Source organism: Podarcis melisellensis (assembly GCF_964234715.1).
Source record: "Podarcis melisellensis genome assembly, chromosome: 1".
Classification (NCBI taxonomy): Eukaryota; Metazoa; Chordata; class Lepidosauria; order Squamata; family Lacertidae; genus Podarcis; species Podarcis melisellensis.
The window spans coordinates 131,421,635-131,484,071 of NC_138528.1; the positions used below are offsets into that span (position 1 = coordinate 131,421,635).

A 62,437-nucleotide genomic window follows, 5' to 3' on the forward strand; every position below is an offset into this window, starting at 1 on the left:
TCCACACCTTCTTTATTCTTCAGTACTCCACCATGTTATTTTGGGAGAATCTGCTAAAATGAAGGAAGATGACTCCCTTCAGCCAACCAACTTTCATGGCTACTTGTCAAAATAACCTTCAACCTGAGAAGAATTTTTGGTATCTCCTCAAATGACTCTTTTGGTAATATACCAAAGCAGGGGCACTGAATATATGGGGCGCAAGGGGCCGAAATCCCCCACCACCGCCACATGCCGCAGCCCCTGCGTGGGAGCCCAGGAGCTGGGAGACAAAGATCGCCCTCCATGGGCCCTGCCCTTGCCAGGCACATGCCATGGGGAGAAGGAGGCCGAGGATGGAGCCCAGCTCAGTGTGCGAGTATTGGCATCACGGGGGCGGGATGCATCCCATGACATCACATGACATGTCACGTGATGCACCCCCATGTGGTGGGCAAGTTGGCATCCCTGCACCAAAGCATGGTAGCAGAATACTATTTTCACTTCAAGAAGTACTGCCACAATGATAATTTAAGAATCTGCTAAAAAAGAGGCTATTCTGGTTCCACCAATAGTACAGTGGCTGCCATCCTAGGCATGCCTAACTGGGAGTAAGCTCTAGGGAACACAGGAAAATTCTTAGCAAACATGCAGGCACTTGGTCTTCAAGTTTCCTACCTCAGTAAAAGAGCTGACTGCTAAACCCTGAATGAAGAAATCCCTACTTGAATATATACATCAAAGGGGGAATTGGCATGATGGCCATTTTTATAGTATTTAGACACCATTTTTCAACCCAATGGAAGTGACTTACAATTAAAGTTAAAATGCATAGTTATAGGACATCTCCACGTTCTGAAGCAGTTTACTGCTCATATAGTAAAGTCAGTGTGGTGTAGAATGTTGGACTAGGACCTGACAGAGCAGGATTTGAATCCCCACTTAGCCATGAAGCTCACTGGGTGACCTTGAACCAGTCACCATCTCTTAGCCCAGGGGTTGTCCACCTGGTCCCTACCGCCCACTGGTGGGCGTTTCAGGATTCTAGGTGGGCAGTAGGGGGTTCTACGGCACAAGCTGAATCCTCCTTCCATCAAGCACTGGTGGGCGGTAAGGATACTTTACCATCAAGAAAGATGCATTAGTAGGTGGTAGGTATAAAAAGGTTGACTACCCCTGTCTTAGCCTAACCTACCTCACAGGGTTGATGTGAGGATGAAACGAGGAGGAGGAGAACCATGTACACCACTTGAGATCCTTGGAAGATAAAAGTGCATATAAATGCAATAAACAAATGAATAATGTTCAATAAGAATTGGAGAGGGTGAGCACATTTTTAATTAGCTGGAAGGCTTCTTAGAGGCCAGAATGGGAAGCAGAATACTGGAACTGATAGACCTAAGAGTGAGGAGTGGAGTGGCTACAAACCATCCCATAATACACATCACAGTGATAAATGCAACACCCTCAGAGAAGCAACAAAACAAAGCATTAAAATCAGTAAATGGGGTTCTTCCATAGTGGTGGCAGTAGCGGAGTGAAGGGCCAGATGTTACAGTGAGTCCAGACTGCCTCTTCCTTGTGTCTTGGCTCTGCTCCCTTGTTTACACCGGGCCATCCTCTGTTTGAAGGCCTGTTTAGTCCAAGTCTGGTTAAGAGAAGAAACCTATTGGTAGCTTCCAGACAGCAGAGCAAGCCCACAGTTCACCCGGTCACAGTTCTTCCTCTATGGTGAGATATATTGTGATTCTATTAAAGTGATTTTTCTATATTTCTATCTATATATATTAAATCAGCACATGCAGATCTGTGCAGTCTTTTTTACTCTCTTTTGACGATGCATAAGTGGCTACCTTGCTCCCAGCTGCTCAAGCTGCCTACACTGCACTGATGCAGTCTATATTGGCACTGAGTGTTATCTCTGCATACCAGAAAGCATACCTTGCAGTGGGTATTTCAGGCTGGGGGGAGTGGGATGTCCTCCCTCTGGCCCAAGATGCTAATGGTCCCTTGGCTAGATGGCTGACCAGATTTGGCTGGTCTTTCCTTGCAAGCAGTAGGAATAGGAGGACCAGCAGTTAAAGTCCAAAATGGCAGTCCCTGCTTATAGCTGTCCAGCTGACACTTAAATAGCCTTTGCTCACACTGCCTCTTCTATCCCTCTGGGAATGGCTTTTGATCAGTTGCTGCTGCTGCTGCTGCCGTCGTCATCCATCTGTCTCAAGAGACAGTGGGTTGCTCCTCCACGGGTGAAGTCAAACTGCTGCCTTAGCAGCACCAAAGTGGCCTCCGCAGAGTGCAAGCCTGGGCAGTGTGTGTGGAGGTCCTCAGCTGCCCAGATGACCCTGCCCTCAGCCTTGCTGATGTGGCCCAAAGAGAGAGCAAGACGTTTGGCAGAAGCTTGGTGGGAGGAGGCATACAAGGGGCAGAAGGCCCCATCCAACTGCCTTAGGACATCTACTCTGGATTTGTACAGGGTTTACTCCTTAGCCTTTTCTTCTCCCAAAGGTATCTCACAAGGCAGTGGAGGTTTAGGATCAGAGTTTTCCTTCTCCTAGATGGGCTACCTAGTTGACAAGCCCTATCTGCCCCTCGTGTCTCTCTACAGCACATGCAGAAATCGTCTTCTTGACCATTGGACCCACTGTTGTTCTCATCTGCACAATCCACCAGAGCCTTGTCTTCACCTGCAGGGGAAGTCCCTAACTCACCAAGGGTTTGAGACCCATCAGCTATCCTCACCTGCTTTAGCCAGCCAGTCGAAACCGTTCCTTGGGGTGTGGCTCCTGTTGCATGCTGACAGCTCTAGGAGCCACAGGTAAGAGCTGAGTGCAGGGTGGGGACCAGAGGTGGACAAACTACACCAGAAGGAGCACGATGTGTCCCCCACCAGAGGTACTACCCCTCCGCTAACACCCCATACACCCTGGCATTCTATCAACCATATGTGAGTAGGCCAGGCTGAAGGGTACTTTGGATTCCCCAGTTTGCAGCTCTCTTCAGGAAGAAGTCAGCTCCTGCCCCAGACTTTGCATCTTCCTAATGTAAAGAACTGGTTTACTTGACCAGACAGAGAAAGGGCAGATGACAGGAAGGAAGGGTTTTATGGTATTATATTTTATTTTTTAATCCATGTTATAGCCTTTCAAATGTTTTTAAAAACTATATATTTAAATGCTGTGGCTTTTTTTAAAAGCAAAAATAAAATTATGAAACTGATAAACTGAGAATGACAAATAATTCTCCTTTACCCACCTGTTTTCTACAAGTCTGCAGTACAAAAGCTTCCACCACTTATCAGCTCCTTAGACTCCTTCTTTGTGCTGTTTTGTGCATGTGCAGTTGAGATTTTTTTTTTTTTAAGTTTGAAGAAGGTCTGCCAAGCATAATTAATATTCCTCCTCCACATTCACATTACCATTTCTCCTGACAGTAAAAATTAAAGCATCCAGTTCTATTCATTCAACCCCAGCCCACGGGAATTCAGTCACACAGGAACACTTCTGAGGAAGCCAAAGGTTTGTAGATCTGCAATCAGTCAGTCAGTCAGTCAGTCAGTCATGGCGCTGCACTCATTCAGTTACTTTTGTGGACGAAGTGTCTCTTACTCCATCCGGATTGGGTGCTTGCCAGTGACACTCCTGAGCCTTGCTCAGAGAGAATGGCAGCCTTGAGAAAGCCATGCACTAGTGATTCAGTTCCCATCTTTCTTATGATAGGAACAGCTGCAGTATTGTTGCAGTCTTCCTTGTACCAGAGAGCGTTGCCATGGGCACTGCTGCCAAGGAGCACAGAGCAGTGAATAAGAGAGGCTGTCCCCAAACCTTCAAAACTAAACCTACTTATTATACTGTGTATTTTGTTTCAAATAACCTTTTGCCACGGAAGAAAGTTTTATTCTTGTTCTAAACATTGTTGACAGATGTATAATTCGGCTACTTAAATAGATGTTTAATAACCAGGGAGAAGATGCCGCTAAACATTCTACTTAACATCAGGCTTATTTTCTGTGATTATTAAAATGTCATTCATTGCACTGCATTATCAGTTTTCACAGGACTTAATTTGTCAAGCATTCAAAAAGAAGATCACACAAACATTTTACAGATGTGCGTGCGCATTTGCTGAATTCTTGCCAGTAAGTAAAATAAAAAGAAAATCTGGGAGATGTTAAAGACATCTTGCAGGTGATAAAGAAGTTGTGGCGGTGGCAACATCAAGCGCATTTGCCAAGTAAATAGCTTATCCAGATTATAAATGAATATTTACCCAACTGCACCATGATCTTTAACTGAGTCTGCATCCACAGACACTGTTATCAAACAAGTAAGAGTAAATAACAGTAGGAATAACAGTAATGCTGTCAGCTGCGGGGGGGGGGGGGATGTTAGATGGCTAGGCACTCCAGCACTGGAGAGTGGACCAACTTTGGAAACAATTAAATTAATATTAAAACATTCTTAGCATGGCAGAACATTGCAACACAGGAAAGGCTGTGACTTTCAGTTTAGAAGAAAGGTGGACATGAATGAGGTTTATAACATAATTGGTTTGGAGAGAAAGAGTTTCACCCTTTCCTAAGACTAGAACTTTGGCCACCTCATGAGAAGAGAAGACTTCCTGGAAAAGACCCTGATGTTGGGAAAGATGGAGGGCACAAGGAGAAGGGGACGACGGAGGACGAGGTGGTTGGACAGTGTTCTCGAAGCTACAAACATGAAGCTGACCAAACTGCGGGAGGCAGTGGAAGACAGGAGTACCTGGCGTGCTCTGGTCCAGGGGGTCACAAAGAGGCGGACACAACTAAACGACTAAACAACAACAACAAGACTAGAACTTAGGTTCACAATGAAGCTGATGGGCTGTAGCTTCAGGACTTACAAGCAGAATATGAAATAAACATAGAACTCAATAGCCCAAGAGGTACAGCTACGAGGTGTTTGTTGTTGTTTGTTGTGTTGAATTAGACAACTTCAGGGAACATTCTGTGCTTAATCATTGAAGAGAAAGAACAGGTGTCTGAATAGAATCATAGGAAGCAGAAGATGCTGCCCTATACCAAGTCAGAGCAGTGACCCATTTAGCTCCCTGCGATCCACACTGGGAGTAGCCAACATGGCGCCCTCCATTGACTGGTGGGGCTACACTGTGTTGGAAGTGTTTAGAAATGGAAGGCTTTTTAATACATATGTGGTGGCTATGTAAACAAAAACAAAACAAAAAAGGAAGATGGTATATGAGGAATTAAAAAAAAATGTTCCTCACTTTCCAAAAAAACCCCAGAAGGCTTTCTTCTAGCTATAATAGGAAAGGAGAAAAGAAAGGAAAGGACACAATTTATTTTTACAACAGCAGCCACAATAGCATTTTATGCAAGAAACTGGAAAGAAAAGGTTATCCTGACAAAAGACCAATGGTTGCATAAATTAATAGAATTTGCAGACGGCTAAAATAAGGAACTGGCTAGAGAGGAAGATAAGGAGCGAGTGGTAATGTCTTGGAGAATACTTAAAAATACATGGCATTACTGTAAATATAATCTTCAAGTAGGGATGAACCTTTGAAGAGCAGTTGACAAAACAAGGGAAGTGAAGGGATGAAATGGAGTGGAGAAACTGACGGAGATGCAGCCAACTCAGGATGTCACTGAAGGATAAGATGGGAAGTCTGCTTGGGAAGATGGGAAGATTATAAATGTATGTAAAATAAAAACTGGAAATGCATAGATATAAATAAATAAGAATGTTTTTTGAGGGGCTACAACTCCCACCTTTCCTGTCCATTGGCCATGCTAGATCAATATTGTCTACAATGACTCACGGGAGTCTTTCCCAGTACATACCTGGAGATGCTGGAGATTGAGTATGAGACCTTACACATACAAATCAATTGCTCTAAAACCCTTCCCTTGTGCTGGAGTAGTACAAGAGTAACAAGAAACCCCAATGAAAGATTCTGCCACTGAACATACCAGACTAGTAACAACGCACACCAATGAAAATTACCAAATAGATTTCCTATGGTATCTGCAAAGATCCTGATCATGCTCTTTGCTGTTTCCTGCCGCTGATTTATAGGTGAAGTGGGAATTGTAATCTGCATGGTTCGTTTAAGTATGAAATGCAAAGAGTATGTTTAACATACAGTATGACTTGATCTTTTAATGTGGTTTACATAAAATGTAGTGAGACAGTATCCGTGTTTTAACTACTGCTTTTGGAGGATAAGCAGCTAGAATGTTCAGGGAAATATCAGACTCACTAGACTTGAATCAAAGTTGCTAAATGGTTGACTACAACAAAGGGAAAGGCATTTTCTAGCTTGGAACAAGAATGTCACTAAATAATCTATGTATCAGAAACAAGTGCCAATTTATCCCGCGACTGTGGGTGCCTGGGGTTGTGGGTGCCATGCCTGGCCCTGGCACCAAAATTTGTGGGCACCCAGCCCCTTCATGGGGAATTTTGGGCATCCAGGGCCATAGGGAGTTGGCACCTATGGTGTCAGAACATTAGAATATAAAGTCAGCACAGGGAAATAATTTCTTTTTCAGAAATTAGAGGTTTCAAAGATGGAGCATTTGAGACTACAATACAATATTTATTACGGCCATAGGCCCATACAGGTAAAAACAACACATAAATAACAGCTTGTGCACATGGGGGGAAAAAAAAAACAGTCGCTAAAACACCACAGTAACAATAAAATACTATAAAATGGAATGGCATACTACGCCTTAGTTAGTTTGTAGTGCTCCTTGGCGTCGCTTTTGGGTAAGGACAGCGACCAGGAACCTAGCCACATTCAGGGTCGTATGGGTATCCTTATCCTGCAAAATTTGAGCAAGGTGGAATTTTGGTGGGGTACCCTCTAGTTTCTGTATGATTGATCCCAACAGATTTGCCCGTGGCACATTGAACAGGGGGCAAGTGAACATGATGTGCTGGAGCGACTCCGGCGTCTCCTTATCACATTCACACGTGGCGGGGGCTTGGCCCTTTGAGAATCTATGTCTCAGGACGTTGGAGGGAAAAACGTTGAACCTCGCTTTGGTGAAGGCCAGTCTATGGGCAACAGTCGAAAGGGAGGAGAGGTATGATGGAACGCAGTAAGTTAAAGTGATTCCAATGTTCTGGGGTGAACAAACACCTCCCCCCAGCATATAATTTCGCTGTAGATCGATGTCATCCAGTCTTTGGCGGATCAGTCTTTGAGCAGTAATTTGGTCTAGTTTTAGGGAATCTGAAGGAGAGATTCCATAGCTCAGGAGTTTGGCATGAATTCTACTAGTCCAAAGGCTAGCGAATTCATCTCGCCATAAGCACTGGACAAGGTAGTGGTTTGGTAATCTATGCCACAATGATAACCAATAATTGAAGACTTGCTTCCACAGGCAAGTTTCTAAGGATGCGATCTTCAGTTCTAGTCGCATGGCTGCGTTGCTTACGCACAGGGGGAGCATTAGGAGCCGCCGCAGGAATTGATTTTGCAGTGTCTCAAGAGGAGCAAGATCTGTCATCACGGCCCAAAGCGGGGCAGCATAAGCTAGCACGGCGACCACTTTTGCCTTGAACACCTTTAGGGCCGAGGGAACATGCAAAGCTCCATCCGAGAAAAAGAATCGGAGGAGCGCATATGACAAAGTTTTGGCCTTGTTAAGTAGGTGTTGAATTTGAGCTTTCCACCCCAAGTTGTGTTGAAAAATAACTCCTAGGTATTGAAATTTTAGGACTTGCTCTATTTTTGCTCCACCAAGCTTCCATTCGTATAATCTCCGGCTTCTGGAGAAAATCAGAATCTTGGATTTAGCATGGTTGATGGTTAATTGGTTGAGTTGACAATACGTGGCAAAGATCTTCAAAGCTCTGGTTAGTCCAACACGTGTATAGGATAGAATTACCGCGTCGTCCGCATATAAAAGGAGTGGGCAGCGATAGTCCGCAAGTCTAGGCGCGTGTGTACTTGGAGATGAGTTAACTAGGGATGCTCGCATGTCACTGATGAATAGGTTGAATAGACAGGGAGCCAATATGCATCCTTGGCGCACTCCCTTGTTTATTGGTATCGAATTTGTGAGGTCGCCCGCAGGGGTAAGTCTCACTCTAGCAAGGGTGCCTTCATGGAGCTGACTTATAAGCCATAGGAGTCTTCTATCAATGCCCTGTTTCGCAAGTTTCTCCCATAGAATATTTCTAGGAACGCTGTCAAAGGCTGCCTTTAGGTCTAAGAAGGCAGCACAGAGGTAGCCCCGGGGGGGAGAGGAGTACTTTCGTGCCAAATGGTAAAGAACTATCGCATGATCGGTTGTAGAGCGTTTAATTCTGAACCCTGCTTGTTCGTGAGCATTTGAGATCAGATTCTATCCAGCAAGCAGGAAATAGCTGAGAATTATATAGTGGCAGAAGAAAGCTTAAATTAATGATCATGAACTGATTGAGATCAGCAAAGTGAAGTTAGCTGAACAGGGATAATGAACTTCAAAAGACTTAAACAAACTGAAAAAATGAAGTCTGTGACCATGACCAGAATTACAAAAGCATGGCCTTGACCAGAAAAATGTGTTAAAATCCTTGAGAACCTCTTGTTTCCTTTGTGACTCGCATTATGTTTGGTTTACCATTTGTTCTTAATTTGTGTTTGAAAGTCATTGTGATGAAGTCCAGTTTTAAGCATGGCTTTTTGAAAAAACTGAAACCAGTTGACATACAAAGAGAAAAACTTCAGAGTTAGAAAAACTGCCAAACAGCTAGTAGCGTATGAAGGTTTGAGTTAGGGTTTGTAGAAGGTAGGACCACCCCCAATTTAGAGAAGAGTCAAGCATGTAAGACAAGGAATACCAGGCGGTAATTTCATAGAGATTAGCTGGCATCTTGCCATTTCCCCTTGGATTATTTATTTTATTCTTCTTTTGTACACCACTGTTTTACAGCTAACAGTGAGGATAGCTAACAAATAATAAAGCACAATAAAAATAATAAAAATAGCAAAATTCCAGCAACCAGACTAAAACATGTCACAATATAAAAACAAAGCAATTAAAGCAGTAGTTCAATCACACACACAAATAGACAATCTAATTTTGCTCCAAAAACCTGGAGAAACAAGGAAGATTTTGCCCAGCACCAAAGAGTAAAAAAGAAGGCATTAAGTAGATCTCCTTTAAGGTGGTTTTCCACACTCATGTTGCAACTACTGTACAGAAGAAGGCCTTCTCCCTGATAGCGACAGGTGGGAGATCCTCCAGAGAAGGGCTTTCGCAGAAGTATAGAAGGTATAGCTTCTATACCTTCAGAATACTGTATAGCTTGGCTACATTCTGCTCAGAATGGTCACCCCCTGCCAACAACCCAGTAGCAACTGTGTTATGAACCAACTGACTATTCCAAGCATGTGTAGCCCCAAGGATAGCAGGACCTAATTTCCTGGACTCACTGAGCGGGCGGCTTGGTTCGTGGGTGGCTCGTGGGTCGGTTAAAAAACCCCCGTGGGCTGCTTGTGGCCCATGGGCCTTAGGTTGCCGACCTCTGTGTTATCAGAATCACAAAGCCCCAGGCAGGAAAAGCCATCTCCAGAGTGGAATGCAACCCAGCCTGAACAAGTGAACTGTGCCAGCCGTGTTTTAACGACAAAGGGCTATGTAAATACTTAGCCTGTGTGAGACAGGTGTGGGGACGTGCGATTGACAAGGGCATGTCTGGATTTTCTTCCTGACACCACTCCTCTTCTGTGACATATCTGTGAGGTTTCGATGACACTGTTGGAAATGTATTATGAGAAATTATGGTTAAAACTTCATGTAACCTTTGTTCTGGGCTGCTGCTTCTTTGCTTGCCTTAGAGGTTGGGACCTTTGGTGCAAGAAATAAAGATCAGGCCTATTGGCCACTGATTTGCTTCTTCATTACTTAGCTGAAGCCTCTTGTTTTCTGACTGATCCAAAATCCTCAGGGCTAGACTATAGCGAAGCTGGGAAACACTTTAAGTAGTGTACCCCAAGTTTTTTTGTCCTTTTCACACTTTAACACCGAAATTAAGCAGGAAAGCTTTTCCTGGGCTATACCATTCTAATCTACAGATGGGATGAGGAGCGGCATCTTGGGATGCTTCTCTCAACCTTTCTGATACACAGAAAGGTAATAGAATGTCAGGCTAGCCTCCCATAGCTGGGGGGGGGGGAATCCCCCCAAGAGGAAGCAATCCTGCATTTCACATCTAAAGTGAATAAAGTTAAGTGAAAGCCATGTCACTTGATTCTTCTGATGAACTGGATAAAGCATCCTGCCAGTTGGGGGTTGGAGTGGGACAGTAGCATTCATACAATTGTATACCAGCAAATGCATTCAAAGTGGTCACAGACACTGTGAGAGAAACGAGACGTAGCAAGCTGAGGAAGGAGGCGAAACATGAATACAAATTCTGGTCCAGAAAGATACTTCTCCTAAAAGTCAATTAGCCTCAACAGCTTTATTAAAATAGCAATAAATATAAAATGCTAATAATATGGACAAGCCAAATCAAAGCCCCAGTGTGACGACCTTCCTAAATGCATTTAATTCCTTCCTTTTTTTAATCACCTTGAATCACCTTCTGAATGCATGCAAGAGAAATGCATGACTTTACATTAAGTTAAAACTTTCCCTCGGGACATCTGAGTAATGAATGGGAAAGCTCTCTTCATTCGGCTCCTTTCCCCATAAATCAGCTGAGAGATGATTTCTCTCTTTTTTTCTTTGCTCTGTCTCGCTGGCCAGAGGCACCTCTGTGATTGATAGCACTGACTGGCACTTGTGCTTTTTCTAGTTACAATGTGCAGCTCCTATGACTCTGCACAATGTTCACTCTTGTCTATTTGACAGCAAGTGCTTAATGGGGAGAAAACAGGTAGCCTGCACTCACATTTTCATAATTGCAAATGGGTGGAAGTTAACTAAGTCTTACTCAGAGTGGACCCACTGATTTTTATGAACATGACTAAGTTAGTGTAATGATCTCTGGCAGGCAAGCAAGCCCCGATAAGAAGTAATGACTCTCCAGCTGTTTTGTGTACGTTTATTTTCAACAAAACACATCCAGAGCACGGCTTCTCGCCTCCTCGCATTGATGATAGTTGGTCAGTCTGAATCTTCACCCCTCGCACAGCAGGAAGGACGCCAAACTCCCACCTTTCCCCTTTTGCCCTTCTGTTGCCCTCTGATCTTATCCAGTCTCCTAGAACGGGGACTGAGAGGCTGGCCTTCGCCCTCCTCACTTTCACTTGACACAGTCTCAGTCCTCTGCTTATCTGCTGATTGCCTAGCAACTCTCTGGTTGCCTTCTAACTCTCCTGCTTCTTGAGAGCTAACAGTGTCTTCTTTGGGAAGGGGGGTCAAACTGCCCTTTCTCAGCTCTGTCAGCCAGCTCTCATTTATAGAGTCAGTCCCTCTTTCACTTAGCTCAGTTTCTAAGTCTGACTCTTCCCCTGCGCTCTGGTGAGCCACATTCCTAACAGTTAGGGCCTTTAATTTCACTGTGTCTACTCTGAGTAAAATGTAGTTTCATACCACACAATGATTTGAAGGCTGCACTCCTATACTCACTTACCTGGAAAGTGTGTGTGTGTGTGTGTGTGTGTGTGTGTGTGTGAGACACATACTTTCCAGGTAAGTGGGTATACACACACACACACACACACACACACACACACACACACAATTGTTCTGTTAGGCTCTATGTTAACTAACTTATTATCTATCCTGTCGCAGCTCAGGGCAATAAAGTATTTTAAAGCTTGCAAACACAACCAAAAACTTTGATTGAATAGCTATTGTGACTCAGTAGTTTAGCTGTGTCAGTCCTTCGCTCTCAGATTGCATCCAAGCAGACCAAGGGTTCAAATTCCACCATTCCTCTAATGTTGGCAGCCAGCAGAGGCATCTGCATCTTACAAAATGTTTAGTGGAGTCAGTAGTAGGCATCATGCATTCACTTTCTGCAGCCATTTGTGTTATGTACTGAAGTTCTCACCCTGGGCCAGCAGGGGGATACTGTAGATAGTTATGCAAATAAGGGATTGAAAGTGACATTCAGTGATTGGATAGTTTTAGAAAGTTGCTACAGTAACGTTGTACTGGAGCTCTATATAAGCAGGCTGACTGAACCCTTTAGTTCAGTTCTGTCCTGGCCTGTGAATAAACAAGAGCTGTTTGAAGAATCGCTGTGTTGTCTGATATGTTCACCCACAACTTAACAGGCCCCACTTGGCACAATGACCAGACCCCCCCCTCCAAGTTAACTAGGCTGGCGTACCACATTTTAAATTTCATTCTGAAAACTCAGTATGCTAAAGAATGTTATTTCATTTTTAAAGGGGATGAGGAAGGGATGCATGTAGGAAGACACTCTTGGGAAATTTCCCAATGCTCCAGATATTTTGGATGTGTTAGACTAGGACCTGCCAAAGCAGGGTTCAAATCCCAACTCAGCCATGAAGTCCACTGGGTGACCTTGGGCCAGTTCCTGTCTTTCTCTCAGCCCAACACACAGTAACACATGAAACCGGTCCATTCAGTTCAGTATTGTCTACACCACCGGTCTTCAGCTGGTGGGTTGGCACCCACTAACATGCTGCAGCCCCATCCAAGGTGGGTTGCAACAAGAGAGCTACCACCCTGCCAATATATGGGGAAAGATTAAGAAATGGGTCCCCAAATGCATGTATGATTCAAAGTAGGTCCTGGGTCTTCAAAGGCTGAAGATACCTGGTTTACGCTGATTGGCAGCAGCCCTCCAAGATTTCAGGCAGGATCTCTCCCAGTCCCACCAGGAGATGCTGGGGACTGAACCTGATGCCTTCTGCATGCTAAGCAGTTGTTCTACCACTGAGCTATGCCCCTAGCTCACAATATTGCTGTCAGGATAAAATGGAGAAGGTGGAGGCTGAAGTGTGTATGCTCTGTGGAGGAAAGGTGGGATAGAAGTGTAAGAAGGAATAAAATTGTATGTAAACTAGCTTAGAAGTGATTAAATAAACTACAGTATATTTTTATCTTACTCTCCTAATAATTTGTATATAAATTATAAAAGTGGTATATAAATTTTGTTAAATAAAAAAAGAGGAAATGTTCAGACTTTCAAACAGTGTGTTATGCCTGAGCCTTCATTGCTGAAACTCCCAACAGCATTTTCGTGCTCACAAACACCTGATGAAGGAACCACTGTGACATAACCCATTCAAGCAGATATAAGGGGCAACAGGCTGTCAACAGTTGCAGTAGTTGGGAGCTACCAGCTATTAAAAATCCACAGGAAGTCTTTTCGTACTGCCTGAGGAATTAATCCCTTCTTTAACGTTCAGAATTGCTGGATCGATTTAACAGGACTGGAGCTAACATCTGCTTGGATTTGGCACCATTGATAGGGAACTGCCTGCTGCGTCCTCCGCTTTGAAATCACCCTGGTCTTTGGCCCTGAAGCACCTTCTACAGCATGTCCAACCCATCTAAGAGGCGTATGATAATGGTGTTCTACTGGGTTAGAAAGGAGCCCCTGACAGAGAAGCCGTGCTCTAGCACCTCGGCCAGACCTTCTGCCTCTGCACCGGCTTGCAACACTCCTCACATTTCACCCTACTTCACGAGGAGCAAGGCACAACCCGCTCCGCTCAGGAGGTCCAGCAGGCACAAGGTGCTGCGACTGCCGAATCTCACCGACCCCAAGTTTTTAAGATCGGTCATTGGCAGCGTTGGCCGGAAGAGAGCCCGCAGGCGTGGCAAGCCAAAGAAGACTCCGAGACTTCTGGTTTAACCGCGGACATCGTAGAAGTGCGAAAAAACCTTTCTGAGGCTTTCTGAGCAGTGCAGGGGATCTGGGGGTGGCGCAAGGGCACTGCGCACCTCCAAACCTCAAGGGGATCATCCTCCGGGGACAGGGGCACCCAGCGGCGCCACAGCTGCTCCCCTGTTTTCTTGGGTTTTTTTTAAAGGCCCGAGAGCGGGATGGAGTGGCAGGCGCAAAAGGGGAAGCGCCACCACCCCTGCGCTGTGCTGTCTCTAGAAATGTATAGAAATGAAGAAGAAACTGTAAGAGAAGATGTATATTAAGAAAATCGCAACTGGGAAGGGAGCCGAGGCATGATTTTACGCAATGTACCGTAAATAATATGATATTAAGAATGATTGTAAAGACTGTTCTATTTTGTTTGTGGGAAAATTCAATAAAAATTATTATAAAAACAAAACAAAACAAGACTCCAACGGGAACAGGAAAAGGGGTGAGGGCTAGGCTAGAGGCATGAAGGCTCCAAAGTTATTTGCGGGGTGGGATTGCTTTGGAAGATGCCTTCTCACAATCTCTACCCTTGAACCACATAACCCCTTCAAGCAGATATAAGGGGCAACAGGCTGTCAACAGTGGCAGTAGTTGGGAGCTCCCAGCTATTAAAAAGCCACAGGAAGTCTTTTCTTTTATCTTCTTTAGCCTAGCCATTTGTTGTATTCCAAGACCCCTCATGTCCCAAACTACATCTATATCTGTATTTTGTTTCCCATTTATCTCGAAAAATTTCACAAACTTGATAAATGGTAAATGGTGTTTCCATGTGCTGCTGTGGTAAGCCAGAAGCAGCTTAGTCATGCTGGCCACATGACCCGGAAGATGAGCGCCACAAGCCCAGAGTTGGCTACAACTGGACCTAATAGTCAGGGGTCCCTATACCTTTTACCTTTTAACTGATATATATTTCTTAACAGATATGGTTAAAAATGTTCAGCAGAGTTCACAATTAATTCTTCACTATTTTATGTCTTTTTTACTTGCAAATGGTGTCCTGCACAATACTTTCCACCAGGTATTGGGATGCTGTTGCTGTTTTAAAAAAACAATTTTTATGGAGGCATCATGGTGGCTGCAACGGCACAAAACAGCTCCTGAAGCCAGCCAGAGTAAACGGCTCCCTGGACTGCTGCTGCCAGCACTGCCGGCAGAAAGGAATCGGGGGTGCCTGGTGCGTCTATCAGAGGAGCCAAAACACCCTCCCATGACCTTGATTTAGCCGGGAAGGCATCCGGCCACCCAGCCAACAGCCCAGAGGTTCTCTCCCAGTCCCACCAGGAGATGCTGGGGACTGAACCTGATGCCTTCTGCATGCTAAGCAGTTGTTCTACCACTGAGCTATGGCCCTAGCTCACAATATTGCTGTCAGGATAAAATGAAGAAGGTGGAGGCTGAAGTGTTTATGCTCTGTGGAGGAAAGGTGGGATAGAAGTGTAAGAAGAAATAAAATTGTATGTAAACTTGCCTAGAAGTGAATAAACTACAGTATATTTTTAACTTACTCTCCTAATAATTTGTATATAAATTATAAAAGTGGTATATAAATTTTGATAAATAAAAAACAGGAAATGTTCAGACTTTCAAACAGTGTGTTATGCCTGAGCCTTCATTGCTGAAACTCCCAACAGCATTTCTGTGCTCACAAACACCTGATGAAGGAACCATTGTGACATAACCCCTTCAAGCAGATATAAGGGGCAACAGGCTGTCAACAGTGGCAGTAGTTGGGAGCTCCTAGCTATTAAAAAGCCACAGGAAGTCTTTTCGTACTGCCTGAGGAATTAATCCCTTCTTTAACGTTCAGAATTGCTGCATCGATTTAACAAGACTGGAGCTAACATTTGCTTGGATTTGGCACCATTGATAGGGAACTGCCTGCTGCGTCCTCCGCTTTGAAATCACCCTGGTCTTTGGCCCTGAAGCACCTTCTACAGCATGTCCAACCCATCTAAGAGGCGTATGATAATGGTGTTCTACTGGGTTAGAAAGGAGCCCCTGACAGAGAAGCCGTGCTCTAGCACCTCGGCCAGACCTTCTGCCTCTGCACCGGCTTGCAACACTCCTCACATTTCACCCTACTTCACGAGGAGCAAGGCACAACCCGCTCCGCTCAGGAGGTCCAGCAGGCGCAAGGTGCCGCGACTGCCGAATCTCACCGACTCCAAGTATTTAAGATCGGTCATTGGCAGCGTTGGCCAGAAGAGAGCCCACAGGCGTGGCAAGCCAAAGAAGGTTCCAGCGGGAACAGGAAAAGGGGTGAGGGCTAGGCTAGAGCCAAGAAGGCTCCACTGACAACATCTGACAACAAATGCAGCTAAAGTACATAATGTGGGATTTCACTCCTGGTAATTCTGCCATGGTGAGAGGTTGCTCTTTTCTATATAGATTTCCAGTTGTCTCATGCAGCTTATCAGTCTTGTTCTGAAGACTGTTCTGAAGCCTCACCCACACAGCACTCCAAGCTCACTGGTGGAGATGGATACACCAGCTTCTCAAACTGTGCATCAAAATAGCCACAAAGCTCACTGTCATTTTACAAGGAAGGTGATGGTCTCTGTCTGCTTCCTTAATATTTCTATATCTCTACAAAAAATTATCAACTGCATTTCATGAAGCAGAGGAATATATTGTTTGTGGGAAAGGATATCACATGGACTTTGCTCTCAGAGTTTTATCAAGATAATGAAGTCAACTTGCACAGAGGAAGAGAGGAAGAGAGATGTGGAGGAAGAGAAGATAGGGCCAAATATCTTTAGGATCAGCAAAATGGCATGTGTGCATTGTACTAGGGCAGAAAGGGGGCAAAATCTGCCAATTCTGCATAAGGGGCATTCAAATAGTAAAGGAAATAAAGGATATTTGTTAACCAAGCTGCTCTGATACTACATTCTGTTTTTTAAAGCACCGCAGGGTGTCTGCTGAGGAAAAAGAATCAGAAAAAGGAGGAGGTAATTACTGGCTTCACAATATTGGAAGATTTGAAAGAGCCTTAGCAGGGTTGGGATTGCCAAGGAAACCTGTTCCTGGTTGCACAGACAGAGCTCCTGCAAAACTAAGCAGAGAGTAGCTGCATGTTTATTTCACTTGGAACAAAACCAGTAAAACACCAAGTATGTTTTATATCATGTGTGTTAAAAACACAAAGGCCCTGAAACACTTGCTAAGGCACCCTTGTAATTGTGACTCTTACTGTCCTAAGAGCAGTCATTTACATATCTTAACTAGACAGTCTATAAAAGTCTGGTTCCATTTTATGGAAAGCTTGAATAAGTCAGAACCAGGTCCCAATAAGGCCAGGGAATGTTTCATATTCAACCACATTTTTTACATGAACAACTGACTTCCCTGCTATCTCAGAAATATACCTAAAGTTAACACAAAATGGATTCATAAACTGCAGTAATTTCTGACTCTCTTGTTCCATTTAAAGCTTTATGATGAATAGTCACTGCATACATATTTTTAAATCTTCAGGTTAAGAGAAGAGTTAAGCTACTTACAAGTTCACTTACATTCTGCGGGGCATGGAAATTTAAATTTAAGGCAAATTACAAACATAATTTGGCCTTAGTACCTTAGCACCTTAACCATCTATCTTTAAAGCAATTTACCGTATGTGGGAGGAAATTTCATTTTCTCTATGACTGTAAACAAGTTGGCTATGACTTTATTTATCATAGGAGAATTAGCTGTGAAGTCCTAGTTCAAATTTCTTCTCAGACATAAAATTCTCATTTCATAATTCCCCAATTATGGCTGCTATGTTAGTTACTGTGGGATACATTTAACATTACATTAATTGTCACAGGCTGTGTGATTGCATTTCAAGGCCATTTGGCTCCACTGTTTCCAATTCTTCCCCCCATACCTGCCAGCTAAGAAAATACATTTTATTTATCTGATAGAGTCTAGTCAGTATAACAAAAGTTGTGGTAAACCTGTTAGCCTTAAAGTACCACAAGACTCCTGCTTGTTGTTCTTAATAAACAGACAAATGAGATTACCACTCTGGAAGCTGAGTCAGTGTGGTGTGATAACTAGCGTGGCAAAAAAGGGAGAACATGGAGCCTGCGTTTCACTTAATTCTGTCCATGAAGCTGCAGGGCACAAATGGATAAATGTGTCATAGTACTTTCAATGTGGCCATTTTTTATTGCAACTGAAGTGAGTATTAATACTTAATACATTATATTAAGATCACACTATAAATACATGAATATAGGTCATAAACAAAAAGAAGGCAACTCTTTCCTTCATATGTGATGCTTTGGGCTAAACAAAAGCAGCCAACCCCAAACCTAAAAAAAGTAATTATTGTGTTCTCTTTTTATTGCACTCTAAGCCAAAAAGTTCAATTAATTAATTAATTAATTAATTCATAATGTGTGAATGTCAGGAGCGACCCAGCAGTAAATCACACTGTGCAAGTTGGAGTTAACTCTTTATTAGCAAAAAGATGGTGGACACGGGAATGTCAGGCCTAATGAGCACAACAATTCATCCCCAGTAGGTCTTGCCTCCATGAAGCAGTTGCTGAGAATGAAGGTCCCTGACGCCCCACAGCTGCCCAAGTCCCCTCCTCACTGCAGGCTGCAGCAGGAGAGGGAGAAACCCGTGACTTCACCAGCCTGAATCATCTCGGCCTCTTGGTGTCCCCTGCTTCAGCTTCTGCCTCTGATCTTCGACTTCTCTCAGCCATGGACTCTCACAGCTCACTAAGCCAGTGTGGTGACGTGGTTCAGAGCGGTAGTCTTGTAATCTGGGGAACTGGGTTCGCGTCTCTGCTCCTCCACATGCAGCTGCTGGGTGACCGTGGGCCAGTCCCACTTCTCTGAAGTCTCTCTGCCCCACTCACCTCACAGAGTGTTTGTTGTGGGGGAGGAAGGGAAAGGAGAATGTTAGCCGCTTTGAGACTCCTTAAAGGGAGTGAAGGGCGGGACATCAAATCCAAACTCCTCCTCTTCTTCTTCTTCTTCTCCCTTTGGCCACTCATTGTTGTCCCATCGCTATTCCCTGGGATCTGAGCCTTCTGCCCTTGGAGGTTCCCAGTGGCGTAGCGTGGGTTGTCAGCACCCAGGGGAAGGCAAGTAATTTGCACCCCCTAACCCTAACCCCCAGATGTTGCGCCCGGTGCGGCCGCCCCCCGCCCCCCCACACTACGCCACTGGAGATTCCCCAGCTGGTTCCTCCCACCATTCTCTGTGCGCAAACAGTCCATCAAATGGGATTAATCTTCTCTTTGAACTGAAGCATTTTTTTTCCAAATGGGGAAGGGGAGTTACTCCAAAGAGACAGGAAAATGCTGCCTTCACTGCATCACTGAAACCTGGTGGGATGAGACTCATGACTGAAGGAAGAGTAAACCTGAGTAGCCAACAGTTGCCAGGCAGGCCAAACCTCAGAACAAACTCAGAATTGCAAGGCTTAAAAATAATAATAAAGATTTATTCAGCTATGTTCAAAGCAAGAAGAACAAGCAAATAGTAGGTCCTCTGCATGGAGAAGATAGAGGAATGCTACTGAGTGACATAGAGAAAGCAGAACTGCTCAACACCCACTTTGTCTCTGTCTGACCCAAAAGGAAAGCCGGGTCCAACCTTGGAGAACAGGTGAGGTCCCTGCAGACTGAAGGCAGGCAAATATTGTCCCCATCTTCAAAAATGGGGGGAAAGGAGATCCAACCAGTGAGCTTTACATCAGTACTGAGGTAAAGGTAAGGGGCCCCTGGATGGTTAAGTCCAGCTGAATTCAACTCTGGAGCTCATCTCGCTTCAGGCCAAGGGAGCTGGGATTTGTCCGCAGACAGCTTTCTGGGTCATGTGTCCAGCATGACAAAACTACTTCTGGTGCCATTGTAACTGGAACACAGTGATGAAAGCCAGAAGCATGGAAATGATGTTTACCTTCCCGCCACAGTGGTACCTATTTATCTACTTGCACTGGTATGCTTTTGAACTGCTAGATTGGAAGAAGTTGGGACATAGCAACAGGGGCTCACTCCATCGCATGGATTCAAACTGCCAACCTTCTGATCAGCAAACCCAACAGGCTCAGTGGTTTAGACCACAATGCCGCCACCATCCCTACATCAATACTAGGAAAGGTCTTCAACAGATAATTACAAGCTTGGTGGATTAGGGGGGGGGGGAGGCTGTGGATGTGGTGTATCTTGATTTCTGTGAGGATTTCGACAAACTCCCCCATGATATGATTGCAAGAAAATGTGGGCTTAATGAGGTTACTGTGGATTTGTAGCTGCTTGACTGACCGAAACAAAAAAGTCACTAATGGTTCCTCATCATCCTGAGGGAAAGTGGGAAGTGGGGTGCTGCAGATTTCTGTCCTGGGCCCTTGGTAGTTCAACACTTTTATAAACAAGTTGGATAAAGGTGTTGAGAGGATACTCATCCAATTTTAAGATGACACTAAAGTGGGAGGGGTAGCTAATGGTGGAGAAGCAGAAGCAGAATTTAAAATTACCTTAACAGATTGGAGAACTGGGCCCACACTAACAAAATGAATTTCAATAGGGGAAAATGTAAGGTTCTACGCATAGACAGCAAGAACCAGCTGCATAAATATAAGAAACCTGGCTTGCCAGTAGTACATGTGAAGAGATCTAGGGTTTTTAGTAGACCACAAGCGTATCATGAGTCAGTAGTATGATACAGCAGCAAAAAAGGCTAATGCTATCCTAGGCTGCATTAACAAAAGTATAGTGTCCAGATCAAGGGAAGTAATATCACCATTCTAGTCTACCTTGGTTAGACCACACCTGGAATATTGTGTTCATGTCTGGGTGCCACAATTTAAGAATGATATTGACAAGCTGAACGTGTGCAGAGGAGGGCAACCAAGATGATCAAGGGACTAGAAATCAAGCCTTATGAAGGAGCTGGGTATGTTTACCCTGGAAAAGAGGAGACTGAGAGGAGATATGACAGCCATCTTCAAATATATCAAGGGCTGCCACATAGAAGAGGGACCGTGCTTGTTTTCTCCTGCTCTAGAGGGTAGGACTCGAACCAATAGCTTCAAGTTACAAGAAAGAAGATTCTGACTAAACATACAGAAAAGTTTTCTGACAGTAAGGGCTGTTTGACAGTGGAACAGACTCCCAGAAGAGGTGGTGGACTCTTCTTCCTTGGAGGTTTTTAAGAAGAGGTTAGATGGCTGTCTGCCACAGATGCTTTAGCTGAGATTCCTGCATTGCAGGCAGTGGCAGAGCATATGCCCACGCTGCCCAGGGCAGGCACACTCCCAAGGGGGGCGCCCTCTCAGGCGCAGGATAGCCACTCGGGTGCATGGAGTGGTGCGCATAACCCTTCAGCCAGGGGTGGAGTGAGCCGCCGATGGTGGACATTTGGCGTGCCACCCGCCCGCGACTGCCAAATGTCACCCCCCTCAGCGAAGACACCCAGAGTGATCCACCCCACAGCACCCCCTTCCTCTGCCCCTGATTGCAGGGGGTTGGACTAGATGATCCTTGGGCCCATTCCAACGTTTCAATTCTCTGAAACACCATAATCACTATGAATAAACTCTTCCCTGAACAAAGAACCAGGAAGGGATTAGGCATTCAAGCTACATCAACACAACAGGTGATCAACTGGGGGTTGCAACCACACCTTAAGCCAAAGCCAACCACTACATATCAGTGCACTTTTAAGAAGTAGACACAATTCTACACATTAACCGCGCGGTAACCCATTAGACTGTATTCATCTCTAGAGTCAGCCATACATGCAATCTCTCTTTGCTCTGAAGAAGGCCTAGGATGGCTGTTCACTATGGTGAGAGTGGAGAAGTGTGTTGCCCTCATGTCTCTGGGTTTCCCATGTGTGTCTGGTTGTCCACTGTGAGAACAGAATGCCGAACAAGGCTGGACTTGGGCCTGATCCAGCAAAGCTGTTCTTATGTACTTAACACTTTGTTCCCATGGTGGCCCTGTTCTAACTTTCTGAGCCAGTTGTTTGCAATGGAATGAAAGTTCCCATTGGCTGATTACTAGACAGCCTGTTTGAGTGGATCTCAATTAATTCCCCTCTATATCCCTATATTAATAATAATAATAAGAATGTATGTGGTGTTAGCCACCTGTGAAATAATTTCCAAACCTCTAAAGCACTTTTAGGAAGGATTACCCATGCTGTCTTATAAACTTCAGTAAGAAGGAGGATATTTGACTCTTAGAAAATCCATGATCTTTCTTATGCATTTTGCATTAATATCACCAGCTGCCTCAGCTGGAAAGTATAATAGTATAATTTTATGTTCAGGACCCCCGGTGTCCCTGATTCACAATTTTGTATGAAAGATGTCTATTAAACATTGACCACTTTCCTTTGTGTGGAAAAGAACTTCGCATTTTGTGCAAGGCTCAGCAACTTTCAAGTTGTAGTGCTATGGGTAAGATGAGGGAATATGGGCATTTTTTAGTGCAGCTATTTGGCTAAACCATGACAAATTAACTTTAGATCATTGCCACAATTCCTGTTTGAGTCATCTACCTAGTGGTTTGTAATTTAATCTCCTAACACAGTTTACGTTATTGGGGATAAGTACTCCAAGGTGTTTTATGGAGCCGGGGTGTATGGGAACTCCTGGGACGGCCTTTAAATGATGTCAAGCTTCTGAACTCACACTGAGCTGCAACACTTCAAATTTTGCATAACTGTTTAATAGGCCCTACTCTGTTCTTATAGGCATCACTCTGTATATGTACACATATGCACTCTGCGTTGCTAGAATTGCACATTTTGCTAGTACTTATTTCTCAAATGACTTCTTACTTGAATGTAGGCAGAAATGAGCAAGGGAGCATCAGGCACTATATACTCCCAGTATATAGTGTAGAAGTAGTCACTCTGGAGCCTGGAGCAGACCCCTTCACAGTACACAAATGCCACAAAGTGGGTGAAATGCCTTCCGTGGCATTTAGAGTGTATGGAGTTTGAAAGTGACATTTCCTGGACCCAAGTGGAGCAATGCTGCCATCCAGCGACACTGCAAAGGGAACTGTGTAGAATTAAAATTCGAAGTGGCCTCAGTGGAGTACTGCTCTGAAAAGAATTAGCAAAAAGAAATGAACCATTACATATTTTTGCAAATGTGGTGGAATGAGGCAGTAGAATCCTGAGTTGGTACAGTACAGTGAACCACTCCACTTCAAACTACAGAGACAGAACTCTGAAATGCTTTTTCATTTTTACTCATTACTTTTTTAAAAAGTCAGCATACTGAGGAAAAAGGTTACAGCTGAGCCCATTGCCTGCTGCACTAGTTTTTTTAGTTTATGGGAGTTTTGTATTCAGGGGAGCATCCAGACATGCAGTTTCCCCTCATCTGCGCCCCCTCACTGCAACACCTTAAATCTCCTACACAGGCAGTGGGAAGATGTGATCAGTCAGAAGGAGGACATGCAGTTCATCAAAGGTCAAGAACCCCAATGAAGATTTCTGCCGTGCCATAATCCCAAAGAAAGAAAGCAGGCTGCAACATTTCAGTTGTGCAGTTCAGCACTTTGGGGTATCTTAGGGTTAGATTCAAGACTTACTTCTTAGGAACAGTGAGGCCACCCAGGTACCTTTATAGCCAAGCAAGGATTAGAACCTAGATGGATCTCCAAATAAAAGCCAAGCACTGTATAGCCACAGTAGTGCAATGGGTTAGTTAATCTTTAGCCTCTAAAAGGGGTAGTCCTAGCATCCCAGAGGAGTGCACTTATTACATGCACCATTCACCACCATCCTTCCCTTCTAGTTAGGGGCTGGCATGAATGGGATAAATAGAATCATGCAGAGACAGAGCTCTAGTCACAGAGAAGTGGAGGTGGAACCATCCTTACAACTACTAGTAAATATTAGAACAGTCTCAAATCCACTTATTTCATTCCAGGGGGCAAAAGGTAAAAGGGAACATGAACTTTTAACAACTTTCGGAGCAATATGAATGAATATCATAAGTTTCAAAGATGCAGGACATCATCATTTGCTTTGGGTACAATGTTTTCAGCAGGAGTCCATTTTCTCCAAATGATACAGGTTGGTTTGTTGTTTTCTGGAACTCCGGCATAGTATTATCAGCCTGCCTAAAGTGCTGGGGAAATATCTCCCAAAAATTCTACTTCAATCTGTCCATTGTTTGAATGGTCCACTGCAGATTTGTCCAATCCAGAACCCAAATGAAGTGCATTGCTTACCTTTGGATAGGAACCATCAGCTTTACAGTATTTTATTCCATCACACTATGAAATACCATCTTCGTTTGCATCTAAGCTACAGTAGCTGAGTAGGTATAGCCACTGAGAGAGGGAAAAGAAATCTTAACAAACTAGGAGAATGGGCAGATGCTGGCACATTTAGAAAAATGGATTGGATGTGGACTAGATAAGTTTCCTCCTTCCAACTCTATGATTCTACGATGCTTTGCCATTATAATTATATTGCTACATTTCCATTTTATGCCATGGGGAGGAGCACTCTCTCAGGACATAGGCAGTTACCTTCTTCCTATGTCTGTGAAGCTGCAATGCTATAGCCTGTGAAGAGACCAATCTTTTTTCACTGGCCACCGTCTTCTACTTCCTGAAATCCAGCCATATCATTCTAGACTCTCTACTGTGGGCTGGAAGAGCATCAACTGAACCTAACTGATGCATCTGCCAAAGTCTGAGTGACCACCACATGTCAGATCCTGAGTTGTACTTAACAGCAATGGCTGGGGAGGTGGGAGGAAGAGGAGAACCTTCAAAAGGCTTTTGGCTAGTTAAGTGCACTGTCTTGACATGAAACATCATTTCTTCAAGGAGGAATAAGAAGGATTTTCCCCAACAAATAATTTCTTCCACCTCAAGGAGGAATAAGCTACTTTGGTTTAATGAGCATTCTATTAGAAGATATGCACCTTTCCACATGTAGTTCTGACGGCAGTAGGGACTCAGGAAGTTTGTATCTTCAGACGCTAGAGCAGATGCCACTCTCTTCTAATGGTTGTTTTTGGCATTCGTCTGTCCTGAGAGACCATGGAGTGGGCCTTCAGGAGTGAAGTCAAACTGCTGCATTAGAAACACCCGCAACCTCCCTGGGGGGTGAGCCTGGGCAGTTTATATGGAGGTCCTGGGCTGCCCAGCTGACAAGATCCCCCTCTCAGCCTTGCTGCTGTTTGGGGTGTTAGGGAGTGGGTAGCACCTTTGGTGGGGGGCACATTGAACTCCTTTTGGGGTAGTTTGTTCACCTTTGGTCCCCACCCTGCACTCAGCTCTCACCTGTGACTTCTAGAAGCTGTAAGCGTGCAACAGCGGCCACACCCCAGGAAACGGCTTTGACTGGCCAGCAAGTGCACCAACTGGGGGGGGCTGAGGGTCCAGGCCCCCAAATTTTCAAGAAGGGGGCCAGGCCTCCTCAAAATTCCCTGGTGTCTGTGCCCCCACACTGCAGTGCATGCTGACATCACATTTACAAGCCACTGGGTGTGCGCATGACATGTCAGCAAACCCTGCGACGTGCACATATGGCGCAACCATGCCATGGGGCATGCTGATGTCATGCATGCACACTGTGAGATGTGCTGGCATTCTGTGGCCCTGCCCCCTCAATCACGGGGGCAAGGCAGAGTGCTTGGGGGCCAGCTAAAGCCTCAGTGACCCTCAGTGACTTTTGGACTTCCCCTGCATGCTAAGACAGGCCCCAGCGGGTGGAGTGGACAATGCCAGCCGTGAGTCCAACTTTCAAGAAAGCAGTTTCTGCATGTGCTACAGAGGGAAGTGATGGGCAGGTGTGGCTCATCAACCTGGGAAGGTAGCCTTGCAATATATCTTTAGGAGAATAAAGGGCTAAGGAGTAAACCCTGCACAAATCTGCAGTGGAGTCCCCAAGACAGGAGGATGGCTGCTGCTTCTCCTCCTCCTCCTTCTGGCAACTCACCTTCTGCTGCCCCCACAGGCACATGATGCCTCAGAGCTAGGCAAGATGTGCTGCACCCCAGCTTGCTGTTACTGAGCCACATGACAGCACAATGACTATTTTACCCTCCGAATGTATGCCTAGCATATGTTTTCATGGGGTAGATTCTACTTCAGATGCATGGCTTTTTATTTATATAATTTATATAATACACAATATATATGTAATGTATATATAATATATACACTATATATAATACACACACCGCTATTTTACGAATACTGTAAGTAGTGAGAGCAGAAGAAAATAACATACAAAAATACTGTGACAATTGCATTAAATAAAGCAGGGATCATTCAGACATTTCCCTAATATAAAACATCAGCAAGAGGCCACATAAAGGCACAAACATAGAGACCCTTCAAACCCAGATGGCAACTCAGAGACATATTGACTTAGGCAACACTACTACAGGACCTAATAATGCCAACACCAAGAATTCATTTGTTTGTTCATCCTCCCAAATGGCACGTGCTTTCATTTGCCAGTAATGCCTTTCTGCATTCTCTGTAGAACAAACAGGTCAGTCTGGTCATAAAAGAGTAAATAGATACAAATGTGGCATCAGAAAGTGCAAGATTCAGAAACCAGTGGCAGTACATTTTGTTAGTGGCCATGAAAAAATAGGTAAAAAATGAGAATTCCCTGAATGCCAAGATCCAGATTTGGGGCATGATTGCCGCATCCCCACACTGCCCTCTTCAAGCAGCCTTACAAGGCTCAGATCTGGGGAGGGCATTGCTGGCGCAAGAAGGACCCAACAACCACGCAGCCAGCTGACGTGGCACATGGCTGGTGCAAAGCAGACACCCCCATGCCGGCACCCCCAACGCAGCTTGGCCCGGTGCCCCTCTTCACGATCACACACCCAATCTTTATGGAGGGGTCATAGTGTGCAATGATATCATTCACATGCTTGAGTGTACCGAAGAGTTCAGAAAAGCTCTCCAGGGTCCAGGTGGGTTGGTCATTCTGTTCCTCCTCTTTCCCACTTTTAGAGCTGGAGCTCAATCTCACCATTTTCTGCAGCGATTCCAGACTCAAGGCCTGTTGCCCCTAAATGAGGTCACAAAGCCACTGCCACATAGGCACCAACTTGCAGCCAACATTGGGGCACCCCGTCATGCATGTATGACATCATATGCACAACATGCAATGTGTGCGCCCCCCCAACCCACCCAGGCCGACTCAGCACATCACACCCCATCCACCAACCGTCCACCATCTTACCTTTTGTTCACCACCTCAGCGATGCATCCCCCCCCCATGAGGCCCACTGAGACGCTTTGGTGTGTTTCTTTGAGACAGCCAGAGCACCTTTCCAGAAGCTGCCCTGCTGATCATCAAAGGGACGTGCCAGTGCAAGGGCTCCCTTAACATTGAGGGGGCCAGGCTCCCTGCCAACAGATATTGAGGGGGCCAAAGACACTCTGGTGTTGGCGCACCTGCATTGCCACCAACTTGCCTCATAATCTGGACAATGTTTCCATCTCAGTGGCAATGCCTGGGAATCCACTGAATGCATCCCTTTCATAGGTTGCACCAGCAGGAGCTCACGGTTTCAGGCTTGATGGCATCCGCTGTCTGCTTTAAGTCATGCAGTTGGCGATGCTGAAGAACTTCCAAAATGCCATGAAATGGAGATCTGGATCAGCGTCCAGGACATCAAGTCAGCAAGGCAAGGGTGAGGCTGGTATAATGAGCCTTGAAGTAGTGAACCATCCCTTGATCCACAGGCTGGATGAGTGAGGTTGTACAGTGAGTGGGGGGAGAAAAGCAACTTTGACATGCTCGTGTTCAAATTGCAGTCCCTGTGGGTAACCACTAGCAGAAGCACTTTGAACTCCAGCCCCTTCTCCAGCAGGTGACACCTCATCTCTAGAACAAAGCATTTGTGGAACCAGTCCAGAAAGTTTTCAGCAGTCACCCAGGCCTTCTTGTTGGACTGCCAGCAGACAGGCAACTGGTTCTTGTTCTTGCCTTGGAGGGCACAACAATGGCCAGCCGCATTGCCAAAGAGCAGCACAGTCAACTGATCCTTCACAGCTTTAAACTCAAGGGCGCCTTTTCTGCTTTGGCAATGTAGGTCTGGTGGAAGTTGGATGTGACATAAGATGTGGAGGAAGGTACAGGAGATAAATGCATAAATCGACATGCGGGCTTGAGAAGTCAAAACCCACCTACACCAAATCTGACATAATATATGTCTATCTGTGAAAGTAAAGTTTTTTTTAATTCAGGACAAGGTGTGAAGAATTAAATGTTCCATGTGAGAAGGTAAGAGAAGCATTCAGTTCTGCTTTAAACATTTTAAATCTTGTGCCAGTTCAAGAACAGCAGCACAAAAGAACACTTATCTGCAGGTGGCCACTTACAAAAGGCGTTGCTGTAAGCATTATTTAGGTATTGGAGCCTGTTTCATCATAGGAAGATTTCTGGCTACTACTGTGTTTATAAATATGCAAAAAAGGAGGGTGGGCGGAATCACAATGTGGCAAAAACCCTCCAGTGATGGGTGCTGTATCTGATACAGTTTTATCCTTCATGTAATAGCCTTCAAGCCAATAACATGTCTACTCAGGAGTAAGCCCCATTCAATAAAATATACGGTAATTTACTCCCAAGCAGGTGTGCACAGAATTGCAAGCTTAGTCAAGAAGCAAGTGGACTCTGGACCCTTGTCCCATCTCCACATGCCAGCCCCCTAGAGACTAATAAGCTTCTGAGCCCCTGGAATTTAGTCAGGAAAACAGAGTTTGGGATTAAAGTATCCGTTAAGCAGTCAAAGCAATATACCCATAGTTAGTGTTTATGAACAATACCAAGAGAGAGAGTGGGGGAATTCAGTTTCTCTGACCAATCTCCAGCAGGCCCAATGCCAGCACCCACCTCCTGCGCCTGTTGATGGTGCAGCAGAACCCAGCAGAGCCCACGAAAGATGCCTGCCCCGCCCACTTTTAGTTTAGCCTCCATTAAAATTTCCCAGGCTGCCTCTGACATAGCATTGTTCCAAAGCATTGTGAGAGAGCAACATGGCAGCTAGACGCTGTTATCCTTCATAACCAGGTAAGCCCACCCTGCCATGATGGAGAAGGGCCTTCTCCCAGAGGCTATTTTACTGAGGGGCCCTTCCAATTTGGAGCCAGTCCTACTTCAGATCTCCAAATATTTGAACTTATTTACATCATCATTTACTGATAATGTTTTATTGAAGACTCGGCACTGGACCGCTTTCCCCACGGGACCACGCTGGCTTGAGCTTGTTTCAGCCTCCTCTGCAATTCTGTAAATAGTTTCAAAAGACTCTGATTTTATCAATATATGAAGAATAACTGTTAAATACTCTCTACTTCCTGAGAGGGGATGTTTGAGGGGCTATGATAAGACATTTATGGGGTAGCACTGTTTGGGGTTGGGTTTCCTTTGTAGGAGAGAGCACTGAGGACTCGTGGCTTTCTTGTAATGTTTGCTTTATTTACAAATATAGAAGCAGAACATTGGGGGGGGCAGCTCTTACAAGGCAACAAAGTTGCTACTTCCTTATCAGACCAGAGAGGCCATGCCCTCTCCCATGTCTTCGACCAATTCACACACAAAAATATATCCCTCTGCTTTGCCTTTTCCAAAGTATAAGGTGCTGTTTTGCTCACTTATAGCCCCACAAATCTGTTGTCTTGACTTAGCTGCCTTTCCCCAGCACTGAGGGATATACCATTCAAACAGAGACCTCAATTATTTCCTTTTCCCCATCTGCCAGCCATTCTGGGCCATGGACTGGCAGGCTGTCTAACAGATGAATGTTTGGCTAGCAGCTTTTAACAATACTTGGGCTTGCTGCCAACTCTAGGGCAGCTTTCCCTGTTTTCCCAGTTAAACTAGTGACTAGTTGGGCTTCCATGTTGCCTTCTCATCACAGATGCAGCTCTGGTTTGGCCCTTGGAGAAGAGTGGAAGGAAGAGGACAACACTGGTCCTTACAACTCCAGAACATTCCCCCTGTTGCTATTTGTACTGTATTTGTTAGAAAATGTCTTTTACAAAGAATAAATTGTACTGGGGAAAAGAAAACGTATGTAATGTAGCGGCTGCAAAGCAGGTGAGTCCAATCAAGGTCACAGAAACTCTGAATCATTGCCCTTTTAACTTGTTAACTGCCTTTAAAAGTAAAAGAGAGAGCGTCTGTCTGTCTGTCTGTCTTAGAAGCGAGGGTGAAAGTTGGAGGTTGGCTGGTTGCATCGCCATTATTTTGTTGACTGGGAACATGGGAGTGTGAAGAATTCAAGCGGACTCTTTCCGGAAGAGCTTATAAAGACAGGCAAGCTATGGACTAATGATTTACACATTGCTGTCATGTGCATAACTGGGGGGGGGGGGAAAGGGGGCAGAGAGGGGTAGCTGCCCCCCATCAATAAAAATACATAGCTAAGTGAGGTTCTGCCCCGCCAATAAAAGGCCTGCACCTCTAACAAAAATCCTGGCTACGCCCATAATTGTGTGAAAGAATGTGTTTTTAAAGACCCTCTCTTGGTCTCAAGGAAGAGAAATAAATTGTATTGAACTTGATATAAAAATAATACAGCTTGCTAAATTGTTGCCATCCTGGCAAGTAAAGATTCACCTTCAAGTCTTGTGTAAGGAGTCTTACTTTATCAGTAAGGTTTGAGGGTGAAACCCCTACCTCACTCTGAAATAGACAACAGTCCCTAATCCTGTCACAGACATGAGGCTCTCTAAACATGGACTGGAAATTGCTTGGGTTCTGATTTTCTATAAGAGGAAAGTGGAAATATTTCAAGTGTTCCTGTGCTGCACACCCTGTTGACTCATGCCACATAGCTGCTTCTGAAAAAAGCTTACCTTGACCTAATAGGGCAATAAAGGAGAACAAATAGTTCACATGCTGAATGATCCAGAGAGACTTAACACAGCCGATTAAAAGCTCACAAGATGTTGTGTTAATTTGTTTTTTTAATTAATAAAGCACAGGTTAAGTTTAAAATAGATTCTATAAAGGCTTATTTGAAGTCTCTCAATTCATTTCTTATTAATATATTATTATGCATTAAGGGAAGCTAATCACCATTTATTTTTATTTGATGCCTTTCCTTTTATTTAAAGTCATCACACTAACTTTTACAGAGGATTCTGATGTCAAAGCAGTGCTTAAAACCGCCAGAGACCTGCAGGTATAGGGCGGTATAGAAATTCAATAAATAATAAAAATATAAGTTATCAGAGATGTTCACATTTTTCAAAAATATGAAGATTTTACAGGCTGCTACTTTATAAATGGCATGTGCAGTGCAATCCTATGTATGTTCATTCAAAAGGCCTCTCTTATTGAACAAGGCATACCCCCATATAAATATAGATTAGATATAAACCCTAATATTGACATAATCACAATTATAGACAAAAGTTGTATGTTAGTGAGTAAGGATCTGAGATCTTGTAAAGCTAGTGAACAGGGATTGGTTCTTGGAGTCTGCTGGTAGTAAACCTCTACCTGTAATCTGAACTAGGCCTTTCAGCATTACATCTTTAGTGCTTAATTGATGTACAAATTATGTAATTTTATTAAGGTAACATTTGAAACCATAAGCAGAGGCCAGGCTAGTGTGGAAGGTGGGTGCTCTACACTAGTGTTCAGGTCTAGAATGAGGATCTCCAGTAGATTACTCAGGATTTGAAGATTATTAGGATTTGAAGTAAAGGAGGGCAGACTCAGCCAGTATCAGCATCAATGTCAGACAGTCTATGTCAGTTGTTAGGAACAAGGCCCCACCAGAGCGCAGCAGAAGAGTCAGCCTCAGAAATTGAGCTGAGTAAGGGGCTGCCTCTGCAGATAGGAGCTGTCTGTCTGAGTTTAGAGAGGACAGCCCGGATCCCTCCTTCCCAGGGAGGAAGCTGTTTGCTCTCAAGGAGAGGAAGAGTTGGAAGTTGGCCAAAGCATTGCCAGGCAACCATCAGATAAGCCAGAGTCTGAGGCTGTGTCTTCTGGGGAAGAACAGGCCAGCCGTTCAGTCCCTGTATGAGGAGACAGGAAAAGCTCAGAGAGCAACGGAAGGGAAGGAGAAGAAAGGCGGGATTTTGGCGTTCTTCCTGTTGGGGGGAGGGACGATGAATCAGATTGAGCAACTAATGTTAATTGGGGGGCGGGGAGCGGATAGCTTGTGAGTAACTTTGATTCTGTTTGTTCAGACCTCAAACTATGCAATGGTTTCTTCTCCCTTTAAACATAGTAAGCAAGGTTAGGGCGATTGTATTATCACCACTTATTGTTGTTATGAACAGTTATTTGCATACACCTGAGTTTTGCAGAGAAATATCACAGTTTTTTTCTTTTTCTTGCTTTCATGGCCTTTTGGCCCCCCTGTTTACATTGTCCCCTCCATGTATTTTATATATTTCACGCAGAGAGAATCATATAATCTTAGAGTTCGAAGCTACCCCGAGGATTATCTAGTCCAACGTCCTGCAATGCAGGAATCTCGGCCAAAGCATTCATGACAGATGGCCATCCAGCCTCTGTTAAAAACCTCCAAGGAAGGAGAGTCCACCACCTCCCAAGGGAGACCATTCCACTGTTGATCAGCAATTACTGTCAGAAAGTTATCTCTGGTGTTTGGTTGAAATCTTCTTTCTTGTAACTTGAATCCACTTGTTTGAGTCCTTTCCTGCAGAGCAGGAGAAAACAAGCTTGCTCCATCTTCCATGTGACAGCCCTTGAGATATTTGGAAGATGACTTGTTTACTAGCTGGGGATAATGCTCCATGAATCTGCTGAAGTGAGATTTATGTTTATTCAGTAGAGTCTACATTAAATCTGGGTCTTGTAGGTGCCACAAAATATATGGTTGTTATTTTTTGGTATGTCTTCTTTTTGTATCACTCAGAGTTAACAGAAATGGAACAACAGACAGCTGTTTTTGCAAGTACATACAAATAGTGTGATGAAACATGTTTATGTAAATGTAAGTTCCACTGAAATTAATCTGGCTTCCAAATAAATGGGTTTAAAACTGGACTGAGAAACAATTAATGGATGCAGCCAAATGCATACAGCAATTGCCATAAATAGGCTTCTGGGCAAAGAAGTGTTGAGCTCAACTGTCAAGGGATATTGTGATTTCCGTGCATGTTGCCTTGAGGCTGAAAAAAGGCCAGAAGCATTCATTAGTCTTATAATCTATTGTACACTATATTATTTATGAAAGTTGGTTTCCAGCAGTCAAGTTTCCTGATCTTCTTTGTGGCTTCTCTTTCTAAAATGAATTGATTTATTTAACACCCCACTTGGGTCAACAGACTTTGTTCATGACCTGGCATGACTCTAGCATTCGGATCCTGGGCTGATTGTGCCAAACTATTTAGTGGTTCTGTGATAGAGGCAAATATTTTCTTAGAACAAGGTTAAACATTTTGTCTGTGATCAGAGATCTTTTTGGATTTCAGCTTCCCAACCTTTTATGGAGGCAAAACTAAGAAGTGTGTGTGTGTGGTGGGGGGGATATTTTGAAGTATTCAATGGCCTGAAATAAATGTCCAAGAAGCATATTCTAAAGATTTCAGCATACGAGGCACAAGCTGGACTCTATATCTGTCCATACTTCTAGTAATTTATTAGGAATTTTCGAATGCCGGACTCCTAGGGAGCAGTCATGAGGGAGCTCTTTTTATTCTGTTTTACAGAGGGGAAGCGGCCGAGGGGTCTTCCTTTCTCTTCTCTTGACATTCCCGGGCGGGGTTCGGTTCCTGAGCGGGGAGAGCGGGGCCACAGCTTTCCCCTGGGCGGAGGGAAGGCCCGCTGCCCCGAGGCGCGCCCTTTCTGAGGGGCTTCGTCAGGCGGGCGGCCTTTGGCGCCGGGCTCCTCCCTCCTCTCGCGCGCTCGGCCCCGCCCCCTGCGGAGAGCCGTCGGCCCGGCCCCGCCCCCGCCCGCCTCCCGTGCGCGCATGCGCGGGCTGCCTCAGCCGCCGCCGCCGCCTTCTCCTCACGCCGGAGGCGCCTGCGAGGAGCGGCGTCGAGAGGGAGGCAGGGAGGCAGCGCCATGGAGCTGGTCGGGGCGCAGCAGCAGCAGCAGCAGCCGCAGGCGGCGGGCCTGGCCGGGAGGAAGAGGCAGCCCAACCGCGAGAGGCCCGCCGCGGCCGAGGACGACGCCCTCAACCAGATCGCCCGCGAGGTGAGCGGCGGGGGGGGGGGCGGGGGGCGCGCCTCTTTCCGCTCTTCCTCCTCCTCCTCCTCCTCCCCGGGCGGGGGGGGCGGGGGCTGTCACCTCGGCCCCTCCCCCTTCACGTGGGAGCTGTCAGGTGCCGCCGCCCCCCCACTTCTCCCCTCCCTCCCGTCAACTTCCGGGAGGCCGTTGGGGGCGGGGCGGGGGGGGTCCAGCCCATTTGCGACCACGGCAGAAGAAGGGTTAATAAGCTCCTTCATATCCCCTTAATGTGCCCCCCCCTTAAAATGTTCAATAAACTTTGTAAACACAAAGTATTGCCTTCCAAGACAAAACCGTTTCTCTTAATGGCAGGCTTTGAATGAAAGGCAGCAGTCTCCCTTCTCTGGATCCAGGACTGGTGTACACACAAACATTTGCATATTTTGTTTTATTTCGAGTGCTGCGTTTGTCCTGCACCTTTTCCCTTTCACGCAGCTCAAGAGGTCACGCCTGGCTCTTCGCTCCCCTCTGCTCCAGCAATCCCCAACACAGCCCTGGGAGGCAGCTTGGGCCTGGGAGGCAGCGCCTTGCCCCACAGCCACCCAGGGGGCTCCAAGACCAAGGGGGGGATTTGAACCCTGGTCTTTCTCCTGCACTCCAGCCACTACGCCACACTGCCTCTCTGATTTGATTAGTAGAGTCACCAACCATTGTTCTTGTAGTTAGTTTATCTGTTTATTGCAATTAGATCTCACATTTTCTCCCAAAAGTTGAAGGAAGGCTTAACTTTTTATGTATTTGGGTTCTGTGTGTTGCTTCTTAGGTTCCATGGCCTCTGGACCCTGCATCTTATTTACCTTTCCCTCTCTGTACCTTTTGGTATTATAATATATGATCTGCCAACTGGTTATAAGGCTTCATAGTTCTCATAAAGGAAGGTGTAGCCCAGAAACACCACAGCAGACATGTTGGTCTTTAAAACATGTTTCATATACCTATAAATTCTTTCTCTCATGGGCTTATATTGGTTCCTCTAACTTAAGGTGCTAAAGATCAGGAAAGAGGTGAGAGCTTCTGAAGTATTGTTTTGCCTTTTACTTCTTTAACAGAAGTTTGATCTTTAGGAGGTGTTCTTGTTCTGCACTGTGAGCTTTTCTCACTCTTTTCTGTACTCTTCTGCAGCAACAGCTTTTTTTGTGAGTTAAGTAACCTCAGGAGGGAAGTGGAAGATGAGGAAGTTGATATCTGTACTGACTGGTGAGATGCTTGTCCTTTTTAAATTCAAAAAATCACAAGTACCAAGCCCTCCAGATGGTTTAGGTCAGGGGTTGGCAAAGTTTTTGTGGCTTGGGCCGGTTCACAGTCCTGAAGATGCTGCAGTGGGCCAGAGTGCGCGCACACGCGTGCATGCGCAAACGCTATTTCCGGCGTGGAGGAGGCGTGCACAGCTTTCCATTGGCTGCAGGAGCTTCCTGCAGCCAATGGGAAGCTGGCCAGTGTCATGGAAGGCGGTCCCCACTCTTCCCTGCGCCGGTTTGGCGCAGCGCACGGGAGCCGACCAAGTGGGCGTCAGGGGTCCATGGGCCGGTTAAATGACCCCCATGGGCCGCTTGTGACCCATGGGCCTTAGGTTGCTGATCCCTGGTGCTTTCCCTCCTCCCTTTGTACATACTGTTGCGGTGTGAAGGACAAAAGGAGAGAGAACTTCCTTTTCTGACATGTTCCCAAAGATGGTTAAACCCATATCCTTCTAACAGACTTCCCTAGCGTACTGACTGGCCAGCTTGATTTTTGTGTGTCTCCATCGTTTGAGCAACATTGTAACATTACAAAATGCATTGTTACAACATGTAACAATACAGGCAGGAAAGCGATCCTTTGTAACTCTTCTCTGTTGCGTGCCATTGCCTGTAACTTTTATGTTCTTGTGAAACTCTTTAGACTTGAATTTATGTTCAGACTGTAGTTTTAGGATATAGGAATTTTGTTAAGGAGGGGCAAACGATTTTCCAGTTACAATGGATTTTGTTAGTAAAATGTGTTGAGGGTATGTTAGTGAAAACTATGGAAACAAAGCAGTTTTTGTGTATCTAGATAGTTTATTCATTATTTAATCTGATTTGAATATTTGAGAGTTTAAAGGTAAGGCGTATGGCTAGGTTACAGATTTAACCTGTGTATGCTCCTATTTTTATATTGTTGAATTGTGTGCTTCAGTTTGCCTGCAAATCTGGATCAAACATTGATTTTGCATATTGGTTTGTAGAAAATCTATACTTCATTCAATGCATAGCTTTCTAGATTTGGACAAAATAGCAGTCTATTGTTTGATAGAAGGCACAAATGAAAGCTCCATATATGTGGAGAAAAAGGGAGTATAAAGGCTGCTTGTATGATACTGAGCAGGTTTGGATAATGTACAAATGCTCCATAAAGGTGAAAATATGTGCTTTAAAACCCTGGCATGTCATGTAACAGGTGATTGATTCAGGGCACACAGTTAGATCTCTCCCCACCACCACTTGTGGCTGTACTCCCTTGAGAGAGTTTCCAGTTTCCGTCTATCTTGAGCAAGTGTAATAGTAGCTGTAGCAAAGCAGGGATGAGCTGAATGCATTGTTCCCGTTGCTGTCTGTCGGAAAGTGAAAGTTCAGATAGTACTAACGCAGTGTAACATGTAGACATGATCTCAAATAATTAAAATTTCTCCCCATTCAAAATGACCAAAATATTTATAACTCATCTTTTAACAAATAGTATCCAGAACAGCTAACAAAAAAGCTCAAAACAAAAAAAATGCAGTAGTACAGTACTTTTACTAAAATACAAAATAAAACAACAATGAAATAGTAATCTAAATGATTTTCTATATTCCCTCCCTCTTGAAATGCTCATCCAAAAAAGCCTGATTTAACTTGCTACTGAAAGGAACTACCGTATTTTTCGCTCTATAACACGCACCCGACCATAACACGCACGTAATTTTTAGAGGAGGAAAATCTGTAGGCATGCCACCCGTAGGCATTCCCCCCATAACACGCACAGACATTTCACCTTACTTTCTAGGAGGAAAAAAGTGAGTGTTATGGTGCAAAAAATATGGTATTTCCTAGTAAGCATACCATATGAATCTTATCCTGAAAAACTTAAGTTAGGAACATAGGATGCTGCTTTATGCTGAGTTAGACAACTGTCCCATCTGGCTCAGTATTGCCTACACAAACTGGCAGTGGCTTCCCAGGGTTTCTGGCAGGGTTCTATCCCAGCCTTTCCCAAAGGTGCCATGAGTTGAATCTGACCTTGTGCATGCAGAGCAGCTGTTCTACCACTGAGCGATGGCCCTTCCTCAAACTCGTAAGCTGTCTGTACAGTTCTGATAATGCCAAATCTTCCCCAACTTTGTGCACATGAGATGTTTTAGAATACACCTCCCATCAGCCTCAGCTAGCATGGCCATTGGTTAAGGATGATGGGAATTGTAGCTGTGGGGGCTTAGTGCTATGTGAAATGGCCTTGCATTTGTGCATTGCCCCTGCTCTCATCTCTCCTCTGGCACAGCTGTGAGAAGGAAAGTGGGAACATGCATTTTCAAGTACCTATAGAGTTTGTTAAATCAAAACTGGAAAGAAATGAAGTTAGTTTTAACAACTGTTTGTCTGAACAAGCAGAGTTCAAACCGTGTTCTATGATCCTGGCTTGTTAGGATAAACTATAATTAAAACTAATCAAATTGATTAAAAGTTAAAACAATGCTCTGCAGCTGGTTGGAAACAGAAGCAGATGCTTTCTTTACTCTTCTTTGCGGCTGGAGGAAGGGGGCAGGATTGTGGCTTGGTGCTGCATCTGAACCAGGCCACAGCTGAGCTGTATAGCAGCTTATGTATGTTAAGCCAGTTTGTATAGACTGCAGACAAACGACTGCATTCGGATATAAAGCTAAACCATGGTATGTTTAGATCAACTCTTGTTTTGTTCATGTGCATGAGCTGAATTATGGTTTGTTTGGTCAACAAACCATAATCTAAAACCATTGTTTGAACTTGGCTTGTGAATCTGCATGAGCTGTAGTTTATTTTTTATGGTTTGGCATCCTGACTTAATCTAGTGTGCTCCGTTGCTCAATTCTTACTTCCTGCCTGACTGCAGAGACATGAGGGGAAATTACCTCAAAAGCAAAACAGCTCACATGGCAAGGACTAGTCATGCTTTCACAGACCTCAAGCCTGCCTCACTTTGCCTTGCAAAAAACTCCTATCCCCACTCACCTCCTCAGTGAGAAGGTTTCCTTACCCATTTTGGCTGGCATTTAGGAAAAGATTAAAGGGAGTGTCTGCCCTCTTACCCATATCTCACAATGGGTATATGTTAAATAACTACTTGCTCAGTCCTCACTGGGCTGTTTTTGGTGAATTTTTCTTTTACTTCTTCAGGGTTTTTGTGTGTGTTTCTTTGTATTTCTAAAAATCTTGAGGTTTTTCCAAGCCTTCTTTCTGGATCTCTAAGGATAGGCAGCCATTAAATCAATCAGTTCACGTTAGGATATGTGATGCCAACAGATGCAGTTGCACAGTATGATCCAAAAATGTCTCCCAAACACAGCCCCTCTAGCCTGTGTCTATATCCTAAATATGCAAGTTATTGCTTAACACCTATTCTTCTGGTTGGCCAGGACTGACAATTTAGTAGTGTACAGGGTGCCCCAAAAGTAGGTATACAATACATACATACCTATTCTTATTTACTGATATTGTGACTTCCTAATGAAACACAGAATGTCATGAGCCTATCAATAGTATTTTCTTTGCTTTATAGAAATGCTTGATACCCCACTGCTCATACTTAAAGGCCAGAGTAGAAGCATAAGAAACCAAGGTTTTGTATGAATATGAAGAATAATTTCTAATAGACCTTGGTTAACCAAGATCTTTAGTACATACATAATATACAGGGCCATAAGTATGATTACTGGATTACATCTTGATCCAGTGTCCTATTTTTAATCTAATTTACTATTGTGCGATGTTTGTAGCAGTACATACTTTACCTTTATACTGAAATGTGCAATTGACTGTTTTCTTTAGCTAAAGTGATATGGCTCATGGGGTTGCAGAAAGGCCCTCCCCCTTTCTAGGTTTGTCTCCAGAACTAACTTATTTGTAACATCTGAAGTGTTTATGTGAACAATTTCCCATTCTTCCAGTTGTTTATATACCACTTTTTAAATGCTTGATGGAGGCCAATAAATTTCAGGTAGTTTATTTGTTTTTGAGCTTGGTATGTCTTGCCTCTACAGGATGTGAGAGCAGTTTTAAAAAGGAAATCGGTGTGAACAAATAAAAGGAAACTGTACAAATTACTCATGTTGCATAAAGTCAAGTTCCTACACAATACTAAGAAATTGCACTTAGTGCGGGAATTATACTTTTAAAAAAATACATTTTTATTAAAGATTTACTGGTTTACAAAAGTATACGCAATGTTTCTTTTTTTAAGTTACATTTTCTACAGATCAGTTCCATTTGTTGAGACATTAGTATTACATTAGGAAGAAAAGGGGGAAAGAGGTGGAGGGGGGAATGGTGAATGGGGTGGGGGGGGCAATGCTTCTATGTGTGGGGTTTTGTGTCAGCATCACTTGTGTGGGTTTTCTTTACTATTCGCTCGTATTCCTTTAGTGGTGAGAGAAGTTGGGGTTGGCCCAGGGTGTGGTTGGTTGTCTTTGATTGGCTGTAGTGAAACTTGTTTTCATGTGTGAGTGGGGTGTGTGTGCTTGGATCAAGTTAGCCAGATTGATTCAAATGCTATTGTTAATCAGGCTGCTGATAACAGGAAAAAAATACTTCTCAACCTTTTGGCTAAGACCAAGTGTGGAAAAGAAGTATTAAAAAAACTACCAGCTGTTGTTTGGAACTAACAGGCAGTGAGTGTGTGATTGACTTGTGGGCAATAGTAATAAATAAGCTTCTTTTTCTTTTGGGCAGGGCTATTGTCTCTTCCTCCAAGGCTTTTATTAGTAATATATACAGTTATGCATTTATATTGTTGCCTAATCTCTTCATCCCCACCCTTGCCACAATATCATGCGCCATCACGGATATGTTACACTTTTTGAGGCTTGGTTCATTCTCTTACTATGCACAAAACACATCTGTTCTGCATGGAAGTGTGGGTGCAGTGCAGTTAAGTAATATCATTTTCAGCATTCTCTTCTTTGCTTACTTAAGACCACATTCTGCCTATTGAATGGATACAATAAGCCGTAGGTGCTGGAGAAGTGAAAGTTGTTGACTTTGTCTTCAAATATCGTTTACTCCTGGGATGCTGGTAATGATGGTGGTGCTGTTGTTGCTGTTTATAAAATACTCTTCCTCCTGAAGAAGCTCAGGGCAGCAAACACAGCTTGCTCGGTCCCAGCTCCTGCCAACAGAATATTAAAAACACGATAAAACATGAAACATTCCCTAAATAGGGTTGCTTTCAGATGTCTTCTAAAAGTCAGATAGTTGCTTATTTCCTTGACATTTGATGGGAGGGCATTCCACAGGGCGGGAGCCCTACCGAGAAGGCCCTCTGCCTGGTTCCCTGTAACCTCATTTCTTGCAGTGAGGGAACTACCAGAAGACCCTCGGAGCTGGACCTCAGTGTCTGGGCTCAACGATGGGGCTGGAGATGTTCCTTCAAGTATACTGGGCCAAGGCCATTTAGGGCTTTAAAGGTCAGACCAACACTTTGAATTATGCTTGGAAACATACTGGGAGCCAATGTAGGTCTTTCAGGGCCGGTGTTATATGGTCTTAGCGGCCACTCCCAGTCACCAGTCTAGCTGTTGCATTCTGGATTAGTTGTAGTTTCCTGGTCACCTTCAAAGGTAGCCCCACATAGAGCGTATTGCAGTAGTTCAAGTGGGAGATAACTAGAGCATGCACCACTCTGGCATGACAGTCTGCGGGCAGGGAGGGTCTCAGCCTGCGTACCAGATGGAGCTGGTCAACAGCTGCCCTGAACACAGAATTGACCTGTGCCTCCATGGACAGCTGTGAGTCCAAAATGACTCCCAGGCTATGCACCTGGTCCTTCAGAGGCACAGTTACCCCATTCAGGACCAGGGAGTCCTCCACACCTACCTGTCCCATCCCCCCAAAACAGTACTTCTGTCTTGTCAGGATTCAACATCAGTCTGTTAGCCACCATCCAATCTGTTAGCTGCGATATGTAGACTTGACCTTACTGTTTCAATATTCTGTACTTAAAAGCTTGGGCTTTGCATCCTTCTGCAGTAAGGATTATGAGTCTCTTGTTCAACCACTCTCTGCCAGAGTGTGCCACTCTGAAAATGTATTCTTAGCTACTGTCCTCAGGTCCTGTCTGAACATCTTTGTTATACACAATTAACCTTGTCTTTCATGCTCTCTATGCTTTATGCAGACATCTGGCCATGTCTGGGGGGCATGCAACAGCTCTTTTTTGATATGACTTGTATGATCTCCAATGTTATACTAAAGTGGCAGTTTTTTGTATTATACTTGGCTAATTAAAGCTGTGCTATACCCCAAGCGGCATGCAACAAATACATTACATTATAGGTGAATGCCATGTTTAGCAAGATTAGTTTTGGAGTGTAAGATGATACATTCAACACCTGTCCAGAGGTTCAGTTTCAACAGGAACTGTTTTTGCTCCACAAATTTCATCTGTTTCGTAATGTGAATTGTCTAACTTAAACTTTTTGCCCTCAATTCCACAAAGCTATTCCTAGAGTGTCAGAAAGAAAGAAAGAAAGAAAGAAAGAAAGAAAGAAAGAGTGCTTGTCTCTGCCAGAGGTAGAGCAGCAGTCTGACAAGCACAGTATATAATCTGTGCTAGATGGACATGGTAACAGAACCTTAAAATAGCTCTCTGAAATAGCAGCTGCTGTCTGTTTTCTCTTAAAGTCTTAAACTTCTTTTATGAGAATGGTGGCTACCGGCAACAGGACATTAAAGAGAATTTACCTAAAAGATAATGCTTAAGTCTTCAGTCCTTTTTATCACAAATGCTAAAAACTGGGTCAGAGAGAGAATGAATACCGTTGGCATTCTAACTTGGGCCATTCATAGTTGTTGCTTCATGTGAAACCGAAATGGACTAAAGAAGTCCCTCTGGCATGAATATCTGGCTTTGGTAATGGCATAATCGGACATAGACAGCTACACACGGATTTGTTTCTGGGCCACTTGATTATTATGCTTTCATTCATTCATTAATTTTCCTAAAACATATTGTGTGTGCAAAAGTAACCCTAATTCGGATACATTTCCCACTCAAATGTTCTCGCTTAGGATGCTGATTGAGATATTTTGACAGGCTAGCTCTCAATAACCTTTCTTGCTTCTCCTACTGAAATTCCGGCAACAGTTTCAATAAAGATACTGCTGCTGTACACTATAGCTATTGGGATGTAAACCAGAAAAGGATGTATTGGGTTTCTTCCTCTTGCTAAAGAGGAATTTAAGGGCTTTGTATACATATAAGGATAATTTTATTTTAAAACTTTTCTATTTTAAGTTCCCCACCATTTGAAGAGGACTTTCAAACATTGGGGGGAATAATAATAATAATAATAATAATTTTATTATTTATACCCCTCCCATCTCGCTGGGTTTCCCCAGCCACTGTGGGCAGCTCCCAACCAAATATTAAAAACACAATACAGCATTAAACAGACTTCAGCACAGCTAGAAATATCAGACTCTGAAATTCCTGGGTACTTTAAAAATGTAGTTTCCTTATGATACCCTGACATAATGTTTGGAGTTCCAAATTAATTTTTGCATTCTTAGTATTTCATGTGCTTTACTGATAATCCAATGTTTGTGTGCATTGGGCCATAGTATAGCCTTTGGACCTTGTTGAGGTGAGACATTCATTCCCAGAAATACTGAACAAGTTACCAGAAGCTATTAGAAGTTACTGGAAGTGACCAGAAGCTGCTGAAATACTGGTTTGTTTACTGCAGATACAAGGTCAACACTAGGGCTGGGCGATATCTGGCTTTCAACATCATGATATATCAGCAGCTAAACATTGCAATATACCGATATATCGCAGTGTCTGAAAAACTGAACTATATATGGTGTGCATGAAGATTCTGCGTGCGGGCGGTAAAAGGAGCAGCCATGTGCACCTGGGAGAAGGAGCAGGCAGTCCTGGATGGGTGGGGGGTGGAGGCAGGGGCTTTGCATCCCCAATTACTGCCCAGGGTGGGGCAGGTGCATGCCAGGCAACTGCAGCACCTCAGAGGGGTAGCGCCACCACCTCTCTGAAGGGGCGATCCAGCAGGGGGGTGGTGCTCAGTGTGTCTTTGCATGCAGGGAAGTGCGCTCGCAAGTTCTTCTGCCGCTTGCCCTCGCCCCACCCCCCAAAAAGGTGGGGGTTGCCAAGATAGAGACGCTGTCCTGACATCTTCTCACAGTCACACAGAGGCTCCAGTCACGCGGGACTCGCCTGTTCGCTGCTCACCTGCCTGCCCGTTAAGTGCCAGGCACTTCCAGTGCCGCCACCAGCCATGGATGTGAGGAGAGTGGCCAGCATCTCTGCCCAGCTGGAGGAAGCCATGGGCACGAGGGCTGCCAGCGCAGCCTGGGGGCTTTCCAGTCCGGTTTGGAGGCAGGTGAGGGTGGGGCACAGAGAGTGCTGTTCAACCTCTGCACTCAACCAGCCCTTGCCGCAGGAGCCAGGCAGGGATCTCTGCAGGGGAGGGGGGGCTGGTTCACCCCCCCCATTGTGCGCCATGGGCAACAGCCCCCCTGGGCATACAGGAGAAGGAGCAAGCAGTCTTGGATGTTTCTTGGGCTGAGATAAATCGCAGCGAAGTAGCCAGAGCAGGGAGAGGAACTGCGCACAGGGACTGGACTTCTCAAATTGCTGGCAGTTATACTGCCCCCTGGTGTTTTGAACGATATATTGCAAGGTCAAATTTAATGAACCCATTATCGTGATGTAGACTTCATGCTGGGAATGAATGATATAGCGATAAATCACACAGGCCTAGTCAACACTGTGAGAACTGTTCCCACACATGCACAGCTTCTAGACTGGACTGAGAGATTGTTTAGTCTGAACTCAACTCTTGAACTGTAAGGATGGGATCAGAAGAGGGGAGGCCTTGCAGCTATCTAGGGCAAGGCCTGCAACCTTTTAAGTGTACACCAGTCAGGGCACTGATAGAAGCTTGTTTTCCTGTATAGTTCTGTAACAGTTATGCTTAAACCAACAGTAAATGAATTTCTGTATGTATTGGATTGTTTCCTGTGATTTATTACTCCGTGCCTGACTTGGAACTCCTACACATTGAAGACTGTGTGGGTTTACTCTGCTAATTAGGTGTCTGGTAGCTGGAAATGTGCTGGACCCAAAGAAAGGAGTTTTTGGTTGAAAAAAACTCTTAACAGGTGGTTTGGCTGCAAGCACAAACCCCAACAAGCCTGGAGGGGATGTACAGCTGTATCTTCCAGTAACTTACAAAACAGGCAAACAGTTTTTTGAGTGTATGGTTAGATTTAAATGATTTTATCTTAAGTGTATCTTTTTAACCCTACTACATACCACTTAGAGTCTATGACATCAAGTGGGGCTGGATGATACTTCTATTTATTGTCCCAATAAATAAACTGGTATAGCGTTCACATCACGCTACCGGTTTCAGACTTTCTGAGCTGCTGATAGAGTGCAGCTCCCAAGCCATCACAATGTGTTGGCAACTCAAATTGCCTTTGCCCAAGTCGGTGGGCTGCACCTTTCCTCTTGGGACGGTTGGTCGCTCCAGGAGGTAAGATGGAGCTGGCCTGTTCAGGCAAAGGCAGACAGATGCCCAGAGCTTGAGAACATGCTTCTCACACTCCATGTGCTTGGCTGCCACCAGCCTACCTTCACCGGGGGGGGGGGCTGCGTCTTTCCTCCCAGAGTGACCAAGCACCCCAAGAGCAAAGAGAGGCTGCCCATTCATTTGGGCGAAGACAGGCAGACACCTTTGAGGGAGCCCCGATGCCTCTTCAGCTCACATGCGTCCAGGCCAGCGCATGTGTTAGCCCGAGGGACATCACAGGCTGAGCGGTTCAAGAAAGCCCTGATGCCCCTCTCATGGCTCAGTCACCATGTAAGGCTGAGCAATCAGCTGCTTCTCCTCCTCCTCCTAAGATGTGGAGGAAGAAACAGCTGAAATACATACCAGACATCAGCATATATCAGCATATTGTGGTGTTTAGCTGCTGATATACCATGATGTTGAAAACTAGGTATTGCCCAGCCCTAGTGTAAAGCAACATATAAATGGTTTAAATAAACAAATGAACATGTCTGGGCCCACCTTTAAAACTATTTGGATCAAGCATGTAATCCTTGCACCTCATCCAGTCCATTATACTGTATTATTTATAAAACTATGTCTGCACCACTTTTTCTTCTCAAAACTTCCACGACTTTTGTTTAGACTTTGTCATCTCAACTGCTTCATTGCCCCCTGCTCCCTAGTAAACCAAGAGGCTAGAAGGACTTTTTTCCAAGGGAAAGGGAGCTTAGGTCTGATTGTGTTTACCACACAATACACCTGTGCATCCCACAGAGTGACCAGGACTTCAACAAGAGAGTCCGCATGCCAGCGGGAAATTTCCCAAGGGCTCTTTATTTGATACATACAAGATGTGATGGGAAAGTAGAGTGAATCACCCCTGTATGTGATAATGGGAACTGCCGGATTCGCAGAGACACGTGGGATGGGAGGCGTTCATCCATATCTCAGCTAACATATGCGCACGTGTCTTGGCATTTGTTGACAGGCCTACGTTCATGCAGTAACGTTTAGTAGCTGTTAATAGTGCAGTGTGTTGTGATTGAAAATGGAGCAGAGAGTCAATATGAAATTCTGTTTCAAATTGGGTAATTTGGCTTCTGAAACCCACTAAATGCTCACAGTTGTGTACGGAGATGAAGCTGTAACTCGAAAGACAGTGTATGAGTGGTTTAAGTGTTTCCGTGAAGGGCGGTAAACCATTGAAGATGACCCTTGGTCTGGCAAACCGCCGATGAGCAGAATGGCGGCAAATGCCGAAAGAGTTCACGAGCTATTGATATGGGATCGGCCTTTGTCCGTCCGAATGATGGCGGAAGAAATGCATATTCCGCGTGAAATTGTTACTGAGTTGTTCCACCCTCCATATTCTCCCAATCAGGCCCCACCGGATTTCTTTCTTTTTCCAAAACTGAAATCTGCACTGAAAGGGCACAGTTTTCCCAACATTTCACTCATCCAAGCTGCTGTGATGAGAGAACTTAAAGCAGTATGAAAAGAGGACTCATCCAGAGGTTTCCAACAGTTCTATAAATGTTGTCAATGGTGCATTATATCAGAGGGGGCCTACTTTGAAGGCCTGTAAGGTTGTATGTTCAAATATTTCTCGCTGTCCATTTTCTGTTACCATTCACTGAACTTTCTGGTCATACCTTGTATATTTGCATCCCATCTCTCCAATAGTGTTGACCTCAAAATGGCTTGCATGAACATTAAAAATTAGTAATTATTATTATTTATTATTATTATTATTATTATTATTATTATTATTATTATTATTATTTATACCCCGCCCATCTGGCTGAGTTTCCCCAGCCACTCTGGGCGGCTCCCAATCAAATGTTAAAAACAGTACAGCATTAAATATTAAAAACTTCCCTAAACAGGGCTGCCTTCAGATGTCTTTTAAAGATAGGATAGCTGCTTATTTCCTTCACATGTGAAGGTAGGGTGTTCCCTGTAACCTCACTTCTCGTAATGAGGGAACTGCCAGAAGGCCCTTGGTGCTGGATCTCAGTGTCCGGGCTGAACGATGGGGGTGGAGATGCTCCTTCAGGAATACTGGACCGAGGCTGTTTAGGGCTTTAAAGGTCAACACCAACACTTTGAATTGTGCTCGGAAACGTACTGGGAGCAAGCATTAGAATCACTATACAGTAATCATACCATAAACACAAGAGTATAGAAATTAGGCAAAAAACAAACACATATTCATCAAAACAATTACTGCAATTCAGTGCAAACTCCCAATGATTCAGAATATCAGAATTCCTGAGCACCAACCTTATGTCTCTATGGCAGTGGCGTAGCGTGGGGGGTGCCGGGGGGGTGCCGGCCGCACCGGGTGCAACATCTGGGGGGGAGGGCGCAACTAATCTAGTGGAAGAGACTCGAGTGCTAAAATCCACGGGTTAGGGGGCGCAAATACTTGCCTTGCCCCGGGTGCTAACAACCCACGCTATGCCACTGCTCTATGGGATGGGCTTCTTTACTCAGTGCAGCAGTATACTGCTGGTAGCAATATTATTTTATAGTTTTTAGTCTCAACTTCTTTTTCATCCTCAAAGAAGTCGATCACTTCTGTGTGCAGCTGGTTCTAAAGGATTGTCTATGATGAGTTTTCTCCATGTGGGCTTTTTAAGGTAACTTCATTCCACATGAGTTTATTCTTTCCTTGCAGGGACATGAGTCCCAGATAAAGAGCCACAATACAAGAGCCATTGAGCTCTTGCCCTTTGGCTCACACCAAAAGGCTCACGTAGCATTTAAAGTTGCCTGGAGGGAAGAAGAACCCACAGCTCCCTGACTAGGGACTTATTGGGAAACCATCTGAACCCATCTGCTTCTTGGAGCAGATCATTCCAACAAGTCTACAACTCCTGCAACCTCTTTAACTAGTTAAAATTAAAAAGAAACATTAAATGTTGCTGTGCTGATTGTCCCATATCATGAGCCGTGTTTGGGCATTCTGCTTGTGTGTATGCCCTACATGCAATCAGGGAGAGCAGTGATAAATGCATCAAGCTACACGCAGACCCATCAGCCTCCCAAGGCAAAGGTCTAAAATGGGGAGCCCAGTTGTGTAGGCTTTTAAAACATATGGGAAGCCTCTGTGCATAGAAGGCTCCTCTGCTTCAAGCCATTTTCTACCCATGAGTTGAGTGGGTGATATAGAAGGTGGAGCACAACACATTCCCGCCCCCCCACGCCCCTGCTTGCATGTGGGTCTTGCACATAAGCAGAATGCTGATCTAGTTTAAATGCCTAGTGAAGAAAGATACTGATGCTGTAGGACGTGTTGTCAAATGAAGAGCAGTTCTGCAGCGGATGTATTGCTTTACTCTTCTCTTACCTGCACTGCACAGTCGTTGCCGAGTTTGATTAAGGGAAGATGCCACTTTCAGCAATGTAGGGAATATCTCTTTCAATTCCCTCTCCCCTGGCTCTACTTACTGCATAGCTGAAGGTAGGCTTTTGGCTTGGCTGAAAGATTGCCTGAGATGGATCCATGAGTGAGTGCACATTCAGCTCTTGGGAGGCCGCTGCTTAGTACAGACATTCTTCCATGCTTGCCTCAGCCTGCATGCCGTGACTCTCAGGTGACCAACTGGAGAGGCCTTTTAGCTGCCAAGTGCAAAGCAGAAATGAGATGTAGGAAAATATTTGAAGCTGGATTCTCTTAAAACACGCACACTCTCTATATATAAATTGATCAAGAATCATGAGTGATCTAATATTGGAAGTAAAAGGGCTTTTTAAAAGGCTTCTTCTGCTGGTAGTCCACGAATGATAACCCAGCAGCTGGGTGAACAGCTGTTGATCCACAAGAAAATTCTGTCAGGGGCAGAGCTGAAGGTGAATGGGACCAGAGCCACCCCTCCTTTCTTTCTTTCTGAATAGGTACCGCTCCGGCAGGAAGGTAAACGGTGTTTCCGTGTGCTGCTCTGGTTCGCCAGAAGCGGCTTAGTCATGCTGGCCACATGATCCGGAAGCTGTACGCTGGCTCCCTTGGCCAATAAAGTGAGATGAGCGCCACCACCCCAGAGTCGGCCACGACTGGACCTAATGGTCAGGGGTCCCTTTACCTTTTAACAACAACAACAAAAAAAAATCTAGGGTCAACCTTTGAGAAGGCAAGGATGTGGTAGCAGAGGGTTGGTAGGAGCACAGCTGAGGAGGTACCCAAAACAGAGGGGGAGGAATCAGTTTCCAGCCAGCCACAGGACTTTTGCCACTCAGGGGCAATGCTTCTGATGGGGATGGGAGGCAGCAAGCACTCCTTCCACCCTCTTGGCTTCCTTCTATTCTTCTTCACTCTCTCCTGCCCCATGGCTCAGCAAGGTACTTTGAGTACTGTGTCCAGTTCTGGGCACCACAGTTCAAGAAGGACACTGACAAACTGGAACGTGTCCAGAGGAGGGCAACCAAAATGGTCAAAGGCCTGGAAACGATGCCTTATGAGGAACGGCTAAGGGAGCTGGGCATGTTTAGCCTGGAGAAGAGGAGGTTAAGGGGTGATATGATAGCCATGTTCAAATATATAAAAGGATGTCACATAGAGGAGGGAGAAAGGTTGTTTTCTGATGCTCCAGAGAAGTGGACATGGAGCAATGGATCCAAACTACAAGAAAGAAGATTCCACCTAAACATTAGGAAGAACTTTCTGACAGTAAGAGCTGTTTGACAGTGGAATTTGCTGCCAAGGAGTGTGGTGGAGTCTCCTTCTTTGGAGGTCTTTAAGCAGAGGCTTGACAACCATATGTCAGGAGTGCTCTGATGGTGTTTCCTGCTTGGCAGGGGGTTGGACTCGATGGCCCTTGTGGTCTCTTCCAACTCTATGATTCTAAGGTTTGCCATCTTGATTTGCTTCTCTGTTTGCACCACTCCAGGCTCAACAAATAGCCTTATTTGGCCACAGCCCCCTGTGTCAGTGCACAAACAGTAAGAGTGAGCCCACAGGATCCAGACAGATGAAATTAGATGAGAGGTTTTCAACCTTTTTGAGTCCTTGGCTCCCTTGACCAACTACCTTCCCTCTGTGGCACCCCTGTGGGGCTCAGGAGCCCAGTTATGTCACCTCTTGCCTGCAGAGCTGGCAGCCTCTCACCCCTTTTCAAACACCCTCCCTTGTGGAGTGTTCCCTCAGCCTCCTCCTCTCCCCTCTCCTTGGGAGTCCTCCAGGCAGCTGCTGCAGCCACCCCTGGACTCTGAGCCACCTCAGCTCCTGGCAAGCAGCACTCCCTGGCCAGCCCCAGAAGCACCATTCACCTGCGGAGCTTGTAGCCAGGGCTGGGGCAGCAAACAGATGTGCATGCCTTTGGAGGGCACAGACACGAGAGCACTTCAGAGGAGGGAGGGAAGGCACCCTGGTTGAAACCACTGAATTAGATAGATGAAGAGTACTCCTGGCACATTCTCAACTGGCTACTCAAAAAGATGCTGCAGGAAGACCGTGTAAAGCGGTTGCTTTGCCACGATGTATCTTGGTTCCATACGCCTAACAGCAAACTCAGTAGTTAAACACCCTGTCTGCCTTCACCCTTGTATTATTGCCATGCAGTCTTTTGTGGAGCAAACTTTAATGGGGTCAGTCTGCGTGGGGAATCAAATTGAGGCAGGAGAATAAGGGATAATTTACTTCTATTTCTCAAGTGTAAAACAGGAGGCTGGGCATGAAGTTTCCCACTATTGCTGAGTTCTCTTTTGCATCGCTTATTAGGTGCTCATCTTATTTTCTGACTTAGGATATTTAATAGGGCTGTTCAAAATGAGATTATTATTTTTTAAGTGTAAAATCCTGCCAGGACTTTGATGAATGGGCTTTATGAACAGGCATACAAAGAGGACTGTCTCCCTGAAGTAAAAATAAATAAATAAATTAAATTTATCATGGGATTCATTTTTAATGAGCTTTCTGGGGCATGGACCTCTGAATAACAGTTAAAAGAACATAAAGTCTTAAAAGAAATTACACCTATTAATCCATGGAAGCTCCTGCTCAGTTAGATGTTGTAATCCCATCCCACACGCACAAGCTGTCTGGTCTCTTCTGTTTCTTGAATTTGGCAACCTGATTGGCTGGATCATTCAGTATAGCTCGTGTGAGAGTTGCAATTTCTTGAATTTTGACTGCACTATAGTTTACATGGATCTGGCTGCTGGGTGACAGAACAACAGAAGACTTCATTTAAACAAAATGCCAGGGAAGCAATAAGAGTGGGTTGTGGAGTTCTGCCCATCTCAGGTGGTGGTTAGGTGAAGCAGGTAGGCTTTTTCTTATCAGAAAATAGCTAAGAATATAGAGCTGTAAGGCCCAGGCATTAAGCAATAGCTCTTCTATGTTGATTAAGCTGTAATTTAGAGGTTTTAGGAAGAAAAAGATACACAGAGTCATGCCTGAAATTTTTAATGGGTAGTATTATTTATCTATAAATGTTCTGCACTATGTATTAACATTTGGAATGAGGGGTTGATTGATATTATGAAAACCATTTATTTCTTTTAGCTCTGTGGAAGACTGTACCATGATTGTACAAGATAGGCTGAGCTGAAATTGTACACAACTTCCAAAAGGAGCTAGAAGATAGTGCCGGTTAACATAACAGCCTAAAGCCAGCACAGCTAGTACTTCTAGTTTTGTTAGGTATAGTATGGTGCTTTGTAAGCTTCCTAGGGAATCTGGTTTGGGCATAAAGGCAAAGTTTAACATGATTAAATGGTGGACATTGGATGTGGCAATTGTGTTGGTATATGTATAGATCCCAACTTGGTTTGAGGTCTGGTTGTCCCATTTTCCCAAAAACAGTTACATTTGTCCCATTTTTCTAAAGCAGCTACATTTCTTTGTGTCTTTTCTTGTGTTGATAAACTGCAACCAGTATAAATCTGTACCTCTAAATTGCAGGCACTGTAAGTGTATACAGTGGTACCTTGGTTCTCGAACATCTCCGTTGATGAATGTTTTGGAACCTGAACACTGAAAACCCGGAAGTAAATGCTTCAGTTTTCAAACGCTCCTCGGGGGTTGAGCGGCTTCCGCTGCGTGTTTTTCAATTTTCTCAATTGAATTTGCAGACAGTCCTTTGCGCCTCGGTTTTTGAATGTTTTGGAACTTGAACGATCATCTGGAACGGCTTACGTTCGAGAACCAAGGTACCACAGTAGTTCCAATGATGGAATTCTCTTGATTTTTAACTAAAAGCTGAGGAAATTGGGCAAGGAATGAAATGTTTGATGTTTGAAATGTTTGAAAAATTCTTGACTGCTTTAATTAACCTAAGATCTTAATGTTTTTGTTACACATCTCAATTTCCCAGTGTTGGTTTACATGCTGCAGGGTTAATTGTGTTTTAAAAGTAATGTTTCTTCAAGGACTCTAGGAAAAGAAAACTAAATTTATTGATAGTTTTGCAACCCCCAGAGACAATGGAAGGAATTGTATTCTGTTGTAATGTAATGCCTGGTTTTCTAGGGGTTATGAATTGGGGGTATTCCATTTCTTATTGTTTATGTATTTACAGTGGTGCCTCGCAAGACGAAAAGAATCCGTTCCGCGATTCTCTTCGTCTAGCGTTTTTTTCGTCTAGCGAAGCAAGCCCATTGACAGCTTAGCGGATTAGCGCTACAGCTGTCAAGCGGCTTCCAGCGATCAGCTGTTAAGCGGCTTATCAGCGGAACAGCTGATAAGCGGCTTAGCGGCTTAAAAAAAGGAAGAAAAAAGCGAAAGAAACCCGCGGGGGGACGCAAGATTTTTTTCGTCTTGCGAAGCAACCCCATAGGGGAATTCGTTTTACGAAGTGCCTCCAAAACGGAAAACCCTTTCGTCTAGCGGGTTTTTTGTCTTGCGAGGCGTTCGTCTTGCGGGGCACCACTGTATTTACTTATCTTGACTTTAATGACAATTATGCCCATCACCTGCTTTTATGTCATCTGATTAGATCAAGGTTGGGGAACCTGTGGCCCGCCACATGTTGTTGAACTAGAACTCCTCTCAGCCTCAGCCAGAATGACCAATGATGGGAGTTGTAGTCTAGCAACACCAGGAGGGCTACAGGTTCCCCATACCTGGATTAAATAATTATCTATCCCACTGACCTATTGGACTTTATATATTGCTTGGTTGTAGACACTTCTTCCAAAGTTGTTTGTATTGCCTAGTGCATGGGGAGCCAACATTGTGCCCTCCAGATGTTGATCGGCTCAAAATCCCATCAGCCCTGGCCAGTAGAGATAGTCATCAGGGATAATAGAAGTTATAGCCTCCAAAGATCTGTAGGACACTGCATTGGTTACCCCTTTCAAAGAAAGAGTACATCTTTCAAAGAAAAAGAAGAAGAAACTAGTTGCATCTAGATCTCTGTGTGCAGATTGAGTTACATTACTGAATTTATACTAAGTCAACTTAATTGCTACGTTTCTCATAAGACTGGAAGACGAACCCTGCTAGTTCAGACCAAAGACTTGTGCCGCCCTCACAGTGACTAACCAAATACAACAGCAATTTCCTCCCTTGTATTCCCAGAAGCTGGTATTTCAAGGCATAGTTCCTCCAAAAGTGAACAAAATGGCTTGCCTTTCTTCTTCATCTTTGGCAGTCACTTGTAGCTGAGTAAGATTGTCTTCCATGAATATGGTCTTAACAGTGAGTCCATAAGTGCCTGTGGAGGCCACATGCCCTTCCACATGCCCTTACACAGTGGGGACATAGTTTTCCAGGTGGGAGTTGATCATGGTGAGGATTTGCCAAATGTTTCTCCCTTTCGTCCTGAGTTTGTGCTTCTTCAAAGTCGAATATGCTTTTGGTAGAGGCTATTATCCAGTTGGAGCACTTGCAGGCCAGTGTTTCCCAATTATCCGTGCTTATACTGCATTTTTAAAAATTTGCCTTGAAGAGAGTCTTTAAACCTTTTTTGTTGACCACCAGCATTACGCTTTCCATTTTTAAGTTCGGAATAGTTTTAAGTTGCTTTGGAAGACAATAATCAGGCATCCGAACAACATGACCAGTTCAACGAAGTTGATGTTGAAGAATCATTGCTTTGACACTGGTGATCTTTGCTCCTTCCAGTACACTGGCATTAGTTCACCTGTTTTCCCAAGTGACATGTAGAGCTTTTCGGAGATGCTGTTGATGGAATCTTTTGAGGAGTTGAAGGTGACATTTATAAATGGTCCATGTTTCACAAGCCTACAGTAAGGTTGGTAGTACAATAGCTTTGTAAGCAAGCATTTTGGTTTCTTTGTGAATGTCCTCAAACACTCTGCCCTTCAATTGGGAGAAAGCTTCACTTGCTGAGCTCAGGCGATGCTGGATTTTGGCATCAATGTTGGCCCTTGTGGAAATACAACTGCCCAGGAAGGAAAAGTGATTGACACTTTCCAACTTTACACCAGTGAGTTGGATTTGTGGTGCTGCAGAGGGATTGTTTTGTGCTTGTTGGTGCAGCACTTTGGTTTTATGAATGCTGAACAATAGACCAAGCTTTTCACAGGCTTCTGTGGCGATATTTAGGATGGTTTGGAGGTCATCCTCTGAGTGTGTACACACTACGTTGTCATCAGCATATTGAAGCTCTATGATGGAAGTTATGGTAACCTTATTCTTTGTTTTCAGCCTACTCAAGTTAAAGAGCTTTCCATCTGTTCAATATATAATTTCTACCCCGGTCGGGAGTTTCCCTTCAACAGTGTTGAAGGGAAAATGAAAATAATAAATTAAAACAATAAATGGCAATAAAATGGTAATAAATGGCAATGACAATGACAGAGTTGGGGCAATAACACAATCTTGTTTAACACTGATCCCACTGCATGGTTCACTTTGAGAGCCATAGTTATCTGCGATTGTTGCTGTCATATTATCATGGAGGAGCTAAAGGATATTCACAAATTTATCTGGGCAGATGATTTTCAGAAGGACAGCCCACAGGGCATTATGCTTCACAGTGTCGAAGACTGTAGTCAGGTCGATAAACGTCATATACAGGGGTTGGTTTTGTTCTCTGCACTTTTGTATAAACTGTTGAGCAGTGAAAATCACGTCCACTGTCCCCCTAGAAGGTTGAAAACCATTTTGTGATTCAGGAATGGTAGCCTCAGATAGTGAGGAGACGGTTTGCTAAAGATCCTTGCAATAATTTTACCAGTAGAGATGCCCCGATAGAACAGATTGTGGAAACTATAAGCTTTTTTAAAAAGGTTGATAATTTTGGCATCCCTAAAGTCTGCAGGGATCTCCTCTCTCTCTCCCAGATTTTTTCGATGAGCTTGTGAAGTTGTTGTGTAAGTTCAATTCTGCCCACTTTGAAGACTTCGGCAGGTATCACATCAGGTCTGCTGGCTTTGCTGTTTTTCATTTGGTTAATAGCTGTACACAACTCTCCCAGAGTTGGAGATATTGCAAGCTCATCTCTAACTTGTTTTTGCGGAACTTGTGAGAGGACCTCGGCAGCTACAGGGGAGATGCTGTTAAGGAGTTGCTGGTAATGATCTTCCAGCGCAATGCAATAGCTTCTTTATATTTGAGAAGTGTGGTACCATCTGTTGAGTGTAGGGGGCATATGCCATGATTTATTGGCTCATAGATGGTCTTTGTGGCTTTAAAGAAACTCTGTGCATCATGAGTGTCAGCTAAGTGCCTTTTTCACAGATGCCTAGCACTAGAGCAACATTTTCATTGAAAGCCACACTGACATCAATATACTTTTCTGATCAGTCACTGCCAGTTCAGACTCCATTAGTGTATATCTGAAGTTAAGATTTTTTTTTTGTCCCAATGTGCATCACTTTAGTTTATATTGAAGCACGTTTGCCCATTCACCAACTTTATAAATTATAGCTGAATGAGATGTACTTAAGGTTGGTCTGAAACATTTCATTTATCATGAGGCCAATAACAATTGGCAGGTGTGGTATGGACTTAGTGAGCCATTACCTTTAGCCCTAGTTGGTGCATGCTGCATGAGACCTTCCTTCCTGTGGTACTTAAAAAGTTTTTAGAAGGAATGTTACATTTTACTATTGTACTTTTAATTTAGTAGTATATTATGTCCAGTTGTACTTAAGGAAACAGGCTTTGGACCTGTTCCAATGTTGTTAGTAAGGGTGAAACCTTGCTTGAGCACCACTTTCCCATCCCAAAACATGAGATGAAAGTAGCGCCTGATCCGGGCTCCACTACATCTTATCTGAACCCTTTTATCTCAGTTATCTCACTTAGAGAGAGTATACATGTGAGATTGCCTTGCTCTATATACGTGCACTCAACCTCTTTGATCTGTGGGGCTGGCACTGTCACAGGTGCCACTCAATATCCATTCTGAAAGTGTAAGAAATGGGTCTTTTAGTGTGGCTTTGGAGCTCCCTGCCTGTCTGGCAGGTGCCTTCACAGTACTCTTTTTATGGACCTGCTTAAAGCACCATTTAGGCAAGCTTACTCAGATATGTAGGATGTTGATTTGTGTCTTAATCTGTTTTAAAATTTAATTACTCTCTGAATGTTTTAAATCATTGATTTAAATTGTTTTTACTGGTAATTTTATTGGTTTTTTTTATAAACCACTTTGAGGTTTTTCTTACAGTTAGTGGTATGTAAGCGAGATGAACACCGCAACCCCAGAGTCATCCGCGACTGGACGTAATGGTCAGGGGTCCCTTTACCTTTATCTAAACATTATAAAATAAATAAATAGGATCTGTGGGCATCTTAGTGGGTATATTGGGACCTATAACTAGCTTTACAGGCTATTGTTAATTGTGTGCAAAAATGTTGGAGGGGTTGCTGCAAATACTCAAGACTGGACTATATACCAGCTCTCTTTTGTATTGAATTCCCTGCACCTGATCTGAATGATGCTTCTGTATACATAAGATTGGTCCATACTGTTCTGTACTCATGTTCTTTGATCACCACTGTGCTTATAATCACTATTGCCTATTGAAATTGTCACCTCAGCAGGCATTGAGAGAGTGGGATTAACCTCCTGCTTGCTATCCTAACTATAAATACAGAATGGGCATTTTAAAGGGCATTAATCAAGTTTTATTTTTGTGTGTGTGTTGTTCAAATCACTTAATTTAAATTGCCATATAGCACAATGAGAGACTTCCATTCTGTTCTTGTTGATAACAATGGCAACAGGACAAAATACATGAGAACTGCACACTTGTAGATGTGTTGTGAGTGTTTTGAAAAATGTCCACTGTTCAAAAGAAGAAGAAGAAACCTCTAGTTTTGCTGATTTTTATGCCCATTTTAAAAAAGCTTTTTGTGCACTTGTGGCACAACAACAGTAAACATTAATATCATTGTTATTCTAAAAGCATTGCAGTATACTGTGTCACGTGCATGGGAAATCTTAATACGCGTTTCCTGACTGGCACAGCTTAGACTGAGAGCTCTGTGGTTGTCAAATGAAAAAGTATGCATAAAGAGCTTAGACTGTATGGCTTATGCTTTGCAATGTTGAACTGCTTTCCTTCAAAGTTACTGACGCTTATCTGCTCCTAAAGTAGGTGCTGGTGACTGACTCCATTTAACACACTGACATTTTATATAGCTTGTAAATAAGTTTATCTCCCTCTCCTCCCACAACAGCCCAGGCATAGATACCCTGACAAGTTTTAAATATTCTCTTATTCTCCTTGGTGAGCATGAGACAAGAAGAACCATGTGCATCTGTGGCATGGGAGGAGGAAGGAGGCATTTTAAAACTGGGTTAAGCATATGCTGTCCTCCTGGGAAGGCCAGGCTGGAAAGAAATGAAAGGGGTTGAGAAGTTCACAGTACCAGCATTTCTGGTTTGTGGATTAGCAGAGGTGGCTAATCTCTTATTTGCTTCAGTATAAGCGTATGAAATTCACCCCAAATTAAATAAAGCCAACACATTGAATTAATTTTGAATAGCACCCTGGCAACTGCATTTCAGTGCATTTTACAGAATGTATCTTGCTCTGTTTGGCATCCTTTCTAAAGCTGAAATTTTTTATGATTAAATTTTAAGTAGGCATGATATCTAAAATAGCTGGAGGCCTGCAACCAATGAATTGGTTCCAATGAATGATTGATTCAGTATTCCACCCCAGTGCTGCAAGGCTGGTAGAAATTGTTAAGTTGTGGGTGAACATATCAGACGACACAGCGATTCTTCAAAGCAGCTCTTTATTTGTAAGCTGGGACAGAACTGAACTGAACAGCAAACAGCTCAGCCGGCCTGCTTTTATACACAGCCGGCACAGCCAGATGCAGCCACCCTCTGAGCGGAGCTGAATCACGGGGCTGAAACACTGAGCGAAATCACAGAGCAGAACCAATTCAGAGCTGACCGTTCTGGCTAGAGCACTGTGTTCCATCCATTGCCCTCTGTGTCGGCATCGGAACCATGGCTTCACTCGTGCCTCTACCACCGTTTGCCCCAGCCTCTGAATCATGGTACTCCCCCTCTGCCTGGTTCCGGTGGTAGAACGCATGGTGGGTAGCAATCTTGGACAGGTTTGGTGTGTAGTGGTTGCGGAGCTTCTCTTGAATCGTGTCTCACGGCTCTGCCTGGACTTCTAGAGGTGCAAACAATGCTTGGGCCATCGCGAACACTTCGGAGCCACAAAGGCTGAAGAAGAGGCCCCACTTCTGCTCTATATGCCCTCTTGTCAGTTCATTTGCTTGGAGGTAGCAGTCGAACCGAGCGAGGTAGGAGTCCCATGATTCAGAGGCTGGAGCAAACAGTGGTAGAGGCACAAGTGAAGCCATGGTTCCGATGCCGACGTGGAGGGCGATGGATGGAACACAGTGCTCTAGCCAGAACGGTCAGCTCTGAATTGGTTCTGTTTCGCTCGATGTTTCAGCTCAGTGATTCAGCTCAGCTTAGAGGGTGGCTGCATCTGGCTGTGCTCTGATGTCCATCGATCCCATCCTCGTCGCCATTGTTAAGTTGTGGGTGAACATATCAGACAACACAGCGATTCTTCAAAGCAGCTCTTTGTTTGTAAGCTGGGACAGAACTTAACTGAACGGCAAACAGCTCAGCCGGCCTGCTTTTATAGGCAGTCGGCTGTCAACATTGTAGCAACAACAACCCAGGGTTTCCCACCTAAAGTAACTGACGTGGACCTGAGTGAAAACTATATACACAATACTCCTGGTGGCCAGGGTGAGAACTTCCATACATAACAGAAATGATGGCTAGAAAATGTTCCCTTCTCTGCAGCTCTACATAAGGTTGCCACCTCTGGACTCTGAAAGTGCTGCTCTGCGCCTCTGACTCCCTAGTCCATGTTCCCCTCAACCATTTTTTTTCAAATTCTGATCTCTCTAGCTGACTTTCCTTCACACTCCTTTATATCATTCCAGTCCTTGCTCTAGCTTTCCCCTTCAGCCTTTGCTATAGCTCTCCCAGACAAACCAAGAGTCATAAACCATAGGAAAAACCTTAGTTACAGCTCATAGTTTGGAGAGAGCTAAATCCTAGGTACAGATGAAGCCTTAAGCAAAACCGCAAGCCTGGGTTCAGACAATATGATAAGCCCTGCAGTGTGCTTCTCACGAAATCTGTTCTAGAGGGTCCTTCCGTCCCCCAGACCAGATTTTTGGGACAGGTGAAGGGAAGAAGTGTGCATGCACACGAATGCTTATACCCAGAACATACTTAGTTGGTCTCTAAGGTGCTACTGTATTTTAATAAATAAATTAAAATGACATCTCTGTCACTGATTGGCTTTTTAGAATACAATCCAATTGAAGAAAGGGTTTGTCTCTCACTTAAATAGGAAGCTTGCTATTTGCCGTAAGTGGACATTAGCTCATTGTTTAGTAAGTGTGTGAACAAAAACCTCGGAGTAACTAACTAACTGAGTGAGAGTAACTCCTAATGTCCTAGTGAAATGTTCTTCAGCTGAGGTGAGGCTTCACATTAGCGTTGCCATATTTCAAACAGTGAAAATCCAAAAAAGTTGTTGAGCTTTTTTTTGTCCAAAGTTGTTGAGCTTCCAACTGCAGTATTCTGGACATGTCCGGGAAATTCCAGACGTATGGCAGCTTTACTTCACATGTTTAAAAGAATGCACTCCTGAGACTATGCACATGTCAGCTATTTTATTTATATATACCCAGTTGTGAGAGCAATTAAAGTGGCTGGATTTTTCAGCACTCTAGAGTCTAAAAATACTATAAAGATTATTTTTCCCATCTCTCATATTTAGCACAGAGGTTCTATAATATTATTGTTGTTATTATATAAAGGTAAAGGTACCCCTGCCCGTATGGGCCAGTCGTGTCCAACTCTGGGGTTGCGTGCTCATCTCGCTCTAGAGGCCGTGAGCCGGCGCCGTCTGAAGACACCTCTGGGTCACGTGGCCAGCGTGACGAAGCTGCAGCCGGTGAGCCAGCACCAGCGCAGCACATGGAAACGCCATTTACCTTCCCGCTATAAAGCGGTACCTATTTATCTACTTGCACTTAGGGGTGCTTTCGAACTGCTAGGTGGGCAGGAGCTGGGACCGAACGATGGGAGCTCACCCCGCCACGGGGATTCGAACCGCCGACCATGCGATCGGCAAGCCCTAGGCACTGAGGTTTTACCCACAGCGCCACCCGCGTTATTATATACTATTATATTATTAGTTATTAAATTTCTATGCCACCCTTCATCCAAGGACCACAAGGTGCTTTCCAAAATAAAAATTTAAAAATGCATAACAAAGGCAAAGGTTGTAATTTTTAAAGGCTAAATTTCAGAAAAATATGATTTTTAAGATTTATTGAGTTATAGTAGTTTACAATATTTGCATTTAACAACTTCTATGCCTACAAAAAAATAACAATCAAGGATATTCTTGTGGTTCCAGTTTGCTAGTGGGATGAAAATCTGTTGTGTATCCCCTGGATGTGGTTTTAGAAGTCCCATTTCAAATTGAAAGAAATCCAAGGTCTAGCTTTTAATATAGTTTGGTGGGGGGAGGGGGGCAAGGTGCTTGAACAGGTGGTAGCTGGATAGCTCCAGGCATTTTCAGATTAAAGTTTAAATTCAGATGCATACTTTTGCACTAAGGCATGGATTTGCGTTCAGATGCTTGTAGGCATCTCTTTCAATATGAAGAACACACACTTGATGCCTTTTGGTTTGCCTACAATATAGTAAAGCTTCTAAGTGGAAGTAAATTCAGGGTCCCTGCTGTTCTGGGACATCTGCATTAAATACTTCTGCTTTCGGTGAGTAAAATCCAGTGGTGTCTGCCCAGCAGTGGAATGAACAGCATTGGTGGTACAACAGGTTCCCTTCACCTGTCCCAAAAATCTGGTCTGGGGGATGGAAGGACCCTCTAGAACAGATTTATGGAGAAGCACAGTGGTTATGGGGAGCAGCAGCAGCAGAAATTCCATCTACTCTGAAAGTGGGTTATCATCCAGTTAGCTTAACATCTGCATTTGCATGACTTTGCACTTGACATAGATTTTTATTTCAGGATTAAATGGTGTTTATTTTGCTAAATGAAGATTACTGCTCCAGCAGCTTTCCTTTAACTAATTATAGGTAACCTCTATATTGAGATCCGTCTGTGTTTCTGTATATGAATTTTTGGAATACATTTTTTTTTAGTAATCCAAATAGTTAAGTATTTGGCAGGCATTGCTTTAAGTAGTTCAGTAATTACGCAAACAGTCTCCTTAAAAGGGTGTGTTTGTGTGCAGGCTATAATTCATGTTGTGAAATCAGTGTCGGACTGAATGTTCTATATTAACTCTTTGTCTGAATTGTGAAATGAAGTTAACATCATGGTTTTGTTTCTTTTTATCCCTTCATTACCCAAGTAATTGCAAGTTATGGGAAACAGAATGCACACAACTCCTTAATACGTTTCATTTTTAAAATATTGATTCTCTTGAATGCCTCACATTTGTTTAACACTTGCATTTGGAGCCCTTGGAATACTTGCATTATCTAGTTGCCATCACAACATAAACTCTGTTTATGGGAGACAATGTTATTATCTCCCATAGCACAAATGGTGTGGCAGGGGCTGAGGTTGAGAGAGAACGCTTTCCGTAAGACCACTACAGTAGTAAGTTTATAGCAGAGATGAGATTTTAACTGGGGGCTTGCTTGTTTGTAGCTCAATCTCTTACTCACTGTTTTGTTGGCTTTCTAGACAATATACCTGTAGAGCAATGTAAACTGAATTTTTAAGTCCACTTTTAGAAATAATTGGATAGGAAATGTGAGATTGATATAGATTTATCTATACTTTTCAGAATGAAATGTCACTGGGATGGGAGAGATGGGATCATCTACTATCATGGGGCTTTAAATGGAGGGGCTGACTGCCTTTCTCAATTTAAGTGGCCAGGCTACAAGTAGACTAGTCCTGTTTTCCCAATGATTTGCCCAGCGAATCAGATGAGCACAGTGAGCAACTAAACTCCAAATGCCTAATGACTCATAGGCTGTTGTGGAGAACATTTGGGCACTATACTAAGTCTGTTTGCATTAGCTTCAAGTTGTTAAATATTTGGCCAATGTTTGTTGCAATTTTAGCACCCTGGTCATGTGACTGATGAGTTGAATAAGTCAGAGATTGTGTTAGATCATCATTTAAATATTTCACTTTGTTCTTAACACGGTTTTGATACTGTAATCTCCCCCGAGAGCCATTTTTTTTCTGGCTAAAATGCAACCAATCAATAAATAAACCAACACTGACTTGCTGTGAGTTCGTATTTA

The 62,437-nt window shown here is 44.1% G+C and overlaps 1 protein-coding gene and 2 long non-coding RNA genes across 20 annotated transcripts in view; all 3 read left to right on the forward strand.

The window, feature by feature from the left end:
* Window positions 1-276: 276 nt before the first annotated feature.
* Window positions 277-8,920, forward strand: LOC309367730. Its single transcript, XR_014167305.1, has 4 exons — window positions 277-1,710; window positions 2,588-2,797; window positions 4,028-4,117; window positions 8,909-8,920. It is a non-coding gene; the product is annotated as an uncharacterized lncRNA (long non-coding RNA).
* Window positions 8,921-33,705: 24,785 nt separating this feature from the next.
* Window positions 33,706-62,437, forward strand: part of LRRFIP1 (LRR binding FLII interacting protein 1) — a 105,630-nt gene continuing 76,898 nt past the window's right edge. For 9 of the 18 annotated variants that reach the window (XM_081906795.1, XM_081906793.1, XM_081906794.1 and 6 more), the window contains exon 1: window positions 33,707-33,928. In XM_081906795.1, coding sequence (XP_081762921.1) covers window positions 33,797-33,928 — 132 coding nt within the window. In that variant the 5' untranslated portion in view covers window positions 33,707-33,796. Of the gene's footprint in view, window positions 33,929-62,437 lie in introns of all 18 variants that reach the window. The other 9 variants (XM_081906799.1, XM_081906787.1, XM_081906789.1 and 6 more) reach the window with 3 other exon arrangements.
* LOC309374246 lies at window positions 34,166-36,299 on the forward strand. The gene is made up of 2 exons (XR_014170447.1): window positions 34,166-35,397; window positions 35,456-36,299. It is a non-coding gene; the product is annotated as an uncharacterized lncRNA (long non-coding RNA).